The 72,089-nt window shown below is 39.1% G+C and overlaps 1 long non-coding RNA gene and 1 other non-coding gene across 2 annotated transcripts; one reads left to right on the forward strand and one right to left on the reverse strand.

Moving 5' to 3' along the window:
• Window positions 1–12,241: 12,241 nt before the first annotated feature.
• Window positions 12,242–20,148, reverse strand: LOC149753662 (uncharacterized). Its single transcript, XR_016400211.1, has 2 exons — window positions 20,038–20,148; window positions 12,242–12,541 (listed from the first exon to the last, which is right to left on the reverse strand). It is a non-coding gene; the product is annotated as an uncharacterized LOC149753662 (long non-coding RNA).
• On the forward strand, window positions 19,305–19,412 carry LOC148714083 (small nucleolar RNA R71). Its single transcript, XR_015982299.2, has one exon. It is a non-coding gene; the product is annotated as a small nucleolar RNA R71 (small nucleolar RNA).
• Window positions 20,149–72,089: the final 51,941 nt, after the last annotated feature.

A 72,089-nucleotide genomic window follows, 5' to 3' on the forward strand; every position in this document is an offset into this window, starting at 1 on the left:
AACTCTAACTGCTTTTATGATGTGCTTTCTGCCTTTTTGCTATGATGACAAAAAGGGGAGAAAATATATTGTATAGACATGTAAAGAAAATCAATAAAAAAAAAGAAAATTTTTAAAACATAAAATAATTTGTTCTAAGTGGATTCGATACCTCGAGGCTCATTATCTCTCTGTTGGGGCTCCTAAAGGAGTAATCTCCAGAATCTATTCAAGGGATATTCGGAGATTAGTTGAATCATACTCAAGAACAAATTGGCAGATTTTTCCTCTAAAAACCAAAAATTTAAGTTCAAAAGCTTCAATACACTAAAAGAAAATTCAGAGAATCAAAACAAAGTTGAATGCATGTGTTGAGGGGGAGAATCTGAAATCTTAAGAAAGCAAACTCATTAAATATATATAAGCCAAACAATTGATTGCATGACATGAAGGCTTATATAATTCCAAATGAAAGGGGGAGCTTTAACTTCAAAATTTACTATTTCACACCTTTCAGTTTTGGATAAATTAAATAACTAGACACTTGAATTCATTTTAAAATTTTACTATAAATCTCCTTTTTTTGTTGAGCAATTCACTTTACAAATACTCAATGTTTTGTCATCATCAAAAAGGGGGAGATTGTAGAGTGATTGATTATAACTCTATTTGATTTTGATGAGCTCAAAGCATTTGAGTATATCTTATGTTATACTAATGAATTCAATCTAGTGTTTCAGTCAAATACTTGTAAATTTATGGTTAAGAGTCTTTAGATTTGGTTCAATACATTTTGGATAAGTAAAGAATTCAATTTGAACCAAAGTCTGAGTCTCGAGTCGACTCCGGAAGATTTCGAGTCGACTCCAAGCGTATCAGAAGCACTGGCACAAGCTCGAGTCGACTCCTGCACATTACGAGTCGACTCCGACTGAGAACAGACAGCCGGACAGAAAGATTCATCTCAGAACCTGTCAACGAGTCGACTCTTGAAGAATTCGAGTCGACTCCGATGCTTGTCGAGTCGACTCCAGCGTAGTACGAGTCGACTCCAGAGAGTAACAGACAGAAAGACAGAGAAGCTATTTAGGACCCTGAGAGCCGAGTCGACTTCCGAAGAACTCGAGTCGACTCCGATGGTCGGCAGGTCGACTCCTAAGGAAGCGAGAGTCGACTCCCAGAGAAAAGCAAGGCAAAAAGTCAGAGAGCCAATTTCGGTCACTGAGAGCCGAGTCGACTCCCGCAAAGTCCGAGTCGACTCCAAGGCAGCGCAACCCCAAAGACAGAAGACGGTTTTTTCGTCTCTGAGAGGTGAGTCGACTCCAGGACAGTTCGAGTCGACTCCAAGGCAGCGCGACCCTAAAGACAGAAGACTAAATTTTCATCTCTGAGAACCGAGTCGACTCCAAGACAGTTCGAGTCGACTCCGAGACGGCACAAGTCAACAGACAGAAGATCGGGAGTTCGGGCTCTGAGTGCCGAGTCGACTCCCAGAATATCCGAGTCGACTCGAGTGAGCAAACTTGAAAAATACATCTCTGGATTCCTTTGAACGAGTCGTCTCTAAAAGTGCCAGGTCAGCTCCAGACGTTGGAGAGTCGACTCCAGGTTCAGTCGAGTCGACTCCAAGTCAAGACAGCACTTTAATTCAAATCCAGAACAGTTGCCGAGCCGTCTCCAGAAAAGCATGACTCGACTCCTGCAACAGGCGAGTCGACCGTGCTATCGGTTGTTCACATTCAAGCATGAGTTAGTTCAGAGTCGGCAAGGGGAATCAGAGAAAGGGCAGTTTAGTAAACAATCATGACCATGGGAACTCTCATGGCCATATGCTCGATGATAGGAGCAGAACGTCGGACATATTCACTTTCGGTTATGTGATGTGCGAAATCGGCTTACTTCCGATCCCAACGAAAATATTGTCAGGAGTTGCAGAATGTGCAGAACGGCTAGAATATTGGGTCTAACGGCTAGTTTTCTTGGAGAATGGCTTAAATAGCTATAGAGAACTGTAGCAAGGTAGAGAAGTGACATTCCATTCAAAGAAAACAAGTAATCTCCACCTACCAAAGGATTTCAAAGGGAATACACGTGAAAGAAGGAAGAGAGGCATTAAACTCCATCCAACCAACTCTTTCCAGCATTCAAGAAGTCTCCATCAGTCATCAAGTCTTCGAGACATTCAAGAGGAGACCCCGAGTTCGAGAAGCCCTCCTCTACATCTTCATAAATCTGTTTGAGGGCTCTTAACTTCTCTCTTGTTATTAATCACTGAATATCTGCTTGTTAAGAAGCTTCCTTTTTCTGTTTGTTTTTCAAACCATTTGTTTCTTACTTGATTCAATCAGGGGATTGAATCAAGGGGTGTTAAGGTTTGTTGGTGAGCCTAGGTTGAAACCAACGGTGTAAGGGTTTGATTGTGATCCCGAAAAAACAATCGGGTGGTTCTAGTCGGTGAGCCTGGAAAAACCGACCGAGTTCGTTGTGATCTCGTAAAACAACAAGTTGGGTTGTGAACTTGTAAAACAACCGGCTGTAATCCAAGGAGTTATAGTGAATTCCCAAGTGTGGCTTGGGGAGTAGACGTAGGAGCAAGGGTTAGCTCCGAACCACTATAAATTTGCTTGTGTTTGTGATTGCTTTATTGTCTCTTACTTTTTCTTCATCCACTGCATATAGCAACTAATTAATCCACTTGCAAAAAGTTTTAATTAGTTACTCACAAAGCTTTTAATTGCAATAATTATTTTAAAACCCAATTCACCCCCCCTCTTGGGTTGTCTATCTGGGCAACAAAGGGGGAGCTTTAACTTCAGAATTTACTATTTCACACCTTTCAGTTTTGGATAAATTAAATGACTAGACACTTGAATTCATTTTAAAACTTTACTATAAATCTCCTTTTTTGGTTGAGCAATTCACTTTACAAATACTCAATGTTTTGTCATCATCAAAAAGGGGGAGATTGTAGAGTGATTGTTTATAACCCTATTTGATTTTGATGAGCTCAAAGCATTTGAGTATATCTTATGTTATACTAATGAATTCAATTTAGTGTTTCAGTCAAATATTTGTAAATTTATGTTTAAGTGTCTCTAGCTTTGGTTCAATATACTTTGGATAAGTAAGGAATTCAATTTGAACCAAAGTCTGAGTCTCGAGTCGACTCCGAAAGATTACGAGTCGACTCCAAGCGTATCAGAAGCACTGGCACAAGCTCGAGTCGACTCCTGCACATTACGAGTCGACTCCGACTGAGAACAGACAGCCGGACAGAAAGATTCATCTCAGAACCTGTCAACGAGTCGACTCCTGAAGAATTCGAATCGACTCCGATGCTTGTCAAGTCGACTCCAGCATAGTACGAGTCGACTCCATGGAGTAACAGACAGAAAGACAGAGAAGCCATTTTGGACTCTGAGAGCCGAGTCGACTCTCGAAGAACTTGAGTCGACTCCGATGGTTGGCAGGTCGACTCCTAAGGAAGCAAGAGTCGACTTCTAGAGAAATGCAAGGCTAAAAGTCAGAGAGCCAACTTCGATGTCTGAGAGCCGAGTCGACTCCCGCAAAGTCCGAGTCGACTCCAAGGCAGCGCAACCCCAAAGACAGAAGACTGTATTTTCATCTCTGAGAGCCGAGTCGACTCCGAGACAGCACAGGTCAACAGACAGAAGATCGGGATTTTAGGCTCTGAGTGCCGAGTCGACTCGAGTGAGCAAACTTGAAAGAAAGATCTTTGGATTCCTTAGAACGAGTCGTCTCCAAGAGTGCCGGGTCAGCTCCAGAAATTGGGGAGTCGACTCCAGATTCAGTCGAGTCGACTCCAAGTCAAGACAGCACTTTAATTCAAATCCAGAACAGTTGCCGAGCCGTCTCCAGAAAAGCATGAGTCGACTCCTGCAACAGGCGAGTCGACTCCAGATCGCGCGAGTCGACTCCGATCCCAACGGAAACATTGTCAGGAGTTACAGAATGTGCAGAACGGCTAGAAATATGTGTCTAACGGCTATTTTTCTTTGGGAATGGCTTAAATAGCCTGAGGGAACAGTAATAGAGTAAGAAAGAGAGACTCCATTGAAAGCTAAAGGGATTTTCCACCAACCAAAAGCTCTCTAGAGTGATTACACGAAAAAGAAGGAAGAAGTGCATTAAAGTCGACTCTCCAACTCTCTTCCTCACATTCAAGGCTCTCCTCCTGACAATTGTTTAAATACGCTTTTGAGAAGCTTCCTTTTTCTGTTTGTTTCAAACTATTTGTTTCTTACTTGATTCAATCAGGGGATTGAATCAAGGGTGTTAAGGTTTGTTGGTGAGCCAAGGTTAAAACCAACGGTGTAAGGGTTTGATTGTGATCCCGAAAAAATAATCGGGTGGTTCTAGTCGGTGAGCCTGTGAAATCTGACCGAGTTCGTTGTGATCTCGTAAAACAACAAGTTGGGTTGTGAACTTATAAAACAATCGGCTGTAATCCGAGGGATTATAGTGAATTCCCAAGTGAGGCTTGGGGAGTGGACGTAGGAGCAAGGGTTAGCTCCGAACTACTATAAGATTGCTTGTGTTTGTGATTGCTTCATTGTCTCTTACTTTCCCTTCATCCACTGCATATAGCAACTAATTAATCCACTCGCAAAAAGTTTTAATTAGTTACTCACAAAGCTTTTAATTGCAATAATTATTTTAAAACCCAATTCAGCCCTCCCTCTTGGGTTGTCTATCTGGGCAACATATTGGAAGGCTAGGATGAGGATATTTATCCAAGCTCAAGACTATGAGATTTGGAGCACTATAGTTAATGGACCATACATCCCATCAATTTTTGTAGAGGGTGTTACTATACCCAAACTTGAAAAAGATTGGGATGACAATGATATTAGGAAGGCACAACTAAACGCCAAAGCAATGAATGTGCTTTATTGTGCCTTAGACCGTAATGAATTCAATAGAGTCTCAACTTGCAATTCTGCAAAAGAGATATGGGATTGGCTTGAAGTGACCCACGAGGGCACGAATCAAGTAAAAAAATCTAAAATAAACATACTAGTTCATAAATATGAACTATTTAAGATGGAATCTAATGAAACTATCACTTGCATGTTTACTAGATTTACTGATATTGTCAATGGCCTAAAAAGCCTTGGCAAAAATTATACTAACAGTGACCTTGTCAGGAAGATTCTTCGATGTTTGCCAAGATCATGGGAGGCCAAGGTAACGGCAATCCAAGAAACCAAGGACTTGAACAAGCTTCCACTTGAGGAGCTTCTTGGATCCCTAATGACACACGAGCTCACAATGAAACAACATAGCGAAGAAGAATCCTCTCATAAGAAAAAGGTAATAGCTCTCAAATCTACTTCTTCTAACAAGGATTTATCTTGCAGTAGCAGCAGTGAAGAAGAAGATAATGAGGGAGATGATGATGAGGCTCTTCTCGTGCGAAAGTTCAGAAAATTCATCAACCGAAAGAAGTTCTTTCATCAGAGGAGAGGTCCCTCAAGTTCCTACTACAAGGATAAAGGTAAGGAAAGGAAAAATGAAGGAATCGGATGCTATGAATGCAAGAAGTCGGGACATTTTAGAGCTGACTGTCCCTTGCTCAAGAAGGCCAACAAATATAAGAAAAAGAAAGTCCTCGTCTCCACCTTAACGGATTCCGATTCATCATCATCATCGGATGAGGAACAAGAGGAAAAGGCCAACTTCTGTTTAATGGCGAACGAAAATGAGGTAACATCTGAAATGCATTTAGATTTTACCTTTGATGAATTATATGATGCATTTAATGAATTAATGGATGAATATAAGACAATAAATCTTAAGAATAAAGAGCTAAAACTAATCAATCAATCTCACTTCCATAAATACGATAAATTAATTAAGGATAAGGATTTTATCATTAAAGAAAATTTAGAACTTAAAACAAGCAAGCAAATGTTAATTCAAAAAACTAAATACCTTAATTAAAGATAACAAAAAACTAACCAAGGAAATTTCAGAACTTAAAAACGATCAACAAACTATAAGAGATAATCTCACAAAAGACTTAAACATACTAAAAACAGAAAAACAAAAGTTAGCACAAGAACTTGAAAAATACAAACCTTTTGTAGAAAAGTTTACATATAGTTCTAAAAAATTAGAAATGATACTTAATAATCAACGAGCTGTGTTTAATAGAGCTGGTTTAGGGTATAAACCTAAGAATAAGCAAAAGCTCCTTAGTAATTTTTTTGTGAAAGCAGGGGAAAGCAAAATTAAGAATATAACCTGTTTTTGCTGTGGAAAAATAGGACATAAAGCTAATGTGTGTGACCATAGAAAAGAAAAAGCTAAAAGAAAAATTAAAAAGATTTGGATTCCAAAAGGAACCAACATTACTAACCATGAAGGACCCAAGAAAACTTGGGTACCTAAAATTGTATGATTTCCTCGTGTAGGAGTGTCTTGCGGCCAAGGTCGACAAAAACTGTTGGTACTTGGATAGTGGCTGCTCAAGACACATGACGGGTGACAAAAAGTAATTCTTCACCCTTGAGCCTAAAAAGGGAGGTGCAGTGACATTTGGAGACAATAACCAAGGTCACATCGTTGGTATAGGTAAAGTACAAATCACCTCCTCAACCTTTGTTGATAATGTACGATTTGTAGATGGTCTTAAGCATAACTTACTTAGCATAAGTCAATTATGTGATAGGGGTTTTGATGTTCTGTTTAAGCCAACCCTATGCATCATAACCAACTCAATTGACAATAGCTTAGTATTCAAAGGAATAAGACGTGGAAATATGTACGTAGTAGATCTTGAAGATGTTGCCAAAAATAACCCTTGCTTAGTAGCTAGTGATACTAAGGCTAATGATATAAGTTGGCTATGGCACCGTAAGTTAGGTCATGCAAGTATGGATACAATATCAAAACTAGTTAAAAGAGATTCTGTAATAGGTTTGCCAAAACTAAAATTTGATAAAAATAAAATTTGTGAAGCGTGTCAATATGGCAAACAATCTAGGAGCTCTTTTAAATCCATAAATTGTGTCACTACTACTAGACCTCTTGAACTACTACACATGGATCTATTTAGACCAACTAGAACTACAAGTCTTGGTGGAAACAAGTATAGCCTTGTCATTGTAGATGATTTTTCTAGATACACATGGGTCATGTTCTTAGCTCATAAAGATGAAGCATTTTCTGTGTTTAAGAAATTTCATAAGGAAGTTACTAATTCAAGAAATGCTTCAGTTATAGCTATTAGGAGTGATCATGGAATGGAATTTGAAAATCATCTATTTGACGAATTTTGTAGTAAAAAGGGGATAACTCATAATTTCTCTGCACCTAGGACACCACAACAAAATGGAGTTGTATAAAGAAAGAATAGAACCCTAAAGGAAATGGCTAGAACCATGTTGTGTGAAAGTAACCTCCCTAAGTATTTTTGGGGAGAAGCCATTAATACATCATGTCATATACTAAATAGAGTTTTATTGAGACCCATTATAAAGAAAACACCTTATGAACTTTGGAGAAATAGAAAGCCCAAAGTAAACTATTTTCATGTTTTTGGATGTAGGTGTTTCATTCATAATAATGGCAAGGATAACTTAGGTAAATTTGATTCTAAATCTGATGAAGGTATCTTTTTGGGATATTCAACATCAAGTAAAGCTTATAGAGTATTTAACAAAAGAAATCTTGTTATTGAAGAGTCTATACATGTTGTTTTTGATGATACTAATGATATCTCTTCTAGCAAGAAAGTTGCTCCTGATGATGATGCAGAAATTCTTGAAGAAAAGATTGATGAGATGACATTACAAGAAGATGAACCAAAGCTAATTGGAGATGCATCAACAAGCCAAGAGGCAATTGTGGATTATGGGCTGACTAAGGCTTGGAGGTATGCTTATGGGCATCCTAAGAAATTAATTTTAGATGATCCATCTCAACCTATTAGAACTAGAGCATCTCTTAGGAACTTAAATAATCATCTAGCATTTGTCTCACACTTTGAACCTAAAAATATAGAAGAAGCTGAAAATGATGTAAATTGGATAAATGCAATGCAAGAAGAACTAAACTAATTCACTAGAAACAAGGTATGGAACCTAGTTGAACGACCCTCTGAATACTCAATAATAGGAACCAAATGGATATATAAAAATAAACTTAATGAAAATGGAATCGTGATTAGGAACAAGGCTAGACTAGTAGCAAAGGGCTATAATCAAGAAGAAGGTATAGACTTTGATGAAATTTTTGCTCCTGTAGCTAGACTTGAAGCAATTAGATTGTTACTAGCATTTGCATGCTCTAAAGATTTCAAATTATTTCAAATGGATGTAAAAAGTGCCTTTTTGAATGGGTATATTAATGAGGAGGTGTATGTAGAACAACCTCCTGGTTTTGAAAATCATCAATATCCCAATCATGTGTATAAATTAAACAAAGCACTTTATGGTTTGAAACAAGCTCCTAGAGCATGGTATGAAAGACTTAGCAAATTTATGTTAGACCATGAATTCTCTAGAGGGAACGTTGATACAACATTGTTTTTAAAAAGAAAAAACAAAGATATGTTAGTAGTTCAGATTTATGTAGATGATATTATTTTCGGTGCTACTAACAATCGCCTCTGCGAAGAATTTGCTGACCTAATGCAGAGTGAATTTGAAATGAGCATGATGGGAGAGCTGAACTATTTTCTCGGGCTCCAAATCAAGCAATTTGAAGAAGGGATCTTCATCAATAAAGCTAAATACATCAAGGAGATGCTTAAGAAGTTTGATATGGAAGGAAACAAGTCAATCAGCACACCCATGAGTTCATCATGCAAACTAGACCAAGATAAATCAGGTAAATCAGTAGATCAAAAGATGTATAGAGGTATGATAGGATCTTTATTATATCTCACTGCAAGTAGACCTGATATCATGTTTAGTGTATGCATGTGTGCTAGATATCAATCTAATCCTAAGGAATCTCACTTAATTGCTGTTAAGAGAATCTTTAAATACCTAATAGGAACAAAAATCATAGGCTTATGGTACTCTAAAGATTCGAGCATAAACTTAATAGGGTACACTGATTCAGACTTCGCTGGTTACAAACTTGATAGAAAAAGCACCAGCGGGTCATGTCAATTCTTAGGAGAAAACTTAATTTCTTGGTTTACCAAGAAACAAAACTCAGTTGCACTATCTACGGCTGAAGCCGAATATGTTGCTGCAGGGAGTTGTTGTGCTCAAATCTTGTGGATTAAACAACAACTTGAAGATTATGGTATTAAACAAGATAAAATTTTCATTAATTGTAATAATACAAGTGCCATTAATCTAACTAAAAATCCAATTCAGCACTCAAGAACTAAACACATTGAGATAAGACATCACTTCATAAGAGATCATGTACTGAATGGTGATGTGACACTTCAATTTGTGTGTACTGATGATCAACTTGCTGATATCTTCACAAAACCTCTGAGTGAAGATCGATTTTGCATACTTAGAAGAGGGTTAGGAGTGATTGATCCATTCTAGTGATACTCTCCTCTAGTTCATAGATTTTGAGGATTAGTCTATGGTGGACATAGGATTTCTTATCTTTGATCATCAAATCAGTTCTTAAATCCTGGATAAGCCCATAACTCTCTCTTGTGGCACGAAAATAATAAGATTGTTGGATGTGTGCCAGAGTTCGAGTCGACTCGGATACATCTTAGAGTCGGCTCATGGGGGAGTCAACTCGCGCATATTTGGGAGTCGACTCGATGTAGAGTCGACTCGCGACTTACTGGAGTCGACTCGAGGTCGGAAATCCGATTTTTTAACCCTAATCGAAACGTTCAATCCTCACTTCTATTCACAGCTGACACTGTTCCAAAATCCTAGAGCCATCTCCGACCTCGTCTCCGACCCATTCTAGGTCTTCTCCATCGAGTTTTTCCTCCATTTTCCTAGTCCTTCTCCCGTGTTTAGGTCAAAAATGCCTAGGAAAGCAGTTGTCCCAAGCCGGAAGAGACCTCTCTCTGCGAGCGGGGCCGAGCGACGGTCAAAGGCTCGGAACGAACCCGCGAGGCCACCACCTCCAGTTTCTTCCCCGCCTAGGCCGGTTCCCTCGCGTCCGTGCGCCGGGAGGCAGTCTCCACCAGGAGGAAAGTCAACTTTGACTTCCTCTCCCGGGAAGGCTTCACCCTAGGGCATCGTCTCAGGGTACAAGGGCTAGAGTTTTTCTGTTCCTTAGACCTCCCAACTTACCCGAGGTTAGTTAGAAAATTTTATGGGACTGTAACCCGAGGTAGTGGTGGTATCCAGGGAACCGTAGCGGGTGTCCCTATATTCATCTCGGAGGACTTGATTACGCCCAAAGAATAACGCGGCTATCGCAGTATATATTGGGGTGTCGATTCCACAGGGAGAAGGTAGGAACACTAAAAGGAACTACAAAACTAAAAAGAAATATCAAAGCAGTAAAATGTGATGTGAATGTTTAAAAGTAAATTGACAATTAGATTGTAGTAGTGAAAAGATGTGACCAGAATTAATGGCAGCAAAGCATCGGGAATTCCTCACTTGAATCAGGTAATTCCATTCATATTTGATCCATTGGATAACTCAATTAGAGATCATAGCACCAGATTCTCTAATTGGACGATATAGCATTACAATCAAAATATTTAGTGATAATTCTTGAAAATCATTCTCCTCTTTTAAAACCAAGGATTGTTATCCTTTTAGACTCAGATTCAAAGACAAAAATATACCCAATGGCAATATTTCAGCAAAAAATCACACTAACTGGATAAACAATCAAATCTAGATATAATCAAGCACCTCAACAATTCTATAGAAAAAGACATGGCTGAATCTATGAAAAGAATAGGTTCAAGATTATTCCAACACAAGAAAGATCTATGGATGAGAAATGATAAACAAAAATTGTATCAACATGAGAATCTATTACATAGATCAAATATAAATGAAACTACCATCATCCAAGCGAGTTCATCCCTAGCTTCACCAAAGAATTAGCTCTCCATGAATTTTTGGCTCCTCTTGATGATTTCTTTGTAATGCAGCCTTTTTTTTCTTTTTAGAACGGCGTGCTCCCCAAGTATATATATGATTTTGGGGCTAAAAACCCTAGGAAACACGACTTAGACACGTTTGCATGTGTTTTTCCGACTTTACCCTCGAGCACCAACGTCAGCATGAGGTAGGCCTGTTAACGAGCCGAGCCAAGCCCGAGCTTGGGGAGGCTCGGGCTCGGCTCGTTTTACAGAAGTTGGGCTCGGGCTCGGGCTCGGGCTCGTTACCGAGCTTTGTATTGGGCTCGAGCTCGGGCTCACTTAGCAAAGCAAAAGCTTGGGCTTGGGCTCGTAAAGCTTGTATTAATGACGAGCCCAAGTTCGAGCCCGAGCCCGAGCCGAGCTCGGGCCCGAGCTTCTTTCACATCCTACCATAGCTAGGCTACTGAGGTGGGTGGGAAGGCGGCTCGGGCTCGAGCTTCTTTTACATCCTACCATAGCTAGGCTACCGATATAAGAGGGAAGGAAACGTTACATCCTACCATAGCTAGGCTGAGTCCTGCATGATTTCGCCATCTTAAGACGTGGTACATGGAAGTGGACCTACAGTGGCGACGGAGATACGGCATCGCACGTAGGCCTGTAGATGGTGATGATTACAGTTTCATCTGGGAAAAGGGGTGGTTCATTCAAACTAAAAATATCTATATTAGGATTTTTTATAAAATATCATTGACCACGTGTCGTGACCCAATAGGAGGATAGTGTAGTGCTACAGCTGTGACGCTGTTAAAGGGGGTGACATCTTTTAAATGGGGGGTTTGAGTTTCCCACGAATATCGAAGCACTGGCGAGTAAATGTGGCAGATCTTTTGCTTGAGGGGGAGAGGTGGGGAGCGCTCGAGTTTCCCACGAATATCGAAGCACCAATCCTGTACGGTAACTGACTTTTTAAAAGCGGGCAAGTGCGGGTGCGGAGAGGGAAGAGGAAAAAAAAAACTGACTCGGCCTGCTTCGTGCAGCGTGCTTGAAGTGACGAGCCCAAACGGGCTCGCGAGCTGCTCGGGCTCGAGCTCGAATTTAAACGAGCTTCATCTTAGGCTCGAGCTCGGGCTCGTTTGACTAACGAGCCGAGCTTTTACCGAGCCGAGCCCGAGCCGAGCTCGAGCAGCTCAGCTCGTTAACAGGCCTAGCATGAGGTTCGGGAGACTTTCTAGATCGCATCTGATCTTCAAATTTTATGTTCTTATAGTCATTTGAAAGCTCTGGAAGTCTAGTTTCCAACAAAATTTGAATCATCTCAATTGGACTTCTGTAGCTCCCGAAATCATCAAAATACTACACAAAGGTCTGATCTGTCAGGGCCCAGGCTGGCGGTTTAGGGAAACCTAACTTTGCAACTTCATAACTTTCTCTTTGGAGCTCCAATTGACCTGATTCTTGATGCATATGAAACTTCAACATGTCTACTTCATCTCCACTAAGTTTCATTTCATTCGGACTGCAATGGGATATTCAATCTTCTTAACTCCATTCCTACAATAAAATCACCAAAATCAATTAAGACTTGGACACTTTGTGAAGTAAAGTTCAGATTAGAAAAATATCATAAAAATATCCAAATCATGCTTAAGTCTTAACAATTTAGCTTAAAGTGGTAGTGTTAAAAGGTACATTTTCATGCACCTATCACACCTCCCAACCAGCTTATTGCTAGTCCCTAGCAATTTAAGCAAAGAAAAAGAACGGACTATATCCAACCCAGTGTAGACAGCTTTTGCATGAGCTAAGCAATAATATTCAAGTATAACAAATAAAGTACTCGCAAGAGATCAACAATACTATCAAAATCAGACCATCAAGAGCAACTCCCAGAATTCGTGTGTGTGTGTACTCTAAGCCGTAACCATCTTACCACCAACCCTGACACATACAACGTCGAGAACATTTCAAACAAAAGCTTCAACTCCATATCTCACAGGTATAATATTCAATAGTAGACTGGTGTAAGGGGTCTCTCTATGGAGTTGAGAAAGGGTGTTCACACAAATATATGAGAAGGCAAGCGTTCATGAACAAGCAACAAACAAGCATTGATCTTATGATAGGATCACCAACCATTGGGAACTCAACCATTCTTACCACAAACCCACTTAGGATCAAAAAGGTCAATAATAAAAGGTTGTAATGAGGCTAAAGTTAAGTAAAATAAAAATAATAAAAGGATGGATAAGAGAATTCAAAAGAACTTTCCAGTACATGCTAGAGGTCTTCACAAGATATAACATCAAGCACAACTTCCTCAAACCGCTTGTACCTTTTTTTTTTTCTTTTCTCTTTTTTTTTCCTTTTTTTTCATGCTAGTCATACCATTTGGTTATTTCATCAACAACTTCATACTAGCATTTTGAACCTGTGACAAGCAGTTTGGGAACCAATAGAATCATTTTCAGAATGGAGATTAGAGCCTGAGACATTTTCAAGGCCTGTGGTAATAGAAAGCTGAAGCTGCTGGTGGAGTTGATTTGTTTCTTTGTTTCTTTCTTTTTTTTTTTTCTTCTTCCTTTTTTTTTTTTTAACACAACCTTTGGTTGCAATTATGGAGTCCATTTCAGCAAACCTGCCAGCACCAATGAGAAACCACCACAGTACATCCCCTTTCTTGTCTTCATTATTTGCGGACCAATTATTTATCATCCCTAGCATGTACTTGAAAATAAAAGGTAGGAAAGATATAATAATTTAGGCTCAACTCCAATGTGGAGGGGGGGTAAGGACATATGGGTTTACAAAGGAAAGGGTTCTTTTTTTTTTCGGCTCAAAATGGCTTCTAATGGATAAAACATGGGTTAGCTTGAAAGGCTCAAACGTTCATCCTAAATTGACCTTCATCATCTCCTAAGTATAATCAACCAACATACCACAAACTGTGCAATAAAAATTCCCAATAGAGCAACCAATTCAAAAAAATCAATGAACGCATGCCACAAGTCTCTGAACATGATGAACTCTCTCTCTCTCTAATACTCACCAATGCGTAAATACTTAAGTTTGAGAGTTCTCTAATTGTATGCATTGAACATCCATCAAACCACAAGTCTTAGATGCGTGCATAAAAAAAGAATTCAAAGGGTGTCTTAATAGTGTGACTAAGATAGAAAAATTGACTCCAGCAAAAATACTCTGTAATCATTTGTTTTTTTTTTAAAGCAAATTCATGCAAAAACATATACACATGGGCTGCCCTCCCCCAACTAAAACATGACATTGTCCTCAATGTATGGAAATAAAAGCATAGAAAACAAAATAGGATAGAGGTCACCTGATTAGCGGAGCACAAATCCATGGTAAAAACAGGAAGCTGGCAAACCTGAAAATTAAACTAAGGAAACCAAACAAAATAAAACAAAACAGGCAAAAACAAAAACTGAAACAAAGACAAAATAAAGAAAAACAAAAAGAAACAAGGAAAAAGAGAAACGTACCTGCATGGGCATAGCATCACTGTTCGTAGACGGGGTCCATGAGAAGAATATCTTCCTCTACTGGAGCCTCTTTCTCAAGGACCGGCTTGAGTCTCTGGCCATTTACCTTAAGCATCCGACCATCTCTAGGATCTTCTATCTCTACCGCTCCATTCTCAAATGTATGCTTTACCACAAAAGGACCAGTCCACCTAGATCGTAATTTACTAGGGTGTTTATGAAGCCTAGAATCATATAAGTATACTCGTTGATTAGGTGCAAACATTTTTCTAAGAATATTTCTATCATGAAATGCCTTCATCTTAGCCTTGTAAATTTTAGAATTTTCATAAGCTTCATTTCGCAACTCTTCTAACTCGGTCATCTGGAACTTCCTAAGCTCACCGGCTTCAGGTAAATCAAAGTTAAAGTTCTTAATAGCCCAATAGGCTCTATGTTCTAGCTCTACCGGTAGGTGGCAAGGTTTACCAAAAACAAGCCTATAAGGTGACATGCCTAGGGGGGTCTTGAAAGCTGTACGGTATGCCCAAAGTGCATCAGTTAATCGCAATGACCAATCCTTTCGGTCGGGGTTAACCGTTTTCTCTAAAATACGCTTAATCTCTCTATTAGCAAGCTCTACCTGCCCACTTGTTTGAGGATGGTAAGCTGTAGAAATCTTATGCACCACCCCATACTTCCTCATCAATGCTTCAAAGGAAAGGTTACAAAAATGTGTACCCCGGTCACTAATGATAACACGTGGTGTACCAAAACGAGACAACACATTTTCCTTTAGAAATTTAATTACTGTCTTATTGTCATTGTTCCTACAAGTTGCAGCCTCTACCCATTTGGACACATAATCTACTGCAACAATAATATATAGATAACCAAAAGAAGGAGGAAACGGTCCCATAAAATCTATACCCCAGCAATCAAAAATTTCTATCACTAAAATTGGATTCAAAGGCATCATATTACGACGGGACAAAGCTCCTAATTTTTGACATTTCTCACAAGAACGACAATAAACATTTGTGTCTCGAAACAATGATGGCCAATAAAATCCACACTGCAAAATTTTTGCAGCGGTTTTCTTCATAGAGAAATGGCCTCCACAAGCTTGGGAATGACAGAATTCTAAGACACTTGCTATCTCATCATCTGGGACACATCTCCTCATAATTTGGTCAGGACAGTACTTAAAAAGATGTGGATCATCCCAATAAAAAGAACGTACCTCTGTTAAGAACTTCTGCTTATCCTGTGCATTCCAGTCTGATGGCATCTCACCTGTTACCAAATAATTGACAATATGTGCAAACCACGGCATGGAGGTGATAGAAAATAATTGTTCATCTGGAAAATCATCACGGATCGGTGGTGTATCTGTAGTATCCTCAAATATTAACCTTGAGAGGTGATCAGCCACCCCATTCTCTAAACCCTTCTTGTCCTTGATGGTTAGATTAAATTCCTGCAAAAGCAAGATCCACCTAATTAATCGCGCCTTAGCATCCTTCTTTGCGAGAAGGTACTTAAGGGCTGCATGATCTGTAAAAATTGTAATAGGCGAGCCAATCAAATAAGCACGGAATTTATCTAATGCAAATACTACAGCTAGTAGTTCTTTTTCAGTAGTAGAATAATTCATTTGAGCACTATTTAAAGTCCTACTAGCATAATAAATGACAAAGGGCTTTTCCTCTCTCCGTTGACCTAAGACAGCCCCTACTGCGTAGTCACTTGCATCACACATAATTTCAAAAGGTAAACTCCAATCTGGTGGCTGCATAATGGGAGCTGAAGTGAGCTTCCCAATAAGCGTTTGGAATGCCGCTTGGCACTCTTGTGTCCACTCAAATAGGGTATCCCTAACTAGAAGGTTACACAATGGTCTAGATATGGCAGAAAAATTCTGGATAAACCTCCTATAGAAACCAGCATGACCAAGGAATGATCTAACATCCTTCACAGTCTTAGGTGTGGGCAACTTAGAGATCAACTCAATTTTGGATTGATCAACCTCTATTCCCCTAGAGGAAACAATATGGCCCAAAACAATACCCGAAGGCACCATAAAATGGCATTTCTCCCAATTCAATACAAGGCCTTTTTCTTTGCAACGAGCTAGAACCCTTGTTAAATTAAACAAACATTCATCAAAGGAGTCACCAAAAACAGTCAAGTCATCCATAAACACCTCCATGCAATTCTCAACCATATCACTAAAAATACTCATCATGCACCTTTGAAAGGTAGCTGGAGCATTACACAAACCAAATGGCATACGACGAAATGCATAAGTTCCAAAGGGATATGTAAAAGTGGTCTTATCTTGGTCCTCTAAAGCAATTTCAATTTGATAATAACCAGAATAACCATCTAAAAAACAATAAAAGGGATGACCAGCTACACGCTCTAAGATTTGGTCGATGAATGGAAGGGGAAAATGATCTTTGCGAGTGGCAGCATTTAACTTCCTATAATCAATGCACATGCGCCACCCGGTTGCTGCTTTGGTAGGGACTAATTCTCCTACATCATTCTTCACTACTGTGACACCTGACTTTTTAGGAACTACCTGCGTAGGACTAACCCACTTGCTATCGGCAATCGGATAAATAATACCCGCATCTAACAGTTTTAAGACTTCATTTTTCACAACTTCTTTCATGGTAGGGTTTAGCCTGCGTTGGGGGTCTCTACGAGGGTTAGCTCCCTCCTCCAAGTGAATCCTATGAGAACAAATTAAAGGGCTGATGCCTTTAATATCGGCCATGGTCCAACCAAGTGCAGATTTATGCTCATTCAAAGTTGTAAGTAATTTTTTACCTTGTGATGCACTTAAGTCAGAAGAAATTATTACAGGAAAGGTATCACCTGGACCAAGAAATGCATGTTTTAAACCCTTAGGCAGTGGCTTTAACTCGACTTTTGGGGCTTCAATGGTAGATGGCTTCGGTTGTTCTCGCATCAAGGGCAGCTCCTCAAATCTTGGTTGCCATGTCCTCGTCCCATAATCCTGAGATGAATCAAAAACAGCACAAATATTAGTAACATCATTAGAGTCAAATGTGCTATCAAACCCAGAATTAATAAGAAAATATTCAAGAGGATCGGGCTCATGTTTTGTGATGGCTTCCTCTTGCATAAGTGTGTTTATCAGGTAAGTTTGGTGACACTCATCGTCCTCCTGTGGCTGTTTGCTTATGTGGAAGATATTGACCTCAAGGGTCATATGCCCAAAGGACAACTTCATCAATCCATTCCTGCAATTAATAAGAGCATTAGCGGTGGCAAGAAAAGGTCTACCTAAAATAATGGAGATTTTTGATTCAGAAATAACAACAGAGTGTGTGTCTAGAATCAAGAAATCAACAGGATAGTAAAATTTATCAACTTGAATTAACACATCCTCAACTATCCCCCTTGGTATCTTTACTGACCGATCAGCTAACTGTAAGACCACAGAGGTGGGTTTGATCTCTCCTAATCCCAATTGCAAGTAAACAGAATAAGGCATGAGATTGACACTAGCTCCCAAATCAAGTAAGGCCTGTGCAAACTCATGATTCCCAATAATACAAGAAATTGTGGGGCATCCTGGGTCCTTATATTTTGGTGGGATTCTCTGTTCAATCAAAGCACTTACTTGTTCCGTTAGAAAAGCTGTTTTCTTAACATGGTGTTTTCTTTTTACAGTGCACAAATCTTTAAGGACCTTTGCATAAGTTGGAACCTGTTTTATCACATGTAACAAAGGAAGATTAATTTTCACTTGCCTTAGGTTCTCTAGGATCTCGCTACTATGGTCCATAACTCTTGAGGTAGACTTGAGAGCTTGAGGAAAGGGCACTCTAACTGGACTCTTCACTATCTCTTCCTCTCTTGGAACATCAACTACATCACTACTCAACTTCTCTTGTGTGTCCTTAGGCTTGGGAACCCTTTCTATAACCTTACCACTTCGAGTAGTTATGGAATTAACCTCCTTAAGATCTTGCCTATCAGGGTTAGAAGTTTGTGCCATATGCTGACCTTGGGGATTGGGTTGAGCTTGCGATGGAAATTTTTCTCGCTCATTTACGGTTAAAGCACTAATCAACTTAGACACTTGACTCCTAATCTCTTTATTTTCCTCAACCACCTGAGTAATCATTGATTCAAACTTCTGGTTTGTCTTATTCTGAGCCTCAATAGAAGCATGTAGTGTGTCCTCTAAAGGATTCCTAGAAGATGGGGCATGGTATGGAGGTGTAGAATAAGCTCTAGGCAGCTGTGGTTGTGCAGGATGTTGCGGGTCAGATTTCCAACTAAAGTTAGGATGGTTCCTCCAACCAGGATTATAGGTATCTGAAAAGGGTGTAAAAGGCTTCTTGTACATACCTAGGGCATTACAATGTTCCTCATACACACCCCTCATTTCAGCAAATGTGGGGCAATCTTGAGCTAGGTGATCCACTCCACCACATACAAAACAGGGTCCATGGGACTCAACACGAGAAACAGTATGTGTAACCTTTGTATCCTTTGTTTTTAAGGCCTCTAACTCCCTAGTCAGAATTTCTATCCGGGCCTTGAGATTATCCTCCTCTCTAAGATGGTAAATTCCTCCATTAGAAGGAGTAGCTGTAGGTCGTGACCTACTAGTACTATCAGTCGCACTAGGTCCTGTCCAAGTATGAGCTTTCTCAGCTAGATCATTCAGGTACTCTATGGCCTCATCCGGATCTTTCTGCAAGAACTCACCATTACACATCATCTCTACAAATTGGCGCTCTCTAGGTGTAAGTCCCTCATAAAAGTAACTAACTAAACGCCAACTCTCATAGCCGTGATGAGGACACAAGTTCAACAAATCTTTAAACCTCTCCCACACCTGATACAAAGTCTCACTATCCTTTTGTGCAAAGGTTGAAATCTGTCTCTTCAAACCACTGGTCTTATGGTGGGGGAAGTATTTGTTAAAGAAAACCTGTGTCATCTCATCCCAAGATCCTATTGACCGCGGTCTCAGTGAATACAACCAACTTTTCGCTCTATCTTTCAGAGAAAATGGAAAAAACTTAAGTCTAACTGCATCTATTGTACCGGGTTGACTATGAAAAGTCGCCACTACCTCCTCAAACTCTCTAATGTGCACGTAAGGATTTTCATTCTCTAAGCCATGAAAGGTAGGAAGTAACTGTATCATTCCTGGTTTAAAATCCTGTTGTGGGACATTGGGTGGGAACATAATGCATGACGGTGTGGCTGTGCGTGTAGGATGGAGATAGTCCTGGAGAGTCCTAATGGGCTGATCTTCGTGATTGCTCATGGTGTTAGAATTAGATGGCGTATCGGGCAAATTCACAGGAAAAGTGTCAGGTTCTAATTCCGGTCTTCTTGCAAATCTACCTAACTCGTCTCTATGCCTACGCATGCAACACAAAATATATGTATATTATTTTTATTTTATTTTATTTTATTTTTTTTTGCACAATCAAATCAAAACTATGAATGAAATAAACTGAAGACAAAAAGCAAGAAAAAAAAAAAAAAAAGAAGAAGGAACGAGGTTACCGCTTTGACGAATTAATTCAGCAAACCTATTCCTTGAAGCGCTTCTTGTACCGTTCTCCCCGGCAACGGCGCCAAAATTTGATTACGCCCAAAGAATAACGCGGCTATCGCAGTATATATTGGGGTGTCGATTCCACAGGGAGAAGGTAGGAACACTAAAAGGAACTACAAAACTAAAAAGAAATATCAAAGCAGTAAAATATGATGTGAATGTTTAAAAGTAAATTGACAATTAGATTGTAGTAGTGAAAAGATGTGACCAGAATTAATGGCAGCAAAGCATCGGGAATTCCTCACTTGAATCAGGTAATTCCATTCATATTTGATCCATTGGATAACTCAATTAGAGATCATAGCACCAGATTCTCTAATTGGACGATATAGCATTACAATCAAAATATTTAGTGATAATTCTAGAAAATCATTCTCCTCTTTTAAAACCAAGGATTGTTATCCTTTTAGACTCAGATTCAAAGACAAAAATATACCCAATGGCAATATTTCAGCAAAAAATCACACTAACTGGATAAACAATCAAATCTAGATATAATCAAGCACCTCAACAATTCTATAGAAAAAGACATGGCTGAATCTATGAAAAGAATAGGTTCAAGATTATTCCAACACAAGAAAGATCTATGGATGAGAAATGATAAACAAAAATTGTATCAACATGAGAATCTATTACATAGATCAAATATAAATGAAACTACCATCATCCAAGCGAGTTCATCCCTAGCTTCACCAAAGAATTAGCTCTCCATGAATTTTTGGCTCCTCTTGATGATTTCTTTGTAATGCAGCCTTTTTTTTCTTTTTAGAACGGCGTGCTCCCCAAGTATATATATGATTTTGGGGCTAAAAACCCTAGGAAACACGACTTAGACACGTTTGCATGTGTTTTTCCGACTTTACCCTCGAGCACCAACGTCAGCATGAGGTTCGGGAGACTTTCCAGATCGCATCTGATCTTCAAATTTTATGTTCTTATAGTCATTTGAAAGCTCTAGAAGTCTAGTTTCCAACAAAATTTGAATCATCTCAATTGGACTTCTGTAGCTCCCGAAATCATCAAAATACTACACAAAGGTCTGATCTGTCAGGGCCCAGGCTGGCGGTTTAGGGAAACCTAACTTTGCAACTTCATAACTTTCTCTCTGGAGCTCCAATTGACCTGATTCTTGATGCATATGAAACCTCAACATGTCTACTTCATCTCCACTAAGTTTCATTTCATTCAGACTGCAATGGGATATTCAATCTTCTTAACTCCATTCCTACAATAAAATCACCAAAATCAATTAAGACTTGGACACTTTGTGAAGTAAAGTTCAGATTAGAAAAATATCATAAAAATATCCAAATCATGCTTAAGTCTTAACAATTTAGCTTAAAGTGGTAGTGTTAAAAGGTACATTTTCATGCACCTATCAGGACTCCATTGCTCCAGTCCTCCATCTTTCCCGAGAAGGGATCTCTCCCAGTCACCCCCTTGATAGGACTGAGGCCCTTACGACAATATTAGGGAGTCCTCCACAGTCCCCCATAGAGGAAGTGTTCGCAAATCAGCTGTCGGTTGAAATGCGGCTTCTCCTTAGTGTCATCTCTAGGACTCTCTTCCCAAAGATTGGCAGGTTTGACTTTATCTCTGAGAGGGACCTAGCCCTGATGTACCATATACTCTAGGACACTCCTATCAACTTTCCTAAACTTATCTACAAATATATCTGTGAACCCCTAGATAAGCCGAGGTTGAGTCTCCCTTACGGTATGCTTTTCACTCTCATCTTTAGGGAGTTAGATGTACCTATTCCTGAGGGGGAACCCTCTCGCTCACTGCGTCACACAGATCGCATGGGTGAGGGGACTCTTCATCGGATGGAATTTCATAAAGTTGAGAGAGTCTGGGTACGGAGACCATCCACTTCATCTGACCCAACCACTCATCACTCTCCTGCCTCTGACCATGACCAGGACCACTATACAGATCTTTCCATCCATCCTTCTACCTCTGGTCCTACACATACAGAGCCCTCCACCTCCACTGCCCCATCTTCTCAGCAGTAGCCACTGGAGGTCCGGATATCTTCTGAGCAGCTCCGAGAGTTGCGGCAGGAGATAGTGAGGGATCTGAAAGATAATCTGCTGAGGGAGCTCCGAGGTCCTCAGAGTGTTCCCTCCACCGAGCTAGTTCCCTCCTTAGCAGCCGTGACAGAGATGGTTGCAAATCTGAAGGAGGAGATATTCAACATTCGAAGCCTAGTTCAAGGTCAATACTGAAACATAAGTGACGTCAAGGACGACACAAGGGAGATGCGAGATAGCATCAGACATGAGCTAGGCAACCAGAGTCAGGGTGCAGAGAGACTAGCCAATGTACTGATCTTCAAACTTGACACCCTTCAGGAGAGTGTGAACAACATTTCTTCGACTCAGTCTAGAACCACCTCGGAGATTCTCGAACAACTGGGGAACATCAATGAGGGGTTAAGCATGGTCATCAAACACACTAGACTGAGCAAGGGAGCCACATCCTCCACCACAAAGAAACCCTAGTGTTTTTGTTCTTTTTACTTTATGATGTACAGTCCCTTGAGGACTTCTTTTGATATGTAATTACAATTGTACTCAAATTAGCATCAATACAATGAGTAGACACCTTCTTACAAAACTGTGCAATAATTTTCTGTGTTCTGCGCTTCTTTTTGCTATGATGACAAAAAGGGGGAGAAAATGATATGAATTGAAAATGTGATGTTTTGAAATGTAAAGAAAGAAAACCCTTAAAGCAAAATGTAATTTGTTCTAAGTGGATTCGATACCTCGAGGCTCATTATCTCTCTATTGGGGCTCCTAAAGGAGTAATCTCCAGAATCTATTCAACGGATATTCGGAGATTAATTGAATCATACTCAAGAATAAATTGTCAGACTTTCCCTCTAAAACCAAAAATTTAGCTCAAAAGCTTCAAGACATTAAAAGAAAATTCAGAGAATCTAAACAAAATTGAATGCATATATTGAGGGGGAGAATCTGAAATCTTAAGAAAGCAAAATCATTAACTACATATAAGCCAAACAATTGATTGCATGATATGAAGGCTTATATAATTCCAAATGAAAGGGGGAGCTTTAATTTCAGGATTTACCGATCCATACCTTTCAATTCTGGATAGATTAAAATAATCAGACATTTGAATTCATTTCAAAACTTTTACTGAATGACTGAGCAATTCACTTTAAAAATATTCAATGTTTTGTCATCATCAAAAAGGGGGAGATTGTGGAGTGATTGATTATAATCCTATTTGATTTTGATGAGCACAAAGCCATTGAGTATATTTTATGTTATACTAATGAATTCAATCCAGCATATCAGGCAAAATTTGTAAGAATCCTCTTTTGAGTGCAAGTGGAAATCAGCTTAAGTCAAGGGCTGAACCTCGAGTCGACTCCGGAGGATTTCGAGTCGACTCCAAGTGTTTCAGATGTTTTGGCACAGGCTCGAGATGACTCCGACACACTGCGAGTCGACTCCGACTGAGAACAGACAGCAGGACAGAAAGATAAATCTCAGACCCTGTCACCGAGTCGACTCCTGAAGAATTCGAGTCGACTCCGATGCTTGCCGAGTCGACCCCCGATAGTTTCGAGTCGACTCCAAGGAGTAATAGACAGAAAGACAGAGAAGTTGTTTTTGGACTCTGAGAGCCGAGTCGACTCCAAAAGAACTCGAGTCGACTCCAACGGTTGGCGAGTCGGCTCCAAAAAGTAAGAGTCGACTCTCAGAGGAATGCAAGATTAAAAGTCAGAGAGCCAACTTCGGTGTCTGAGAGCCGAGTCGACTCCAGCAAAGTCCGAGTCGACTCCGAGGCAGTTCAACTCCAAAGATAGAAGACCAATTTTTCAGGCTCTGAGAGCCGAGTCGACTCCAGCAAAGTCCGAGTCGACTCTGAGGCAGTTCAACTCCAAAGACAGAAGACCAGTTTTCAGGCTCTGAGAGCCGAGTCGACTCCAAGAGAATCCGAGTCGAGTCGAGGAAGTAAACCCGAAAGAAAGATCTTTGGATCCCTGAAAACGAGTCGTCTCCAGAAGGCAAAGTCGTCTCCGGATATTGGCGAGTCGACTCCAAGTTTGGCCGAGTCGACTCCAGAACGGGACAACACTTTAATTCAAATCCTGAACAGTGGGCGAGTCGTCTCCAGTAAAGCATGAGTCGACTCCAGCAACAGCCGAGTCGACTCCAGATCGAGCGAGTCGACTCCGATCCCAACGGACACTGTGTCAGGAGTTGCAGATTATGCAGAACGACCCTAAAAGTGAGTCTAACGGCTAGTTTTCTATGGGAATTGCTTAAATAGCCAGACTGAACAGTAATAGACACCAAGGGAGAGACTCCATTCAAATAAAAAGAGATTTCCACCTACCAAAGCTTAAAAAGAGTAACTACAAGAGAAAGAAGGAAGAAGTGCATTGAAGTCCATCCTCCAAACGTCTCCCTCGCATTCAAAGCTCCCCTTCTGACAGCAAATCTTCAGCACATTCAAGAGGAGTTGCAGAGTTTGAGAAGCCCCTTTCTCCACATCCAAAAATCTGTTTGAGGGCTTCTAACTCTTCTTTGTTCATATTGGATATATACTGTTGCCCAGATAGACAACCCAAGAGGGGGGTGTGAATTGGGTTTTAAAATAATTTGAATAATTAAAACGATGTGGTTGACTAATTAAAAACTATTGCAAGTTATCTAATTAATGCTAAGTGCTGTGAGTGATGTGAGGGGAAGAAGAATAGAGACAATCCAACACAAACATAAGGTTTTATAGTGGTTCGGAGCTAACCCTAGCTCCTACGTCCACTCCCCAAGTCTCACTTGGGAATTCACTATAACCCCCTTGGATTACAGCCGGTTGTTTTCCAAGCTCACAACCAAACTTGTTGTTTTACGAGCTCACAACGAACTCGGTCGGTTTTCCCAGGCTCACCGACTAGAACCGCCCCGATTGTTTTTCCGGGATCACAATCAAACCCTTACACACGTTGGTTTTAACTCGGGTCACCAACCAACCTCAATCCCCTTGATTCAATCTCCGATTGAACTAAGTAAATACAAGTTGTAGAAAGAAAACAGAAAATGAGCTTCTCAAAAAGCAGATGAAAACAATATGAACAATGAATGAAGTTAAGAAGCCTCAAACGCTTTTAGATTGGAGATGAGGAATGGCTTCTTAAACTTCTGGTCTCCTCTTGAAAGAGTAGTCGACTTGAATGCAGGAGAAGGAGGCTTTAATTGCTGGGAAGATGTAGTTGGAAGCAGTAAATGCAGATCTTCCTCTTTTTCGTTGAAGAGCACGTTGCAGAGCTTGAGTGCTTGATTAGTTGGAGTGGAATGGTTGTTCTCTTTTTTGCTACAGTCTTCTGTGGCTATTTAAACCAACCCCTACGGAAACTAGCCGTTAGACACCTTTTTCTGCCCGTTCTGCACACTCTGCACAGCCTGACAATGTGTCCGTTGGTGGGTTGGAGTCGACTCGCGCGATCAGGAGTCGACTCGTCTGTAGCGGGAGTCGACTCATACTTTTCCGGAGTCGACTCGGCAACTGTTCCAGATTTGAATTAAAGTTGCCTTCACGACTGGGAGTCGACTCGTCTTGACCTGGAGTCGACTCGTCAACTTCTGGAGCTGACTTGGCAATTTTGGAGTCGGCTCATCCACTGAAGTCCGTGGATCCAATTTTGAATTTTGTCCACTCGAGTCGACTCGACTGTCCTGGGAGTCGACTCGAATCTCAGAGCCCGAACTCCCGATCCTCTGTCTTTTGGCTCGTCCAGTCTTGGAGTCAACTCGAACTTCCTTGGAGTCGACTCGGCTCTTAGTTTCCGAAAGATGGTCTTCTGCCTTTTGACGTGAAGCTGTCTTGGAGTCGACTCGAGCTGTCTGGGAGTCGACTCGAATCTCAGAGGCAGTAACTTGGTTTTCTGTCTGTCTTGGGGTCGCGGTGTATTGGAGTCGACTCGCGTATTGCGGGAGTCGACTCGAATCTCAGAGTCCATAAAATGCTCTCTGACTTTTTCTTTGTGTACCGCTGAGAGTCGACTCTTGCTTTCTCTGGAGTCGACTTGCTACCTATCGGAGTCGACTCGCGTTCCACTGGAGTCGACTCGAATCTCAGACCCGAAAACTGTTCTCTGACTTTTCTGCCTGTGACTGCTTGGAGTCGACTCTTACTTCCTTGGAGTCGACTCGGTGAACATCGGAGTCGACTCGCGCACTTCGGGAGTCGACTCGCTGACAGGTTCTGAGTTAAAGCTTTCTGTTCTTCTGTCTGTTCTCAGTCGGAGTCGACTCGTACTTATCTGGAGTCGACTCGAGCTCGTGCTAGTGAACTTGATACGCTTGGAGTCGACTCGTGATACTCGGGAGTCGACTCGAGTCTCAGACATTGGTTCAAACAGACTCCTTAACTTATCCAAAAATTATGAACCAAGTCTTGGGACACTTAGACAGGATTTTCACTGAAACACTCAATTGAATTCATTAGTAATCAAAAGATATACTCAAATGCTTTGAGCTCATCAAAATCAAATGGGGTTTTAATCAATCACTCCACAATCTCCCCCTTTTTGATGATGACAAAACTTTGAGTATATGTAAAATGAATTGCTCAATAAATAATGAAATAAAATCCATAAATGAATTCAAATGTCTGGTAATTCAATTTATCCAAGCTTTGAAAGGAGTGAAACAATAAATTTCGGAGTTAAAGCTCCCCCTTTCATTTGGAATTCTATAAGCCTTCATATTATGCAATCAATTGTTTGGCTTATATGTCATTAATGATTTAGTTTGATTAAAATTCAGATTCTCCCCCTCAACATATGCATTCAACTATGTTTTGATTCTCTGAATTTCCTTTTAATGCTTTGAAGTTTTTGAACTGAATTTTTTGTATTTAGAGGGAAAATCTGTCAATTTGTTCTTGAGTAGAATTCAGCTAATCTCCGAATATCCCTTGAATAGATTCTGGAGATTACTCCATTAGGAGCCCCAAAAGAGAGATAATGAGCCTCGAGGTACCGAATCCACTTAGAACAAATTTGTGTGTTTTAAGAGTTTATCTTTCCATTGATTCCTTTTACATATTTTATGCATATTTCTCCCCCTTTTACATATTTCTCCCCCTTTTTGTCATCATATCAAAAAGGAGGTAATCAGAACACACAATCAAACATAGATCAAAAGGCACAGTATTGAAGAAAAATGCGGCTACTCATTGTATTAATTTGTATGTAAGTACATTTCAGAATACAATAAGTAAAGCAAAACAATACATGTCAAAACAAAACACAAAAAGTAGCTATGGTCTCCTCGAGGATGTAGCTCCTCCTCTCGAGGATGTGGCTCCTCCTCTCGAGGATGTGGCTCCTCCTCTCGAGGATGTGTCTCCTCGAGGCATGCGCTCCACGAGTGATTGGACCGCATTGGTGACGTTCTCGAGCTGGCGAATGATGGCCTGGATGGCCCTGCTCTGTGTCGTATCCAGCTCGAGCACCGACTTCTGCAGTTCGTCCAGTTTGTAGATGAACACATTCGACAAGCGCTCGGCCCCTGCGGTGGTGGTGGACATGTCACGGCCGATGTCATCCCGCATCTGTCGAGTGGTGCTCGTGACCTCACTCATGCTGTGGAACTGGGCCTGTATCAAGGTCCTCATGTTGTATATCTCTTGCCGCACCTCAGCCGTCATGTCTGTCACGGCTGTCAGGGAAGGGACCAATGCGGAAGATGTGGGCGCAGGAGAGGGAGTAGGCACCGAACCTCGGAGCTCCCGAAGCAACTCATCCCTCAGATCTCGGACTATCTCCTGCCGCAGCTCCCGGAGCTGCTCAGGATCAATGCGGACCTCCATGGGTGGTGGAGCCGAGGAGGAAGGTCCAGCGGAGGTGGTAGGAGCAAGAGTGGATGGAAGATCTGGTAAGTCTGGAAAGTCAGAGTCTGGCTCAGGACTGGGGGAAGGTCTGGTGGTCTGTGTGGTGAGGGTAGACTTCCTAACCCAAATCCCCTCTCTCTTCCGAAACCCCATCCTGTGTAGGGTCCCCGGACACATGCGATCAGTCCATCGCAATGCGCGAAAGGGTTCCCCCTCAGGGATAGGAATCTCGTACTCCCTAAATAATAATGTGAAGACCATGCCGTAGGGTAGGGTGAGCCTAGGTCTGTCTAGTGGCTCACACATGTATCGATATATGAGTTTGGGGAAGTTGATTGGGGTGTCATGAAGCATATAGAACATCAGAGCTAGGTCTCTCTCATTTACAAAATCAAATCTCCCTGTCTTAGGGAAGATGGACCTAGACAATATACTCAAGAGGATCCGCACCTCAATCGGTAGTGAGCTAGCGGATACCTCGTCTAGAGGTGACTGGGGTGGATGTCCTAGAACGGCCGTAAGGGCCTCAACCCTATCCTCAGGGTGTGCGGGAGCCACCCCTGCTAATGGAATGTGGAGGATGTGGGCAATAAGATCCTCCGTGACACGCAAAGGGACACCGGCTACTGTGCCCTCGATACCCCCATCTCCCCGATGGACGGTACCGTAAAACTCTCTAACAAGGCCAGGGTAAGTGGGGAGATCTAAGGTGAGGAAGTACTCTAAGCCCTGGGCCCTGAGTCTATCACCTATAGTGAACCCTTTCCGGGAGAGATAGTCGAAGTCGACATATCTCCCGGTGGTGACGGCCTTCCCGGCTAATGGCCTCGCGGGAACCGCCCTAGGCGGGGAACGAGCCGGAGGTGGTTGCCTCGCGGGATCGTGCCGCGCCTTGGAGCGCCGCTCGGGACCGGCCTCGGGTCGGGACCTCTTCCTAACTACGGTCTTACGCGGCATTTTGACCTAAACAGAGAGGAAAAAACCTAGAGGACGGTGAAAGACCGACGGAAAAGACTCGGAACCGACCGGGAATGACCTAGGAAGGGAGGAGAACTCAATGTCCGGCGAAGAATCGACGGGAAAATGGCTTGGAGACGATCGGGGACGACCTAGGAGTCGGCTCTAGGGTTTTTTGAACAGTGGCGGCTTGAAAGAAAAGTGTTTTCGAAACGACAAATCTAGGGTTAAAAAGTCGGATCCCGACTGCGAGTCGACTCCACTGAGTCGCGAGTCGACTCGACCTCGAGTCGACTCCAGAATATGCGCGAGTTGACTCTCCTTATGCGCCTGTGGACCTCGAGTCGACTCCCGACAGTATGCGAGTCGACTCCCCCTCTGCTGCCATCTTTGCGAGTCGACTCCCGCCAATGCGCGAGTCGACTCCCCCTTAGGAGCCGGCTCTGAAACTTACTCGAGTCGTCTCTAACTTTGGCACGCACCTAAAAATCATGCTACATTCGTGCCAAATGAGGGAAAAACACTAAAGTATGATCTGATTTGATGATCAGGGAAAAGAAACTCTATTTTAACCACAATCTAATCATCAAAATCAATGAATCTAGTGGAAACTACCACTAGGATGGATCAATCACTCCTAATCCCCTCCTAAGCACACTAAACCTCTCTTCACTTAGAGGTTTTGTAAAAATATCTGCTAATTGATCATCAGTACAAACAAATTGGAGTGTCACATCACCATTCAATACATGGTCTCTTATGAAGTGATGTCTTATCTCAATGTGTTTAGTTCTTGAATGCTGAATTGGATTTTTAGTTAGATTAATGGCACTTGTATTATCACAATTAATGGGAATTTTATCTTGCTTAATGCCATAATCTTCTAGTTGTTGTTTAATCCACAAGATTTGAGCACAACAACTCCCGGCTGCAACATATTCAGCTTCAGCAGTAGATAATGCAACCGAATTTTGTTTCTTGCTAAACCATGAGATTAAGTTTTCTCCTAGAAATTGACATGACCCGCTGGTGCTTTTTCTATCAAGTTTACATCCAGCAAAGTCTGAATCTGTGTATCCTATTAAGTTTAGGCTAGATTCTTTAGAGTACCATAATCCTATATTCTTAGTTCCTATTAAGTATTTAAAAATTCTCTTAACTGCAACTAGATGTGATTCCTTAGGATTAGCCTGATATCTAGCACACATGCAGACACTAAACATAATATCAGGTCTACTTGCAGTAAGATACAATAAAGATCCTATCATACCTCTATACAGTTTCTGATCTACAGATTTACCTGATTCATCTTGGTCTAATTTGCATGATGAGCTCATGGGGGTGCTGATTGACTTGTTTCCCTCCATTTCAAACTTCTTGAGCATCTCCTTGATATATTTGGCTTGATTGATGAAGATGCCTCCTTCAGACTGTTTGATTTGAAGCCCAAGGAAGTAGTTCAGCTCTCCCATCATGCTCATCTCAAATTCACTCTGCATCAAATCAGCAAATTCTTCGCAGAGGCGATTGTTAGTAGCACCGAAAATGATATCATCAACATAAATCTGTACTAGTAGCATATCTTGGTTTTTCTTTTTCAGAAATAGTGTTGTATCTACATTACCCCTAGAGAACTCATGTTCTAGTAGGAATTTGCTAAGCCTCTCATACCATGCTCTAGGTGCTTGTTTTAAACCATAAAGTGCTTTGTTCAGTTTATATACATGATTAGGGTATTGATGATTTTCAAAACCAGGAGGTTGTTCTACATATACCTCCTCATTTATATACCCATTTAAAAATGCACTTTTTACATCCATTTGAAATAGTTTGAAGTCCTTAGAGCATGCATATGCTAATAATAATCTAATAGCCTCAAGTCTAGCTACAGGAGCAAAGGTTTCATCAAAATCTATACCTTCTTCTTGATTATAACCCTTTGCTACTAGTCTAGCCTTATTCCTTATAACAATTCCATTTTCATCAAGTTTATTTTTATAAATCCATTTAGTACCTATAATCGGATATTCAGACGGTCTCTCTACTAGATTCCATACCTTGTTTCTAGTAAATTGGTTTAACTCTTCTTGCATTGCATTTATCCAATTTACATCTTTTTCAGCTTCTTCTATGTGTTTGGGCTCAAAATGAGAAACAAAGGCTAGATGATTATTTAAGTTCCTAAGGGATGCCCTAGTCCTAATAGGTTGAGATGGATCATCTAGAATTAATTCCTTAGGATGCCCGTGAGCATACCTCCAAGCTTTAGTTAGTCCATGATCCACAATAGCCTCTTGGCTTGATGATGCATCTTCAATTAATTTTTGATTATCATCTTGTAATGTCATCTCATCTATCTTTTCTTCAAGAATTTCAGCATCATCATCAAAATTAACTCTCTTGCTAGAAGTGATGTCACTAGAATCATCAAATACAACATGTATAGATTCTTCTATAACTAGGGTTCTTTTATTAAAGACTCTATAGGCTTTGCTAGTTGTAGAGTACCCCAAGAATATAGCCTCATCAGATTTTGAGTCAAATTTTCCTAGATTATCTTTTCCATTATTATGAACAAAACACCTACATCCAAAAACATGAAAGTAGTTTACCTTTGGTTTTCTATTTTTCCAAAGTTCATAAGGTGTTTTCTTTATAATGGGTCTCAATAAAACTCTATTTAATATATGACAAGAAGTATTAATGGCTTCTCCCCAAAAGTACTTAGGGAGGTTACTTTCACATAACATAGTTCTAGCCATTTTCTCTAGAGTTCTATTTTTCCTTTCCACAACTCCATTTTGTTGTGGTGTCCTAGGTGCAGAAAAATTATGAGTTATCCCCTTTTTACTACAAAACTCATCAAATAAATGATTCTCAAATTCGGTTCCATGGTCACTTCTAATAGCTATGACTGAAGTATCTCTAGCATTTGTTACTTCTTTGTGAAATTTCTTGAAGACTGAAAATGCTTGATCCTTATGACTTAAGAACATGACCCAAGTGTATCTAGAATAATCATCTACAATAACTAGACCATATTTATTTCCACCTAGACTTGTGGTTCTAGTTGGTCCGAATAGGTCCATGTGTAGTAGTTCTAGAGGTCTAGAGGTAGAGATACAATTGATAGATTTAAAGGAGTTCCTTGATTGTTTGCCAAATTGACATGCTTCACATATTTTATTCTTTTCAAACTTTAGTTTTGGCAAACCTATTACGGAATCTCTCTTAACTAGTTTTGATATTGTGTCCATGCTTGTATGACCTAACTTACGGTGCCATAACCAACTAGCATCATTGTCCTTAGTTTCATTAACAACTAAGCATGGGTTGTGTTTGGCAAGATCCTCAAGATCTATAACATACACATTCCCACGTCTTATTCCTTTAGAAACTAAACTATTGTCATTTGAGTTGGTTATGATGCATAGTGATGGTTTGAACAAAACATCAAAACCTCTATCACACAATTGACTAATGCTAAGTAAATTATGCTTAAGACCATCAACATATCTAACATTATCAATAAAAGTAGAAGGGGTGATTTGAACTTTACCAATACCAATGATGTGACCTTGGTTGTTGTCTCCAAAAGTCACAGCACCTCCCTTCTTATCTTCAAGGGTGAAAAATTGATCTTTGTCACCCGTCATGTGCCTTGAGCAGCCACTATCCAAGTACCAGCAGTTTTTGTTGACCTTGGCTGCAAGACACTCCTACACAAGCAAATCATGTCATCTTAGGTACCCAAGTTTTCTTGGGTCCTTCATGGTTAGTCAAGTTGGTTCCTTTTGGAACCCATACCCTTTTAATTTTTCTTTTTGTTTTATTTTTTCTAAAATTACACACATTCGCTTTATGACCTATAGTACCACAGCAAAAGCAAGTTATTTTCTTAGTTTTAGTTTCCCCAGCTTTAACAAAGAAGTTACTAAGAAGTTTTTGTTTATTTCTTGGTTTGTACCCTAAACCCGCTTTATTAAATACGGCTCGTTGACTATTAAGTATCATGTTTAATTTTTCAGAACTATATGTAAATTTTTCAACTAAGGGTTTGTATTTGTTAAGTTCTTTAGTTAGAGTTTGATTTTCTGCTTTTAGGTCATTAAGTTCTTTTGTGAGATCCTTATTTAAGATTTGTTTATGATTTTTAAGTTCTGAAAGTTCCTTAGTTAGTTTTTCATTATCTTTAGTTAAGGTACTAGTCTTTTGAGTTAAAAGTTGGTTGCTTGTCTTAAGTTCTATATTTTCTTTGATGATTAAATCCTTATCCTTAACTAATTTATCGTATTTATGTAGGTATGATTGATTAGCTATTTTTAGTTCTTTATTCTTAAGATTTATGGCCTTATATTCTACCATTAATTCATTAAATGCATCATAAAGTTCATCAAAAGAAAAATCAGGATGCGTATCGGAAGTTACCTCGTTTTCATTGGCCATGAAGCAGAAATTGGCCTTCTCTTCTTGTTCATCATCTGATGAGGAGGATGATGAGTCGGAGTCGGATAGTGTTGTGACAAGAGCCTTCTTCTTCTTGTACTTACTCCCCTTCTTCAGAAAGGGGCACTCAGCTCTTATGTGACCCGGCTTCTTGCACTCGTAACACCCAATCCCCTCATTTTCCCTTTCCTTACCTTTGTCCTTGCGGTAGGAATTTGAGGGGCCTCTCCTTTGATGATAGGACTTCTTGTGGTTGATGAATTTCTTGAACTTGCGCACAAGAAGAGCCTCACCATCATCTTCCTCATTCTCTTCTTCGTCACTGCTGCTACTGCAAGACAAGTCCTTGTTAGATGAAGTAGACTTAAGAGCTATTACCTTTTTCTTGTGGGAGGACTCCTCCTCGTTGTGTTGCTTCATGGTTAGCTCGTGCGTCATTAGGGATCCAAGAAGCTCCTCAAGTGGTAACTTGTTCAAGTCCTTGGCTTCTTGGATTGCCGTCACTTTAGCTTCCCATGACCTTGGTAGACAACGAAGGATTTTCCTGACAAGCTCACTGTTAGTATAGTTCTTGCCAAGGCTTTTTAGGCCATTGACAATGTCAGTAAACCTAGTGAACATGCATGTGATTGTTTCATTAGAATCCATTTTAAATAGTTCATACTTATGAACCAAAATATTTATTTTGGATTCTTTGACTTGATTCGTGCCCTCATGGGTCACTTCAAGTCTGTCCCAAATCTCTTTTGCAGAATTGCAAGTTGAGATCCTATTGAATTCATTTCTATCTAAGGCACAATAAAGCACATTCATAGCTTTAGAGTTTAGTTGTGCCTTTCTCATATCATGTTCATCCCAATCCTTTTCTAGTTTGGGTACCGTGACATCCTCTACATATATGGATGGGATGTATGGCCCATTTACTACAATGGTCCACATCTCATAGTCTTGGGCTTGGATGAATATTCTCATCCTAGCCTTCCAATATGAGTAGTCGGATCCATTAAAGAATGGGGGTCTTTGGGTGGACTGACCCTCAATGTGGGAAGATCCAAATGGGGTTGTCATTTCGATCTTTTACTCTTGGGTAGAAGAGTTTAGGCTCTGATACCACTTGTTGCCCAGATAGACAACCCAAGAGGGGGGGGTGAATTGGGTTTTAAAATAATTTGAATAATTAAAACGATGTGGTTGACTAATTAAAAACTATTGCAAGTTATCTAATTAATGCTAAGTGCTGTGAGTAATGTGAGGGGAAGAAGAATAGAGACAATCCAACACAAACACAAGGTTTTATAGTGGTTCGGAGCTAACCCTAGCTCCTACGTCCACTCCCCAAGTCTCACTTGGGAATTCACTATAACCCCCTTGGATTACAGCCGGTTGTTTTCCAAGCTCACAACCAAACTTGTTGTTTTACGAGCTCACAACGAACTCGGTCGGTTTTCCCAGGCTCACCGACTAGAACCGCCCCGATTGTTTTTCCGGGATCACAATCAAACCCTTACACACGTTGGTTTTAACTCGGCTTACCAACCAATCTCAATCCCCTTGATTCAATCCCCGATTGAACTAAGTAAATACAAGTTGTAGAAAGAAAACAGAAAATGAGCTTCTCAAAAAGCAGATGAAAACAATATGAACAATGAATGAAGTTAAGAAGCCTCAAACGCTTTTAGATTGGAGATGAGGAATGGCTTCTTAAACTTCTGGTCTCCTCTTGAAAGAGTAGTCGACTTGAATGCAGGAGAAGGAGGCTTTAATTGCTGGGAAGATGTAGTTGGAAGCAGTAAATGTAGATCTTCCTCTTTTTCGTTGAAGAGCACGTTGCAGAGCTTGAGTGCTTGATTAATTGGAGTGGAATGGTTGTTCTCTTTTTTGCTACAGTCTTCTGTGGCTATTTAAACCAACCCCCACGGAAACTAGCCGTTAGACACCTTTTTCTGCCCGTTCTGCACACTCTGCACAGCCTGACAATGTGTCCGTTGGTGGGTTGGAGTCAACTCGCGCGATCAGGAGTCGACTCGTCTGTAGCGGGAGTCGACTCATACTTTTCCGGAGTCGACTCGGCAACTGTTCCAGATTTGAATTAAAGTTGCCTTCACGACTGAGAGTCGACTCGTCTTGACCTGGAGTCGACTCGTCAACTTCTGGAGCTGACTTGGCAATTTTGGAGTCGGCTCATCCACTGAAGTCCGTGGATCCAATTTTGAATTTTGTCCACTCGAGTCGACTCGACTGTCCTGGGAGTCGACTCGAATCTCAGAGCCCGAACTCCCGATCCTCTGTCTTTTGGCTCGTCCAGTCTTGGAGTCGACTCGAACTTCCTTGGAGTCGACTCGGCTCTTAGTTTCCGAAAGATGGTCTTCTGCCTTTTGACGTGAAGCTGTTTTGGAGTCGACTCGAGCTGTCTGGGAGTCGACTCGAATCTCAGAGGCAGTAACTTGGTTTTCTGTCTGTCTTGGGGTCGCGGTGTCTTGGAGTCGACTCGCGTATTGCGGGAGTCGACTCGAATCTCAGAGTCCATAAAATGCTCTCTGACTTTTTCTTTGTGTACCGCTGAGAGTCGACTCTTGCTTTCTCTGGAGTCGACTTGCTACCTATCGGAGTCGACTCGCGTTCCACTGGAGTCGACTCGAATCTCAGACCCGAAAACTGTTCTCTGACTTTTCTGCCTGTGACTGCTTGGAGTCGACTCTTACTTCCTTGGAGTCGACTCGGTGAACATCGGAGTCGACTCGCGCACTTCGGGAGTCGACTCGCTGACAGGTTCTGAGTTAAAGCTTTCTGTTCTTCTGTCTGTTCTCAGTCGGAGTCGACTCGTACTTATCTGGAGTCGACTCGAGCTCGTGCCAGTGAACTTGATACGCTTGGAGTCGACTCGTGATACTCGGGAGTCGACTCGAGTCTCAGACATTGGTTCAAACAGACTCCTTAACTTATCCAAAAATTATGAACCAAGTCTTGGGACACTTAGACAGGATTTTCACTGAAACACTCAATTGAATTCATTAGTAATCAAAAGATATACTCAAATGCTTTGAGCTCATCAAAATCAAATGGGGTTTTAATCAATCACTCCACATATACGCTTTTCAAGAAGCTATCCTTGTACTCTTTTCAAACTGCTTTTCTTACTTGATTCAATCAGGGGATTGAATCAAGGATGTTAAGGTTGGTTGGTGAGCTGAGGATAAAACCAACGTGTAAGGGTTCGATTGTGATCCCGGAAAAACAATCGGGTGGTTCTAGTCGGTGAGCCTGTGAAAACCGACCGAGTTCGTTGTGATCTCGTAAAACAACAAGTTGGGTTGTGAGCTTGTAAAACAACTGGCTGTAATCTGAGAGATTATAGTGAACTCCCAAGTGAAGCTTGGGAAGTGGACGTAGGAGCAAGGGTTAGCTCCGAACCACTATAAAATCTCGTGTTTGTGATTGCTTCATTGTCTCTTCCATTCCCTTCATTCACTGCATATAGTAAACTAATTAATTAACTTGCAATAAGTTTTAATTAGTTACTCACAAGATTTTTTAATTGCAATAATTACTTAAAATCCAATTCACCCCCCCCCCCTCTTGGGTTGTCTTTTTGGGCAACAGACACCTTGGGCAACAAGTGGTATCAGAGCAGATGCTCTCTTGTCATTTATAGTCTTAACCGACTAGAGCCAAAGATCATGGCAGCCCTGCATAATGTGTTATTTACCGAGAGACTTTCCATAAACAGACCTGCACTGTTGGATGAAAATAACTATATCCAATGGAAAGCTAGATTGAAAATCTTTGTTCAATCACAAATCTATGAGTTATGGAATATTATAACAAATGGCCCTCACTCACTCTCTCACACTATTAATGAAAAAGACTTAGCACAATTGAATGCTAATGCTATGAACATACTATATTGTGCTATCCATAAAACTGAATTTAATGAAATCTCTGCATACTTATCTGCTAAGGAGATCTGGGATACTTTAGAAAATATTTATGAGAAAATTCAGATTAGCTCACATGTGCTTCAATTACATACTAATAGTGAGCATGCAGAAAAAGATGTTGAATCTCCCAATCAGGAAGAAAGGACAACAAATGAAGAATTTGGTGATGAAAACAAGGATCCATACCCAAACACCGAAAAATTCAAAAGCTTCCTAAAGACAAAGAAGAAGAGGAAGCAAGAAGAAAGGAAGAAAAAGGTAAAAAGCAAGAAAGCCTTGACCAAGAAAGAGTCAAGCAAGAAAATGAAAGTAAGGAGCAACAATGATGATACTAGCTCCAAAGAACTACAAGAGGTAACTAACTTATGCTTTATAGCACAAGAAGATAAGGTAAAATCTGAATCTGATTTTACACCTAATGAATTTCAAGAAGAATTCTCTTATGATGAATAATTAAATGTTTTTCATGATTTGTATGGTGAATGTAGAAAATTAGCTATGAAAAATAAAAATCTTAAAAAGCTAAATCTGAAAATGTCAGAAGAAAGAAATTCTTCCGCTGAAATGAAAGACAAATTAAATTCTGAGAATGAACGCTTAAGATTAAATTCAAAAGAATTGATTCAGAAAAATCAGAATTTAATTAAAGAAAATCAAAACTTAAGTGAAGAAGTTAACCAACTGAAATCTTTTATTAGCAAATTCACTGTAAGTTCAGAAAGATTAAAAACGATGTTTGAAAGCCAACATGTTGTTTTTGATAAATCAAGACTTGGCTGGATTTCTTTGCTCAATAATAAACCCCTAAAGAAAAAGGTTATCAATTCGCCAAGCAAACTATCAAATAAGATAACTTATTTCAAACATAAAAAGATTGGGCATAAAAACTTTACCTATGGTTCTAATACGAATAAATCAAATGGTAAAGTTATTACTATTAAATAGATTTGGGTTCCAAAAGTAACCATATGCACTAACCCTCAAGGACCCAAGCAAGCTTGGGTACCCAAAATAAAAATATGAGGGTGTAGATGTAGGTGTGCCAAGCTACCCATGGAATAAATGAAACTTTCATACAAATGGGTGCGTTGACACATAATTAAAGATAAGTCTCAATTTATTCATTAAATCTAGTATAAAGTTTAACATTCTACATCGTGTACCGAAATTATCTTTTTATGAAATTACGATACTCTCTGCATCAAAGTTTTTAAATGCCTCATATGTTAAATTTTATCTCAACGATTTTAGCATGAAACTTTCAAGTGCTTGCATCATGATAAGAAAACAATGAATGGATATATATAACCTTCTTCTTCAAGTTTACAAAATCTAAATTCCCTCTTTAGTATAAACGTTTGATGCTGATTTCATGCCTTCATGTTAAAACTTTATTGAGCATAATACTTATGAAATCTTATTTCATCTTTTGTGAAGGTATGAATATAATCTATCATTATATCATTCATTCCTTATATGATTATTCGAAATATACTATAAGTCGCATGTGTGCATCATATGTTAAATCATCATCATCTCAAATTGGTTCAATCATAAATGATTAATATGTTATGATCATAACGAAAAACTCACTTAAAAGTCTTACAATAACGAATTATTTTTTCTTTTACAAGTAATTTTCAAGACTATTCTAAAACTAAAGTCAAAAAATCTGATCTTTAAAGTGTTTCATTGAGCATAATCATTGTATCCTTGATTGAATGATTAACACCCTCTCCTAAAATGATCTCAAATTCCACTGATTAATTTTAACTCATCATGTTTAATCTGAGCATAAAAATCTATTAAAGTATGAATATTACTTTTCTTGAACTATCTCTCATAAGTCAAAAATATTTCTTATTTGCTCTAAAAGAAGATTGCTTGTCTTCCTGAAACAAGAGTATCTGTGTTGAAAGCTAAATCATAATCAAAATTTTGATAGAAACAACTATTTAAGATAATCTGATTAAAATTCAACTTGTATATTTTATTGATAATTATCTTAAGCAAATAGAATCTAAGTTAAATTGATTCTGAAAACAAAAAATTGATTTAACTTTAATGAATCTTTCTATTGCCTCACATGCTTGTCCTTGAATCATTTTACTTAATGAAGTTATCTCTTTAGTACAAGTGACTTGTGCTTGCTTATATTTAGGCAATCTCTTGAGTAAAATGACTCAAATTTAATTATTGTCATGTCTCATATTGAGTCATCTAGTTAAGAAATATGTTGTATGAATTTTTTTGTATCCTAGAGAACCTAATGAATTGCCTTCAAGAAAAGAAAAAGATTTTGCTAATGATACAGGATTTATGAGCAAGAAATTTCAACTTGAAGGACACCTCGATGAAAGATACATTAAACATTCCCTTGCAAACAAAAAAAAGAGAGATTTTCTTCAGCTAAGGGTGTAAAGAATCTAAAAGGTATTTGGCTTGAAGAATGCTAAATGCACTGGTAATCTAAACCCTTCTCTTGTGAGTTATTTGAGCTAAATCAATAGTCTGAAATTATATAGTAGCATGATTAAATCTTTAATTGCTGATCATCTTGATATCATGCTTCATTCTCATGCTAATGATAATTGTTTCATGGTATGATTAAATTGAAGTTTACTTTTGCCTGTATAATGCATAACCATGAAATACACAAGTTTATGCCTCAAATATCTAATTCAAAATAACTTGTGATAAGCTATGAATCATTGGGCATAATGAAAATGTTGTTTGCATGATATATATTTATATACAACGTATTAGATTAATTCTTTATTCTGCTCTTTCATGTAATTACTTGAAAATAACAAAGAGAGAGAGATAAAGAAAAAGAAAATGAACATTGTTGGAAAGAAGTAAAAGCTAAGTAAATACTCCAATTTTAAGTAAAAGCAGAGCAAGCATAATATATTCAGCACATTTGTGAGACTTGTGTGAGCATTCTTTTGGAAGGGATAAAATCCGTAATTAATTATGTTTAAATAGGGAGAGTTTGGGGTGAATATCTTGTTGTTGAAGAGAACAATTTAACCTTTCTATATTGCTCATCATAGGGATGGTGCCAATGGAGAGGCTAGTGGTAGTACCCGGTACTATTTGACCCAACTATTCGGTGTAGGGTATATTAGGGACGGCACAAGAGGAAGGCTAGTGGTAGTACCTCATGCCCCTTCCAACTTCACCGGATAGGGAGCAAATAGAATATAGAGCATAGAAAAATAAAACCGAAAAACAAATGAAGATAATCAAAATGTTCATTGAGTGGTTAAAGAAAGAAATTTAAAAAAAAATTAGGAAATGAATGAAAAATAAATGAAAATATATAAGAAGGTTGTGAAAAACCAAATGAAGTTTCAATCACTTGAAAACACACCTTAAGGATAAAATCAGTGCTAAATTATATTTAAATAGAGGAAATTTTATTTGAAAAGAATTAATTTTGATCCTTGAAATACTTGTTCTTAATACTTTAATGGTATGCATACTATGTTTTGCATGTGGCATAATATTTTGAATTGTGAGTTTTCGATATTCAGATAAATTGAGGATCTTATTCAAATATAATTTGTAATGCTCTATGCCTACATAATTTAATTGAAACATGTTTCTACCAACAACAACAACATTTTATTTTAGTAAATATCTTCTGAAAAATAAAAGAAAAGAACAATCTGAATTGCAAATTAGGCAGAATGAATTAATTCTGATTTATCTTTCATCTTGCCTAACATTGGGACATAATGTTCTGATACATGTTAAATATCCTCCAATTTGTACCAAAACTCAATATTAAAAATAAAGATTCTGAATGTGCTCTGATGTGCTTGAAATATGTATTTTCAATCTTAATGACTTAAGATGAGCTACAATGTAGAAGATACATATCTCAAATTATAAATTTTGTAAGCCTCCTTGAAAATTCTTATGAAATTCAGAATATGACCTAGTATAAAAGTTTAAACTCCATATAAAATGTTTATATCTTTGCATTTTTGTAATTTTCATTATATGCTTCAAGGATTGCATCATGCTGGAGAATGATTTACTGTGATTCTTAGATAAAAACTACAGCTTAAGAAAAATAGAATTAATTTTGATATCTTGATTGTTTGCTCCGATACGCATCTGAAACATATCATTTTTTATCTTATAAGTGTACTAAAATTGGTCTAAATGATGTATTTTTCAATGATCTTGATTGCAAACAAATGTTTCTAAACATATGATGTTATTTTGATATTAAAAAGATTTATCGTGCTTCATATGTACATTGCTAAAAAACTATGACTAAGAAATTAATATTTTAAATATGCACTCCTGTATAATTAAATGCTTCTATCATTAAAAAGAAAAGCTATTCTTATGAAGAGAGTTAATGATCCTAAAGCTTAAAATATTTCAACTCACTCCAATAATTCTTATAGAAAAGAAAATGTAATTACTTTTGAAAGAAATTTGAGCTTCAAAAGAATTATTTTCTGATTAATATTTCCATACATATTCAAAAAAAATTAAGAGAAAACATAATTTACTCCTGAAATATTAAAAAGAGTGATTGCTATAAATTTTGAAAAATTCTGGATCACTCTACATTCTTGATATTATAGAATTTCACGCTTCTCATTAAAATCTGAAATTCATAAAAGAAAAGAGAGTTTGAAGAAAAATACATCTTTTGAGGGGGAGCTTTAAATACTCAATCTTTTTATTGAAAATTATCTTCAAACTCTAAACTCTCAAATGGAATGATTAATTAAGAGGGAGAAAGAAAATTTCGGAGGGAGAGATCATATAGAACTTAATCGTATAAATTCACAACTAAAGATAAGAGAAAGAATACTAAATGTAAAGTGGTATTAAATTTTGTGCTTCATTGAATATCTTTTGAAAGTTGTATTTCCATCTATATTCATCGGTAAATCATTTGTTTCTGAAAATTAATTGAAAAGGACTCCATTTGTCTTAGTATCGAAAATTTATCTTGAAATCTACTTATGAGTTCTTATTGGGTTGCACTTTAGTATTTCAATCTTGAACCAATTTATTTTAATTGATTTTGATGCTATGTCTTTAAAGGAGTAAAAGAAATTCTTTAAAAGCGCTCTAAAAGAACTTTCAAAGTTTTGGATTTTATATATGATCTAAGATGTATCATAAATTGCATGAAATTCATGTTTTGATATCTGTGCCCCAATTGTTTTTCGAAGTTATTAAGAATTAATGATTTAACATGACTTTATGTTTTTCAAGAATATAAGTTTTGATCTTTATCTGCTCTTATACTATACTCTGAAAATTAATTAGATTGCTCTCATGTTGCTATATACTTAATATATTGGGAAAAAAAATTTAAATAAAAAAGCTTTCATATGTTATTAAAGATCTTTTAAAAAAAAAGAAAAAGAGGTTGGATTTTCATTCGTGCTTTCATTGAATATCATTCTTGATACTCCTTGAAATAACTTTAAAAAAAAGATTCTATTTACACTTAATTTAAAAACTATTTTTGGAATATATATTTAAAGATTTCTTCTAGATCGTATCTCAAATGTCTCATTCTTAAAGCCAAACTTTTCATCCTTAATTTTGATGATATTTGTTGCCCCCGAAATTATTTCAGGTTTACTCTATTTGAAAGAGAGGTAAAAAAACTTTAAAAGAATGTTAAAATCATCAAATTTGTTTTGATCTCATCATAATTTGAAACTATCTTAATTAGCTCTGATCTATACTCATTATCTGAGTATATGCTCATAATGCTTTATGTTTTGAATTGAATATAAATTAGCTTAGATTGAAATATATTGATTATGTCAAAGCTGATTAACTCTAAAGCATTATCATGAAGTATGTTATTAAAGTATCTCTTAGATTTTGTATTTATTTTGACTAGCGTTTACTCTCTGTTATTGTTTGTATTTCTTCTCTAAAATATTGTACTTTTGGTTTGGATGAAAATCAATGTTTTTCTTTAAGTCATGATCTTTGTGATTGTCACTGTTATATTACTCATTTCATTGATATTCATTCTTTTTGATGATGACAAAAAGGGGGAGAAAATATAAATCCTATAAGCAAAGTTAAATAAAAAAAAATAAGAGATGAATTGTTTACTTAAAGGGGAGACATGTGCTACAAAGAAAAATCTGCACTTTGATAAATAAAAACTTTAAATTTTGACATATGAAAATCTGAATTTTGATTAATAAAAATCTGAATTTGGCATATACTCTTCTTGCCTCGATACATAACTTGAAACACTTGCGTTGGCACAAAATATTGGAATCCCATCTTTAATAAAGCACAAGAGTAAGGGGGAGCAAAACTAAAGTTCGAATTGGTATCCATTTGGATGAGATAGGGGAGCTTTCACTCTAAAATTTAGAAGATGCTGAAATTTCAGCACCTAAAGCATTTTCTAAACTTTAAACCTCAATTCTCATATAAACATCAATTTGCTTATACTCAATGTTTTGTAATCATCAAAAAGGAGAAGATTGAGGATGATAATGTTATTTTGATGATTAACATAACCATTGAGGCCATATCAAATTATAAATGCAAATTAACTCGATACATCATTAATAAATGACATACCCTCGATACATTCACGATATATTATGAATATACGGTCAAAACAACTCTCAAGAATTAATAACGAGATAAAATTTGTAATAGAGAATGGTAGAAAGAGAAATTCATTTTGACCAAGTTTCAAGTTAAGAATACCTAAAAGGGCAATTCTGTAATTTTACTGTTAAGAATATGAAACATTATTGTGCCATGCATTTTATTTTACTTGAAATTATTTCTCTGTGGATCTCTTGTGCATGTCTAACTTTTAGATGCAGAGAATCATAGCTAGAGTCGACCCCAAGAGGTTTGGAGCCGACCCTGATACGTTTGGCACGAAATGGCACGAAGTGGGACACTTGGCACGAAGCTTGAACTTGAGTCAAAAATACTTGGGATAGAGTTGAAGTCGACCCCAGGAGGAGTGGAGTCAATCCCGAAACATTCAAAGCATCATGACACTCAAATGGTACATTTTGAGTCATTGGCATAGGTTTTGGGTCGACCCCAAGAATGTTGGAGCCAACCCCAATGGAGCCGACCCCAAAAAAGTCAGAGCCGACCCCAAGCTTGCAATGCAGAAAATGTATTCCCTGAAAACACTGTAGCGGGGTCGACCCGAGAAAAGCTGGGGTCGACCCGAGACACTGTAGCTGCAATGCAAAAAAATATACTCTCTGAATTTTCTATCAGGGCTGACCCCAGAAGTATTGGGGTCGACCCGAGCACGACTAACAGCATAACGGCTAGTTGTGCAGAAGTACTTTTTGGACTTCCAACGGCTATAAACAGCTAGTTTCTTCAATCCAACGGTCAGGAAGGTCTATTTGGAGGTTGGAGCAGTATTTAAGAGGGAGTATTCATCAGAGGAAGCAATTTTTTGAAAATCATCAAGTCCACTCAAGAGAAAATCCTAGCAAGGCAAGCTTCATTCAAGAGCCAAAAAAAAGTGGTTGAGCAGATTTCAAGAGACATTAAGAGCTCCACCAATCCTTGAAGAGTGAAGCAATCTTGACAAAGAAGAGTAGAGCCTTATTAAAGCGATAACTATATTCTAAACTCTTCTTTGTAGCTTATAATTATTTTATTTGCTCATTTAGGAGCTTCAGATTCTTGTTCTTTATTCTTGTTGTAACGTTTGTTGGTAAGCCCATAAAACCAATATTGTAGGTTGTTGGTAAGCCCGTAAAACCAATGTAGGTTATTGGTAAGCTCGTAAAACCAACATAGGTTGTTGGTCAACCCGTAAAACCAACGTTGGTTGTTGGTGAGCCCGTAAAACCAACAGTTAGGTTTATTGGTGATCCCAAAAAACCAATTGTAAAGGTTTTGGATTGTGAGCCCGAAAAACAATCCTACTGTAATCCGAGGGGTTATAGTAAAATTTTCAAGAAAACGCTTGGAGAGTGGACGTAGGTGCTTTGGGGTGCACCGAACCACTATATATCGTTATGTTTGTGTTGTACTTGTTCTTATACTTATTCTTGCATTATTTTTCATCTTTGCTCTAGTTTAATTCATTAAAATAATTTAAGAAAGCATCCACTGCACTTAACTAAGAAAACTTTTAAAGCACCAAAAATTTAGAAAAACCCAATTCACCCCCCCTCTTGGGTTGTCACCTTGGGCAACAGGCTATCATCACAATTTGCCATGAAGAATTTGGGAGAAGCATCTTACATCCTAGGGATGAAGATTTATAGAGATAGATCTAGAAAATTGCTTGGATTATCCCAATCCACATACATTGATACTATACTGAAGAGGTTCAGTATGATTAATTCCAACAAAGGCTATCTTCCGATGGGCCATGGAATTAACCTCTTTAAGAGGGATTGTCCGACAACCCCTCAAGAAAGAGAGAGTATGGATAGAATTTCATATGCTTCGGTAGTGGGATCTATAATGTATGCCATGACATGTACTAGACCAGACGTGGCATACTCACTAGGAGTAGTGAGCAGATACCAGTCTGATCCAGATAGCAACCACTAGAAGGTTGTAAAAACCATCCTTAAGTATTTGAGAAATACTAAAGACCAGTGGCTTGTCTACGGTGATTCTGACTTAAAACTTGAGGGATATACCGATTCAAGTTTTCAGTCAGATCAAGATGATAGCAAGAGCGTGTCGGGATATATCTTTACTCTTAAGGGTGGGGCCATCTGCTGGAAGAGTTCCAAGCAACATACAGTGGCAGATTCTACATATGAAGCAGAATACATCACAGCATCTGATGCCGCCAAGGAAGCTGTATGGTTGCGGAAGTTCATCACCGAGCTCAGAGTGACACCCTCCATTGATGGTCCAGTGCCTGTATTTTGTGACAACACTGGAGCCATAGCTCAAGCAAGAGAACCTAAAGCACATCAGCAGACCAAGCATATTCTACGTTGCTACCACCTGGTTCGATAGATCGTCGAACGAGGTGATATTGATCTTCAGAAGATTGATACAAAAGAAAATCCGGCTGACCCATTTACCAAAGTCCTCGGCATTAAAGAGTTCAACGAACACAAGTCGAAGATGGGTATTAGATACTGTGCCGATTGGCTTTAGGCTAAGTGGGAGTTGCTGGGAATTGTATCCTAAGAGTCAATCGTCAGTGCGCTGATGATTAAATTTTATAAATAAATTAATAAATTAATAAAATGTTATTTGGCATTGTTCATCATTTCATTGTACATCTTCAAATGAACTCTTATATGATGAAGTCCATAGGACTTGTTTTATGATAAAGGAGGATTTATCTTCAAGTCCTTAAAATTGTTCGCGATCAAATGATATGCTGTTACTAGGACGACAGCATTATCGAGATTAGGTCGTTGTGTGACATATACGTTGGTTGTCCTCTTAACCAAGGAGTGTGGAGACACTGATATGTCACAAAAGTGACGTGTAGGAGTACATTTCACTGAACGTGATCAATTTCGGAACGCTCTACTGTCAAGAGATGTTTCGAGTGGATATGGGTATAAGTTTGGCCCTCTGACTTAAGACCGCAACCTGTGACTAGCAAGCAACTCACTGTACTTTGGTATCGGACTACCTGAATTTCTAATTCAGTGACGGAAGATCACTGGGTATAGTCACGTACTTGCGTAGTCAGTTGTGAGTCAAGATGGAATTGACCCCTCCTGGAAACAGGAGATAATGCCATGTGTTCAATTTAGCAAAACCTTGGCCAAGGTAATCCTTGTGAGAAGTCACAGGATTTCTAAAGTTGAATCACATCATGGATGCACTTATTACAGAGTTGACAGAACTTTGAAGTCATCCTGGCATTTAGGAGTCATAGAGATAAATTATACGGTAACCATAGTCCAAGGGTTCTTGAATGTTGCTTTGCGATCATTTGGCCTATCCGGACGTCGGGTACCATTGCTAGATGATCATTTCGATTAGTACAAGAAGTTGTTCTTGTGCTACCGGCTTAGGTTCGAACCTATGGGGTCACACGTATAGAAGTTTCTAGGTTGATCAAATGGCTGATTAATGATTAAGAATCATTCAGGGGTAATTTGGTCAATTTGATTGACAAAATTATACTAAGCAAAACTTGCATTAAAATAATTATTGAAATATTGGAGGGTTGATAAGTGCTAAATAATGCATAAATTAATATCTTATTTATAGCACTTATCATTATTTTAATTCACATGTTTTGTAAATTTAACTAAAAATTGTATTACCTTCATGATTGCATTTTAATAAATTATCCAAGGTAATTCAAGTTTGATTTGATTATTTATTGATTAAGCTTAATGCATGTAGGTCGAGTCGAGCTCAATTAGGTAAAGCCTAAACGGACACTACATCATTTTACAATTTCACATTCTCCGGAGTCAACTTCAAGAACTCTTCTCCAAAATCCAGTGCTTTCTAAGTTCACCTAAATTTCTCCCCACTCATTCCAACTCTTTTTCCACATGATCTAATTTTAATCTCAAAAACAATAAAATACCTTCAATTATTTGTTTCTCAAATCTCAAAACATACCATCTTATTTGCATGGATCTCAAAGCCTCATTGATGAGAGCACAAAAGTGCGACCTACATGTTACCTAAATTAGTATTATTGCTAACCGATAATGATAAATTCACTGGATTAATATTATATTTGGGTTTGGCACAGATTTTCATAAATTAGAGATAAAATACACATTAAGTACAAATTTGACTAAAAAAGGATCCCTTCCCAGATCTGACCCGGTTGAAGATCGGGTCGGGTCCGAGTCGGGTTTGGGTCCGAATCGGGTCCATTTCTTTTGTGCTTTTTGAACATAATTTTGGGCAAATCTAAATTGGCTATATCATAACTATAAGGTGCTGGGTGACCCATGACTTAAAAGATTTGCAATTGACCTTCAGTGAGAATAGATGACCCGTGACGAATCCGTCTACAACCCAAATTTCATATCACATTATTTATTTTATCTATATGACTGATTGGACGGAACTTGGTGATTCCCACTCACTTCATCACAAAGAAAAAGAACTTTTTAACCTCCAATCCCATGAACAAAAGCTGAATTTACTATTTATTCCCAAAATTTCTATTCATGGCTGAAAACACTGTTCATATGAACAGTGTTCGAGATGATACTGTTCATATGAACAGTGTTACGTGAAAACACTGTTTATATGAACAGTGTTACGTGAAAACACTGTTCATATGAACAGTGTTACGAGAAAACACTGTTCATATGAACAGTGTTACGAAAAATATACTAATGTTCTTCTTCCTCCCGCAGTGTTCCCGCCGGATCAGCCTTCACGCGTCCCTGCTTCGTCCGCAACGCCCGCGTCTCCTTCCTTCCCGTGATCCAAGCAAGGCCACATCCTTCCTCTTCAGCCCGCATCCCCACCTTCCATCCGCGTCGCTGCCAGCTCGTCCCCAACGCGCAATCAGCGCACCTCAACGGCACAGCACCCAGCTTCATCCCGTGCGAAAGAAGGGGAGAAGAAAGGATTCATCCCATCCGTGTTCCTCTTCCGGATTCCCAACTCCTTCCAATCCTGTCCGCTTGCACCTTCCAAAGCCGTGATCTCCTTCCTCTATGCCATCAAAATCCCAGCACCTCCTCCGTCGATCACCCGCCCGTGATGCTAGCGGTGGTCCCACGGCAGCCTCCGCCTCTGCACCCACGGATCCACGTCCTCCCGTTGATTCCGTGCCAGCCACCGTGCCAGCTCCCGTCGGATCCCCAGCATCACGCAGCCATCTTCCTCTTCCGCTTCATCATCAGCTATCCCACGCCATCAACGCGTTCACAGCCAGCAAATCTCAGCTCCCAACATCGCGGCCGAGCCGGATTCGAGATCCCAGCGCCTCCTTCCTTCCGCATCAGCCCCTCCACCGCGTCCATGATCGGCTCCTCCCGAAGATCATGCTCCCAGCTCTTCCGTGATCTTCTCCTCCGCATCCTCCGCGTTCTCCTTCTCGTCCCAGCACCGCGTCTCCAAGTGCTATAAGAAGGGGGGAAGAAGGCAGGCAGAGGTGTGCTCAGGTGGGGGGTGGGAACCAAGAGAGGAGAGCTCTCGGGTGGTGCTGTGTTGAGCCAAAGAAACAGAGGAGGAACAGGGGGTGCTCGGCTCGGTTGGAGGAAGAAGAAGTGTTGATGCTCTGTTTTCAAACAGAGCCAGTGCTTTGTTTTGTTTTTTTTTATTCTTTTTCTTTTTCTTTTCATGTTTAGTTTTATTTTTAAGGGCAATGTTTTATGTTTATTGTTATTTTAATTAAGAGCAATGTGTTTTGAGTTTGAGTTTTAATTGAGAACAATGTTTTAAGTTTTAACTTTAGAGAATTTTATTTTGGTGGAGTGTTTTACTTTTAAGATTTTATTTATGCTGAAATTTTAATTTCTTTTATGCAATACATTAAATCTTCTTTTATGAAATTTATGTTTGCTTCAATCTCTTAGTTTCATCCATTTTAATTTTATGCCAGAGCTTTATTTTTTATTAAAAATGCTTTTTGAATCTGAGTACATGTCGTCTAGTTAATTTCAATTAAAAATTATTCTCCGGTAGACTAGAGATTCCATCATCATCCCCGATATAATGTTTTTCTTCTATTATTTAAAAATCGATTTCAAATCCGAGTGAACGTTCTAATTTTTAAGCAACTCCAATCGCCTCCCTGTGGATCGACCTCTTACAACCACTATTCTTCGAGTAGAACAGGTAAGAGTAAATTAAATTTAACTTTTGTTCGTCGGTTCTAACAACGATCTGTCTAGCATATTTTTAGGTAGACAGGAATCGGACGAACAAAATTTTGGCGCCGTTGCCGGGGAGGCAAATCGAGAAGCAAGAACGATCATGAAGATCAAATCAGATTTTGGATACCCGGAGTGAACGCACTCCGGTAGTAAGTTTTTATTTTTATTAATTTTTCTTATTTTGATTATTTTTAGTTAAGTAATTTTGTAGTTATTATTAGTTATTATAAGTTTTTTTTTATTAGTTATTCTGAAATTTGAAATTCGAAATTTAAAGTTTTCTAAAAAAGTAAAAAAAAATTGAAAAATTTCCAAAATTCAAAAATTCAAAAAATTTAAATTCAAAATTTGAATTCTGTGATTCGAAATTTGAAATTAAAAAAAAAAATTTAAAAAAAAGTTAAGTAAATTAAAAATAAAAATTAAAAAAAAAACAAAAAAAATATATATTATTTTTGCTAGTAATTGATAGGGTGCAATCCCCCGAGGTGATCATACCTCTATTGGGGCTCCTCACGGAGTAATCTCCAGAGCTTATTCAACGGGCATTCGGAGATTGACTGACGCATAAGGATTAGTTTTAGTTTACATTCAAGTTATTCCTATATTAAAAATTAAAAAAAAAAAACAACATAAAATTAAAAAATTAAGAAAAATAAAAATAAAAAAATTGCTTGCTCATTTAATCAGTACAACCTAATGACATTGCATAAACTTTAAAAAAATATTGATTATTTGCTGCATTTAGTATTAAGCATTTGCATAAAGTAATTAAGGGCAAAACCCATTAAAAAGATGAGGTCGGGAAGTCATTACCTGTCCTTAGCCCAAAAATCACCACCTTGCATACTTATCCTAAGCCAAATTAAATTAAAATCAAATTAGACGTTGGCCTTAGGGTTTTCGAGCTCAATTAGGCTCTTGGAAAGAAGCGGCTGAAAGCCACTCCAGTGAGAATTTAGTAATTGGTGATGTCTAGAAAAGTTTTACAACAGTAAGAACTGTTACGGGTATTGTGGTATCGGTATATCCCTTCTGGCACCACCACACACCCCGGGACTTTCCTGGTCACTGGTTACTGGATTGCTTAACTGGTAAGCTCAAGCTTAATCTGAAAGGGAGATTAGGAGCTGTCTAATCTAGGAGAGAATTTCAGGAATTTTTTTAACCTGATAAATCTCTGTGCAACTAGATTTAAGAAGCTACTAAACCTCACTTAATTCTAAGACTAATAGGGTCAAATTGTTGTGTGGTGTTGATTGTGGTCATCTGTGTCTAGCCCTTCTCTTCTCTTTTAGGATTTCGTTTAGGAGTCGAGTCTAATTAAGTTATTGATAATGTATGCATGGTAGAAGGTCATTAAGGGATAAATTAATCCCATTTGATCCTGAGATTGACAGAACTTTTCATCACAACTTGCGAACTGTAAACCAACCGTCGATCTCTACAATGGGTGAACATATTAGAACCCTAAATGAATTGTTTGCACCCGCATCCGCTAGTCCCCCTACTTGCATAGTATTACCAATCAATAATGCAGCCTAATTTGAAATTCGGGCTGCAACAATAAACATGTTACCCAAGTTTCATGGGTTCGAGAGTGAACAACCCTATATTCATCTAAACAAATTTTTGACAATCTGTCAAACGTTTAGAAATCAAAACTTAGATGAAGAGGGTATTAAATTAAGGTTGTTTCCCATGACTTTAGAGGATCGTGCTGCTGCATGGCTGTATTCCCTTGCTTCAAATTCCATCACATCATGGGAACAACTATCTAAGAAGTTCATGGCTAAGTTCTATCCTATGGTAAAGACTGAAAAAATTAAGGATGCCATAAGAACTTTTAGAGGAAAATCTGAGGAGGAATTTTCCCAACTTTGGAAAAGATTCCATGACTTGTTGGTCAAATGCCCACACCATGGGCTTGATAAGGCTGATCTGGTCCACTTCTTTTATAAAGGACTACCTCCAGCACATAGAAACATGATTGAGTCCATGCACAAGGGTAGGTTCATGAACCAAACTCCGGATCAAGCCTATGAATTTCTTGTTGACTTAGCTGAAAATGCCCAAAATTGGAGTAGCTATGGTGAGGAAGTAATTAGAGATGAGTTTGGGTCTAGAAAACCAGGTAATTATAAAATGAAAGCAGACCCAGAACTCAAAAATATCATGTCCAATCTGGTGGCTGGAATGAACAACTTGAGTAAAAAGTTTGATGCTTTCACTGTTTCCACTAGTTCGAGTTCATACAAAGAGTCAAATCCCGTCATGAAAGTGGATCACGAGTCATATAGTTTGTGTGTTTTGTGTAACAGTCCTGAGCATCTAGTGGAGTGCTGCCCTAGTCTGCCTAACATAAAGGCCGAGCAAGCAAATGCTCTAAATTCATATAGTGCCTTTAAGAAGCCCACTCCCAACTCGTTCAGCCCAGTTTACCACCCTGATAATAGGTTCCATCCAAATTTCTCATACAAGCAAAATGAACCTATTCAGCATCAAGGTGGTCCACCAGGTTTTCAGAACAACTTTCCCAGGATAGGTCCACCACAAATGAACCAACCTTTGGTTCCATCTGTACCGCCTTATAATACCCCTATCCCACAACAACCTTCACAATTAGAAACCATGATGGCTAATATGATGAAACAACAACAAGATTTTATCAAGCAACAACAACAGACCAATACAGCCCAAGCCCAGACTAACCAATTCCATGTGCAAGCAATTGCAAAACTTGAGGTTAGTCTGAGCCAAATAGCTAACTCTCTAGGGGATAGGAAGAAAGGTGAACTACCTAGTCAACCAGTGCCTAACCCTAGTAGACAACAAAATCAAGGTCAGATAGGTCAGTATCAAATCAATTCTAATGGAAATCCGACCTATGAAGTCCAGGCAATTACCACTTTAAGGTCTGGCAAGCAAGTGGACAATAAAGTCCAACTTCCTGAAAATGAAAAAAAAAATAAAATTGAATCCGATAAGAACCCTATTCAGAAGAGGGGTCAAGAACAGGACAAACCGGAAAAGAGGGAAGAACCCATAGAAACATACAAACCCAAGGTTCCCTTTCCCAGTAGACTTCAGGACTCCAAGAAACAATCTAACTTTGATGAAATCATGGAAGTCTTTAAAACTGTTCAAATAAATATACCTTTTCTCGATGCCATAAGACAAATTCCCTCCTATACAAAATTCTTGAAAGACCTCACCACGGTCAAAAGAAAAACCAGTATTCCTAGGCAAGCTGTTATGGCTGCACAAGCCTCATCTCTCATTCAACAACAGATTGCCCCGAAATTCAAAGACCCTGGTTGCCCAACTATTGAAATAAAAATAGGAGAGACGATCATCCAGAGAGCTCTATTAGATTTAGGAGCCAGTGTAAACCTACTTCCCTACTATGTGTACCAAAAATTAGGTTTGGGGGAATTAAAGCCTACAAATATTACCCTTTCCTTAGCAGATAGGACAGTGAAGTACCCCAAGGGGATTGTAGAGGATGTAATAGTGAAAGTAAATGAGTTTTACTATCCTGTGGACTTCGTTATCCTTGAGACTGAACCTGCAATACATCCAGACAGTCACACACCTATAATTTTAGGTAGACCTTTCTTAGCCACAGCAAATGCTGTGATCAACTGTCGAAATGGGATGCTGAAGTTATCTTTTGGCAACATGAAAGTCGAGCTTAATGTCTTCAACATAAGTAAACAACCACCAGACGACAAAGAAATCAATGAAGTTGACATGATTGAAAGTCTGGTTCAGGAGACTTTCTTACAAACTTATAATAAGGACCCTTTAGAAGCTTACCTTGCCCATTCCGAGGAAAGGGTCAAGCATGCGCCTCTTAGTTCCGTTCCCCTTATGAGCATAGATCGTCATCAGCCGACTGTTCTTCATCGGACTCTTCCAAAACCATTCTTAGATAATGGTTGAAAAAAGGAGGATTTACATTTTGTCTGGCTGAAGACATAAAACTTAGCGCTCTTTGGGAGGCAACCCAACATGTAAGTTTTTTTTATTAAAAAAAAAAATCATCAATAAATTACTAACATGCAGGTTTGGGGGATTTTGCCCCAACTTTCAATTTACCCACCCATATCAGGTACTTCTCCTCTGTCCTCTTACTGCTTTACATTTTCTTTAACATTGAGGACAATGTTAGATTTAGGTTTGGGGGTATTTTTAAGCATTTGAAATTTTATAAAAATTAAAAAAAAAGAGTTTTTATAAAAATTAAAAAAAAGAGTTTTCAGGTAAAATTTTTGAAAAAAAAAAAAATTTACAACACACAAGGTATATAAAATCTAAGAGCCCAATGACTAGTTGGAAGTAGTGCAAAGTGAGTTCTTTTTATTAAGTTCCTTTTAGTGAGTTGTAAGCTAATTAGTGCTTTGAATTTCACAACACATCTGGCCTGCACTTTCTAAGGTATAGGTTCGACATTGTGTTGAGAATATGGTAGCAATCTCGAATCCTGATGAACCATCTTTTTCTGATCCAAAAAAAAAAAAAACAAAGAAAAAAAAGGATTTAGTCAGGTACATCGAAAAGGGCTACCTATTGTCAAAGGTCAGCGGGCTTGTGATGAGGAACCCGAGCATAGGTCCGTAGGGGAGTCTTGATGCCCGACACCTCATGCCAACTGGTGTGAGAATTGTCGACTAATTGCTCGCTACATGGAGGAATCATCACAGGAGTAAAAGTGCACAATATATACATTATCATTTCTCTTTCAAAAAAAAAAAAAAGAGAGAGAAGAAAAAAAAAATGAAAAACAAAAAAATGTATATTGACCTTAAAAAAGACAATAGTGTGAAAGCCGTCGTTGTAAAAATTCGAGTAAACTGGAATATTACATATAAAGCCCATGAGGTATTAAAGTAAACATCCACAGCTCTCGAAATCCTGTAGAAAAGATGATTTTGAATCAGCAAATAGGTCTTGTCCGACCAATTCTTGGAAACTACTAATATTAGCGATATTTTGGAGATCCAAAACTTTAGCTTGTGCATGGTCCAAACTTCACTGAGCACTCAAGTATAAATAAGTTTTACAACTCCCTAACGGAAAACTTAATGACTTCAACTTAAATTGCATACTAACCTAGAATTTGGGCTACTTAGTAATTAAAACCTTGTGTGCTTTTGAAATTCTTATCAGTTATGTACTTGAAATTAGACTTTCATTTCATAAAATAAATTTTATTTTGGGATTGAAGTTTGTGGGTAACTTCACTGCAAACCCTCACGAGACAACACTCGTCCACTAGGGTAACCTAGGGGTTTAAAGGCTTGTTGCACGTGCTAAGTGCAATCGTAATGCTCTACGAAAATGAGTATTTATCTTACTATTTTTAAATAATAAATTACACTTTTGCACTCTCATTTTATCATTTTCACACTAAATTGCTAGAGACTAGCAATAAGCTAGTTGGGGGGTGTGATGAGAGCACAAAAGTGCGACCTACATGTTACCTAAATTAGTATTATTGCTAACCGATAATGATAAATTCACTGGATTAATATTATATTTGGGTTTGGCACAGATTTTCATAAATTAGAGATAAAATACACATTAAGTACAAATTTGACTAAAAAAGGATCCCTTCCCAGATCTGACCCGGTTGAAGATCGGGTCGGGTCCGAGTCGGGTTTGGGTCCGAATCGGGTCCATTTCTTTTGTGCTTTTTGAACATAATTTTGGGCAAATCTAAATTGGCTATATCATAACTATAAGGTGCTGGGTGACCCATGACTTAAAAGATTTGCAATTGACCTCCAGTGAGAATAGATGACCCGTGACGAATCCGTCTACAACCCAAATTTCATATCACATTATTTATTTTATCTATATGACTGATTGGACGGAACTTGGTGATTCCCACTCACTTCATCACAAAGAAAAAGAACTTTTTAACCTCCAATCCCATGAACAAAAGCTGAATTTACTATTTATTCCCAAAATTTCTATTCATGGCTGAAAACACTGTTCATATGAACAGTGTTCGAGATGATACTGTTCATATGAACAGTGTTACGTGAAAACACTGTTTATATGAACAGTGTTACGTGAAAACACTGTTCATATGAACAGTGTTACGAGAAAACACTGTTCATATGAACAGTGTTACGAAAAATATACTAATGTTCTTCTTCCTCCCGCAGTGTTCCCGCCGGATCAGCCTTCACGCGTCCCTGCTTCGTCCGCAACGCCCGCGTCTCCTTCCTTCCCGTGATCCAAGCAAGGCCACATCCTTCCTCTTCAGCCCGCATCCCCACCTTCCATCCGCGTCGCTGCCAGCTCGTCCCCAACGCGCAATCAGCGCACCTCAACGGCACAGCACCCAGCTTCATCCCGTGCGAAAGAAGGGGAGAAGAAAGGATTCATCCCATCCGTGTTCCTCTTCCGGATTCCCAACTCCTTCCAATCCTGTCCGCTTGCACCTTCCAAAGCCGTGATCTCCTTCCTCTATGCCATCAAAATCCCAGCACCTCCTCCGTCGATCACCCGCCCGTGATGCTAGCGGTGGTCCCACGGCAGCCTCCGCCTCTGCACCCACGGATCCACGTCCTCCCGTTGATTCCGTGCCAGCCACCGTGCCAGCTCCCGTCGGATCCCCAGCATCACGCAGCCATCTTCCTCTTCCGCTTCATCATCAGCTATCCCACGCCATCAACGCGTTCACAGCCAGCAAATCTCAGCTCCCAACATCGCGGCCGAGCCGGATTCGAGATCCCAGCGCCTCCTTCCTTCCGCATCAGCCCCTCCACCGCGTCCATGATCGGCTCCTCCCGAAGATCATGCTCCCAGCTCTTTCGTGATCTTCTCCTCCGCATCCTCCGCGTTCTCCTTCTCGTCCCAGCACCGCGTCTCCAAGTGCTATAAGAAGGGGGGAAGAAGGCAGGCAGAGGTGTGCTCAGGTGGGGGGTGGGAACCAAGAGAGGAGAGCTCTCGGGTGGTGCTGTGTTGAGCCAAAGAAACAGAGGAGGAACAGGGGGTGCTCGGCTCGGTTGGAGGAAGAAGAAGTGTTGATGCTCTGTTTTCAAACAGAGCCAGTGCTTTGTTTTGTTTTTTTTTATTCTTTTTCTTTTTCTTTTCATGTTTAGTTTTATTTTTAAGGGCAATGTTTTATGTTTATTGTTATTTTAATTAAGAGCAATGTGTTTTGAGTTTGAGTTTTAATTGAGAACAATGTTTTAAGTTTTAACTTTAGAGAATTTTATTTTGGTGGAGTGTTTTACTTTTAAGATTTTATTTATGCTGAAATTTTAATTTCTTTTATGCAATACATTAAATCTTCTTTTATGAAATTTATGTTTGCTTCAATCTCTTAGTTTCATCCATTTTAATTTTATGCCAGAGCTTTATTTTTTATTAAAAATGCTTTTTGAATCTGAGTACATGTCGTCTAGTTAATTTCAATTAAAAATTATTCTCCGGTAGACTAGAGATTCCATCATCATCCCCGATATAATGTTTTTCTTCTATTATTTAAAAATCGATTTCAAATCCGAGTGAACGTTCTAATTTTTAAGCAACTCCAATCGCCTCCCTGTGGATCGACCTCTTACAACCACTATTCTTCGAGTAGAACAGGTAAGAGTAAATTAAATTTAACTTTTGTTCGTCGGTTCTAACAACGATCTGTCTAGCATATTTTTAGGTAGACAGGAAAGGATGAACACTCATCCCATCTCAGCCATTCATCATGCATCACCCAACTCCACGCCTCTCAAACCCATTGTTTTTTCCATGCATTGAAACAAAGAACAGAGCATCCATGGATCATTCCCCTTCACGTGATTCTCCCACTTCCCAGCCATCCACTAGTCATTTTTTTTCCATATCAATTCCATTTAAATATTCAATATCATCATCTCCCACGGATAAGAATCCTAACTCACCTCCCCTGTGTGCATGCTATTCGGACCAGGATTAGAGCCGTTCATCCCATTTCATCCAAACCCCCAGCCACGTTCTCCTCTTCCGAACCAAGCTAACCTTCTTTTGGATTAACCCCAACGTCCCATACTCCTCTCCGAATCTCCTGTTTCACGTTCAATCTGTTCCGACTTCATCCTTATCTCATGCCCATCTCCCGGATTTCCAGCCAATGGCAGCACAACCAAATGATCCCAACGTCATCGTCAACTTCTCATCCGAACTTTACTTCCCCTGTTTCGGAACCAATCCAAATCTTATCCCGTTGTGATCCATCTTCATCCAAACGCCCCAACTCCCCTTCTTCGGAACAGAGGATCATCCTTATCCTCTTCCGAATCAGCCTGAACTTCATCTCAGCAGCATCATCACCAAACTCCCAGCCGGATGAGCATCCGTATCCCACGAACAACACCAAACCAACATCCGGATTAACTTCATGCTACAAATCCAGGAAAATTTCAGCTTCCCGAGCTTCACGGCAACCAAATGAATCTCCCCTATTTCGGAAACAGAACAGGCCAATCTTCCCTTTGCGATTAACCTTCCAACCGTTCCAAGTACCTGAATGCATTCTTATCCACAGAATAATCTCAGCATCCCTTGCATCTTGGTCCACATTCTCGCCATCCCCTGCAGTCGAAGATCAAGCAACCTCCCATGGATCCCGGATCATCAACCTCTTCCCAACGGCGGAGCAGTTCAATCAACCTTATCCTTCCACCCAGGTGAAGGCTATAAAAAGAGAAGGAATGCATGAGAATGGAGGTATTCAGGAAGGAGGGAGCCGGCTGGTCCCAATCTCTTCTCGGGTGGAAGTCCCACAGGAAACAGAGGAGGGAGAGAGGTTTGGCTATTTTGGGAATATTTCAAAGGAGAAAGAGAAGGAAGGAATGGGAGCCCGCTGCTGTGCTGCTGCTGCCGTCCACCACTCTATGAAAGGCTGATCTTCTCTCTAGGGCTGGATGCAGCCCTAACAAAGGGACACGGGTTTTATATTCGATTTTATATTCTTGGGATTGTATGAACTTATTGTTTTTAATGGATATATTCTTTTGAATCATATTTAATTTTTGTGATTTTAAGTATGATGTTCGTACAACTGTTCTTTATGATCACTAGGTAAATATAAGATAGTCCATGCTTAGGGAAGATGCGATGTGCTGCCACCTTAGATTAGGATAGACATTTCATGCCAACTGAAGATGGATTATGCCCAAATTACTTTTGTGAAATTTTATTCGAATACTTTTTAGGCTTGTAGCCAATTTGCATGTTAATACAAGAATAAATTAAAATATAAATAACCCTTGTTCTGATGTTAGTGGTGAATTCCTTGCCCTAGGTTCTCTCAAATTGATATCATTTTAATTGCATTTTCTTTATTAAATTCCTTAGTTTAATTTTTTTCACAAACTCTTCTTTTTAAATATTTTTATTTTTAAGAAAACAACTATACCCCAATCCCTGTGGATCGATACCCGTAATCACTATCCTACTAGATACGTGCTATTGCGTAGTCTTTAAAGTTGACTATCAATTTTTGGCGCCGTTGCCGGGGATTGCTAGCATAGTTGTTTTTCTTTTCATAAAAAAAAATTTTGAAAAAAAAAAATAAATTAAAATAAAATAATAATAATTATATATATATATCTAAAAAAATAATAAAAATGTTTTCTATTTTTGTTACTTTACTTATCCCTTTTTTTTCTCTCTTACTAATTTTTGGGTTTTTCTTTTTGTATGATTTGATCAGGAATCAAAGAGAGCATTTGGGACAATCAAAAAGAGAACTGCTGGAAAAGGGAGGTTGTAGAGGTTTGCTTTAAAATAAAAAAAAATTGCTGGGAAAATTTCCTTTGGTAACATCTAAACCTTTCTTATTTAAATTTCCTTTTGTGGTGATTGTTTGATTTTAAATTCAGCAAAAGTGTGAATGCATGCCTGATACACATACACAAATTAATCCGCACATAGTAAGGGCAATCACCCCAACAAGATAAGAACTAGATTTCATCACCAGATTCTTGCCCAAATTAGGTGAATCAATTCTCACATAGCCATCATTTTAAATTAAAATCAATTAGACGATGGCCCCTAGGGACATTCGAGCTCAATAGGACGAAGATCACCGAAAGTTGCACCAATTTTGCTCTGTGGCTCAGTTGATGTCTAGGCAAGCTTTATCCCAAGGAAGACAGTTCATCTGTTCGACGCAAGTGGTTTTTAAGTGGGACCTTTGCAACGCATCGTGACCCCCCCACTTACCTGGGAGCTTACCTGGTCAACTCAGTTCATTAGACCGGATTGGAGGCTTAGGTGCCCTCTTCAAACCAGTTAGGAGCTGTCTAGTGATTTTAGGGTAAACACAAGGATTTGATTTGTTTTTCCTTTAGTGCATGCTTGACTGTACTTGACTGATCCAACAAGCTTTAGTGTATGCTAGGGTGTCGTTCCAGATCTTCTGAATTAGTACCTTTTGATTCTGAAATAGAGCGTTCTATTAGGGCCCTTCGAGCCGAAATCTGTACCTATAGAACCATAGGACCTACACCACCTGTTGAGATGGCTGAAGAACAACCCAAACTGCTAAAGGAGTACTTTACTCCTTCCATTTATACCTCTCCATCTTGTATTCGACTACCTGATACCACTGTTGCGGTGCATTTTGAAATTAAGTCTAGTGTCATCCAAATGCTTCCCTCTTTTTATGGACTTAACAATGAAGACCCATATAAACATTTGGATGAGTTCCTTGAGATCTGCACTACTGTAAAAATTCAGAACTTCACTGATGATGCTCTGAAACTTAGGCTGTTTCCTTTTTCCCTTAAGGATAGAGCTAAACAATGGCTCCATTCATTAGAAGCCAATTCTATTCTCTCTTGGGCTCAAATGCAACATGAATTTCTAAAAAAATATTTTCCCATAGGAAGAACAAACCAATTTAGGCGTGCTATCACGAGCTTCCCCAATCTGACGGGAAAGAATTTCATGAAACGTGGGAGAAATTTAGAGATTTACTCCGAAAATGCCCGCATCATCAAATACCCAAATGGCAATTAGTGCAATGTTTTTATGACGGATTGTCTGAACAAAACCGTCAAATGGTTGATGCCTCTTGTGGGGGTACTTTCATGCTTAAAAGTGAACATGAGGCATGGCAATTATTTGAGAACCTTAATGAAAATTTCCTCCACCATGCCTCCTCCGCTCGTCAAGCACCCCCGAGTTCTCAAAGAAAAGGGACCATATATGAAGTTAGCCAGTCCATAGGTCTATCTGACAAAGTAGATGCACTGTCCCGCAAGTTGGACCAGCTAATGTCTAGAGAACAGCTTCCAAATTTTTCCCAAGCACAAGTTTGTGCTCTTTGCTCTAGCCCGTCTCACCCAATTCATGAATGTCCTTCGGCAGCTCAATTCCCTGAATTTGTGCAAGAACAAGTGAATGCTGCCCAAACACAGTCTAGACCGGATAATGATCCGTATTCTAACACTTATAACCTGGGATGGCGCAACCATCCAATTTTTTCTTGGAAGCAACAGACTCCCAATACTTCCCAACCTTATTCCCAAAACTTTCAACCATTCCAGAATATTAATCCCTACCGTCCTTCGACTCAATTTCAACACACTCCTCCTCTACCCCATAGAAACACAGCCTTTGAGGAGAAAGTGTTGACCTCCCTTCAAGGTTTGGAAACCATTACACAATTGGTGCACTCTCATACGCAATCCATCGCCAAGCTAGAATCCCAAATGGGGCAACTAGCTAATGCACTGAACAAGCGAGAGGAAGGAAAGCTTCCAAGCCAACCAGTGAGTAATCCTAGGGGACAATACATGGCTCAAGAAAATCAACCAAATACAATTCATCATGAACAAGCCAATGCTTTGACTACCCTAAGGAGTGGACGTGTAGTAGACAATACGATTGGGGAGGGAAACAATAAGGAAGGTAAAGAGGAGGAGAGAAATGTATCACATGAAAATCCAAAACCTTCTTCTTCCTCAGTTAGTCCAGCTTCTGCCCAAACTCATATCCCAAAGGCCCCATTTCCTGAAGCTCTTAATTCACCCTCTCCCTTTGGCAAAAAGGGAACTTCACCAGAGGAGATGATGGAGGTTTTCAAACAAGTCAAAATCAACCTCCCGCTTCTTGATGCTATTAGACAAGTTCCCTCCTATGCCAAATTTCTCAAAGACCTTTGTACCCAAAAGCGAAAATCTAGGACACATGTACCTAAAAAGGTCTTCCTAACTGAGCAAGTGAGTTCTATTCTCCAACACAACACCCCACCGAAATTCAAAGATCCTGGTGCTCCCACCATCTCCTGTGTCTTAGGAAATAATTTCATTGATCGAGCACTCTTAGATCTAGGGGCAAGTGTCAATCTTTTACCTTACTCAGTTTATGAGAAACTTGGGTTAGGTGAGTTAAAACCAACCTCGGTATCCCTTCAGTTGGCTGATCGATCTATAAAAATACCACGAGGAATAATTGAAGATGTTCTTATCAAGGTAGACAAATTCTATTTTCCAGTAGATTTTATCGTCCTTGATATGGAACATGAGCCTAATCCTAAGAAACAAATCCCCGTGATCCTTGGATGCCCCTTTTTAGCTACAGCCAATGCGAGTATAAATTGTAGAACTGGGGTGATGAATATATCCTTTGGGAATATGAAGGTCAAGTTAAATATATTTCGTGCCTCTGATCAACCTGCAAAGGGAGTTGAATGCCTCCTAATAGACAAAATGGACGATCTTGTAGAAGAAACCCTTTCCTATATTTTGGTAGATAACCCTCTGAAAACATACTTGGCCCATTTTGACTTTGATATAGACAAGGCCATAGAAGCAGTCAACTTCCTGCCCAACAATCAGTCTTCCACAAATTTTCTTCCTTGGAGAACCCCGCATGAACCCGGTATGATTTGATAAGGATGCACTGCGTCTGGCTGAAGACGTTAAACTTAGCGCTTGTTGGGAGGCAACCCAATTCTCGTAGGTTATTTTTGCATATTTTCTTGTCGCATTTTTTTTTATTTTCTTAACAGGATCCCTCATATTACTGATGCAACTACGGTAAAATGCTTCTATCCTCCATATGCATCATATTTTCGTCCAAAATAAAAAAATATATTAAACAATAAAAATAATAATATAATATTCAAAAAAAAAACATTGAGGACAATGTCTGATCTAGGTTGGGGGGTATAGGATTCGAATTTTTAAAGAAATTTTTCGCATTTTCACATTTTTAAGTGAATTTCAAAAAAAAAAGTGAATTTCAAAAAAAAAAACCTAATTTCTATGCCTTAGTGCTGAAATGATAATTACACAAAGTATATAAAATCTAAAAAGCCCAATGATTAGTCAGGAATAAGTCAATTTGAGTTATTTTCATTAAAAATTCTTTTAGCGAGTTGTAAGATAATTTTTACTTTGAAATTTCACAACACGTATGGCCTGCACTTCTAAGGGTTAGGTTTAACATGATGTTGTTAAGTCTGGTAGCAACCTTGAGTCCTGATGAATCATACCTATCTAATTCGCTATTAAAAAAAAAAAGAAGCGAATTTAGTCAGGTACATCGAAAAGGGCTACCTATTGTCAAAGGTCAGCGGGCTTGCAATGATGCATCCGAGCATAGGTCCGTAGGGGAGTCTTGATGCCTAACACCTTATGCCATCTGGTGTGGGAGTGTTGACTGAATGCTCGTTACATGAAGGAATCATTACAAGAGTAAAAGTGCGTAATAAATATAAAATAAAAAAATAAAAAAAAAAAATAAAAAAAAATAAAAAAAAAGAAAAAGAGAAAAAGAGAAAATAATATTGACCTTGAAAAAGATGATAGTGTGAAAGCCGTCGTTGTAAAAATTCGAGTAAACTGGAATATTACAGATAAAGCCCATGAGGTATTAAAGTAAACATCCACAACTCTCGAAATCCTGCAAGGTAGGATAATTTTGAATCAGTGATTAGGTCTTATCTGACCAATTCTTGGAAACTACTAGTTTTAGCAGTATTTTGGAAAATCTAAAGCCTTAGCTTGTGTATGGTCCAGATATCACCGAGCGCCTAAGTATAAATTAGCCTTACAAATCTCTAATAGAAACTTAATAACTTCAACTTAAATTGCATACTGACATAGGATTTGGGCTGACTTAGTAATTAAAACTTTGTGTGCTTTTGAAATTCTTGGCATTTATGCATTTGAAATTAGATTTTATAAAACAATAACTCTTTGAGTAGAGACAAACAGTTTGTGGGTATCTGAGCCGGAAACCCTCACGAGACAAAACTCGTCCACTAGGGCCACCTAGGGGTTTAAAGCCTTATTGCATACGGTAAATGCAATCGCGATTCCTGCGAAAGTGAGTTAGTTTTTATTTTTGCTCGAGGACTAGCAAAATGTAGGTTGGGGGGTGTGATAAGTGCTAAATAATGCATAAATTAATATCTTATTTATAGCACTTATCATTATTTTAATTCACATGTTTTGTAAATTTAACTAAAAATTGTATTACCTTCATGATTGCATTTTAATAAATTATCCAAGGTAATTCAAGTTTGATTTGATTATTTATTGATTAAGCTTAATGCATGCAGGTCGAGTCGAGCTCAATTAGGTAAAGCCTAAACGGACACTACATCATTTTACAATTTCACATTCTCCGGAGTCGACTTCAAGAACTCTTCTCCAAAATCTAGTGCTTTCTAAGTTCACCTAAATTTCTCCCCACTCGTTCCAACTCTTTTTCCACATGATCTAATTTTAATCTCAAAAACAATAAAATCCCTTCAATTATTTGTTTCTCAAATCTCAAAGCATACCATCTTAGTTGCACGGATCTCAAAGCCTCATCCCATCTCAGCCATTCATCATGCATCACCCAACTCCACGCCTCTCAAACCCATTGTTTTTCCCATGCATTGAAACAAATAACAGAGCATCCATGGATCATTCCCCTTCACGTGATTCTCCCACTTCCCAGCCATCCACTAGTCATTTTTTTCCATATCAATTCCATTTAAATATTCAATATCATCATCTCCCACGGATAAGAATCCTAACTCACCTCCCCTGTGTGCATGCTATTCGGACCAGGATTAGAAACGTTCATCCCATTTCCTCCAAACCCCCAGCCACGTTCTCCTCTTCCGAACCAAGCTAACCTTCTTTTGGATTAACTCCAACGTCCCATGCTCCTCTCCGAATCCCCTGTTTCACGTCAATCTGTTCCGACTTCATCCTTATCTCATGCCCATCTCCCGGATTTCCAGCCAATGGCAGCACAACCAAATGATCCCAACGTCATCGTCAACTTCTCATCCGAACTTTACTTCCCCTGTTTCGGAACCAATCCAAATCTTATCCCGTTGTGATCCATCTTCATCCAAACGCCCCAACTCCCCTTCTTCGGAACAGAGGATCATCCTTATCCTCTTCCGAATCAGGCCGAACTTCATCTCAGCAGCATCATCACCAAACTCCCAGCCGGATGAGCATCCGTATCCCACGAACAACACCAAACCAACATTCTGGATTAACTTCATGCTACAAATCCAGGAAAATTTCAGCTTCCCGAGCTTCACGGCAACCAAATGAATCTCCCCTGTTTCGGAAACAGAACAGGCCAATCTTCCCTTTGCGATTAACCTTCCAGCCGTTCCAAGTACCTGAATGCATTCTTATCCACAGAATAATCTCAGCATTCCTTGCATCTTGGTCCACATTCTCGCCATCCCCTGCAGTCGAAGATCAAGCAACCTCCCATGGATCACGGATCATCAACCTCTTCCCAACGGCGGAGCAGTTCAATCAACCTTATCCTTCCACCCAGGTGAAGGCTATAAAAAGAGAAGGAATGCGTGAGAATGGAGGTATTCGGGAAGGAGGGAGCCGGCTGGTCCCAATCTCTTCTCGGGTGGAAGTCCCACAGGAAACAGAGGAGGGAGAGAGGTTTGGCTATTTTGGGAATATTTCAAAGGAGAAAGAGAAGGAAGGAATGGGAGCCCGCTGCTGTGCTGCTGCTGCCGTCCACCACTCTATGAAAGGCTGATCTTCTCTCTAGGGCTGGATGCAGCCCTAACAAAGGGACACGGGTTTTATATTCGATTTTATATTCTTGGGGTTGTATGAACTTATTGTTTTTAATGGATATATTCTTTTGAATCATATTTAATTTCTGTGATTTTAAGTATGATGTTCGTACAACTGTTCTTCATGATCACTAGGTAAATATAAGATAGTCCATGCTTAGGGAAGATGCGATGTGCTGCCACCTTAGATTAGGGTAGACATTTCATGCCAACTGAAGATTGTTGGGGTATGTGGAGACCTTTGGTGATGAAGAGAATTGAAGGAAAATCAATTCTGCATAGTTTTCTGTCTGGCGGACTGTCGGAGTCGACTCGAGCTTCAGTCGAGTCGACTCGGGAACAGTCGAGTCGACTCGAGGTCTGTCGAGTCGACCCGAGAGGAGAAAGCCGCAAAAACCATGTTTCTGTCTGGACTGTCAGAGTCGACTCGAACTACAGTCGAGTCGACTCGGAGCATCGTCGAGTCGACTCGAGATACAGTGGAGTCGACTCGAGATCGTGCCAGTTAAACTGGAAGTTGTTCAGACGTGCCAGAGTCGACTCGGACTTCAGCCGAGTCGACTCGGGCTCGCGAAAAATCGTACGGACGATTTTCTTTTGGTGTTTTTGGTGGCGTTTCGACGGCTATGATCATCTGAAGGTCTTGAGACTATATATAGGACTCATGAGAGCCCTAGGGTAAGATTATTGGCCGTATATTTGAGAGAGACTCTTGTTTGTGAGGCTAGGGTTCTAGAGAAGAAGAGGATTGGGATCCTACTTCTTGTGCAAAGGGAATTTTGTGTGAATCTCTTGTAGATCGATCGCTTGTGATCGTTCGGGTGTGTGCTATCTCTGTAATCAGTTCATCCTTATTGAGATTTGGAGCGGTGGAGGACGTAGGCTATTTGTAGCCGAACCTCGTTACATTTTTGTGTTTGCTTTGCTATTTTCTTCCTTCTTCTTCCTTTGATCTTTGATAATCCGTTGCGGTGCTCAAGTGTTTTATCCTACTGATACCACGGGGTAATCTTTTGCCCTTCGTAGGCGGAGCGAAGAGGTGATCCTTGAGTCCGGAGTCGAGGGAGCGAGAGAGTGCTTATCCGTTTGTATCTCTCTTGCTTGTCCGACGTCGGTGGCGGCGCTGGTGTGAGTGGGTTCCGGTGCGGGCGCCGACAACAATTGGTATCAGAGCTATTGGTTATTCTGCAATGGCGGATGAAGGGAAGTTGCGAATTGAGAAGTTCAATGGCACGAACTTCGGGTTTTGGAAGATGCAAATAGAAGATTACCTTTACCAGAAGGATCTCTATTTACCTCTTGGAGGTAGAGCAAAGAAACCAGAGAAGATGTCCGATGAAGACTGGGAGGTCCTCGATCGGAAGACGCTCGGCACCATCAGATTGTCACTTGCATCCCAAGTGGCATTCAACATCAAAAACGAGAAGACGACGATGGAGTTGATGGCAACATTGTCGCGGATGTACGAGAAATCCTCAGCATCAAACAAGGTATTTCTCATGAAGAGGTTGTTTAGCTGGTGTGATTTTAAGTATGATGTTCGTACAACTGTTCTTCATGATCACTAGGTAAATATAAGATAGTCCATGCTTAGGGAAGATGTGATGTGCTGCCACCTTAGATTAGGGTAGACATTTCATGCCAACTGAAGATGGATTATGCCCAAATTACTTTTGTGAAATTTTATTCGAATGCTTTTTAGGCTTGTAGCCAATTTGCATGTTAATCCAAGAATAAATTAAAATATAAATAACCCTTGTTCTGATGTTAGTAGTGAATTCCTTGCCCTAGGTTCCTTCAAATTGATATCATTTTAATTGCATTTTCTTTATTAAATTCCTTAGTTTAATTTTCTTCACAAACTCTTCTTTTTAAATATTTTTATTTTTAAGAAAACAACTATACCCCAATCCCTGTAGATCGATACCCGTAATCACTATCCTACTAGATACGTGCTATTGCGTGGTCTTTAAAGTTGACTATCAAGGGTTAATTAGTAATTGGATTACTAATAAATTCAATTTGATTGAATTATTGGACTTTAATTAAGCCAAATTGAATTAGATTCAATTTGGGCTAAATTAGGGTTTGACTTAATTCAATTGGGTTCGATCCGAGCCGATTGGGCATAACCTAATTGATCTGATTTGACCCAATTGGATTAGGATTGACTCTAGTCAATTAAGAGTCATTATTATGAAGAATTAAGTGGAATTAATTACAATTGATTTGCAATTGGGCTGATTTAATGAGCCAAATCAAATTGGATTCGATCCAAATTAATTTGGGTTCATGATTGGGCCAATTTGATTAAACTAAGGTTTGTGCGGATTTTAAAGACCACATGTCATCGTAGGATGAATATGACTTAAGTCATGTTCACACTATGCGGACTTTAAAGTCCACATGGCGTCGTAGGATGCATGCTCCCAAATCAATTAATTCTCCTAATGAGATTAGGAATCCTAATGTGATTAGAAAATTAATCAACTGATTAAGTGGACACATGTCATGCATCTATGAGCACAAGGATTGGACACTTGGCATTAATCCAGGGTGGGTTATAGTCCCATACTCCTAATAAGATTAGGAGAAGCCCTAAATCCAATCTATAAAAGGGTAGCAAGAAAGACATTATGAATTAATTCTCTCCTCTTCCTCTCCAAACCAAGGGTTTAGTGATTATGATTTTTTTTTTGGAATTTAAAGTTCTAAAAAATTCAGAAAAGGATCACTTCATTACTTCTCCTCTTCTCCTTCTTCATCTTCTTCCTTCATCTCATAAGATCAATCAAAGGTTGATTGATTTTAGGAAGAACAAAATCAGCCACAGCAGGGTTCCGCGCAAGCTAGCACTTCCACGGGATCAGATCAACCCGGAGCTTCGCATGGATCATCTATAGAGGCCAGACACGTGTGTGGCTATGAGGCTCGACTTTCAGATCTTCAAATCCAACCTCTTCATCATAAGGTATGAGATTTATTTTATCTTAGTTAGGTTTAGAACTTAACAAGGATTGCTGATTTTCTAATTCTATGATTAATCATGCTTATAGTTATTTTTACATAAATAGTTTAAACGTTTCTGTAATTTATTTTTGAGATATGATCTCCCTTGCATGCTTGGAATTAAAGAGTTTAATTCTATCTTTCCTTTGCATTTTTTTGAAAATTTTTAAAATTACATGCATGCAAAAACCGGCTTTTTCCTTTCACCAAGATAAAAGAAAAGAATAACGAAGAAACCGAAGCACCAACATCTGGTGAAAAAATCAAATGTCGTTTTCTAGCACCATTTCCACAAAGATTAAAGCTGTTGCAAAAGCTTGAACCAAACTCTGAAATTCTTGAGCTCTTTAAGCAAGTAAAAATCAATGTACCTCTTCTTGATGCAATCAAACAAGTGCCTTCATATGCAAAATTTTTGAAAGATTTGTGCACTGTCAAGCGTCGGTTAAATGTCAAGAAGAAGACATTTATGGCTGAAAATGTGAGTGCGATTTTACAGCATAACATTCTCCCTAAATATAAGGATTCAGGTTTCCCAACTATCTCGTGCATCATTGGCAATTTTAGAATTGAGCGAGCATTGCTAGATTTAGGAGCGAGTGTGAACTTGTTGCCATATACGGTATATGAGCAACTCGGTTTGGGTGAGTTGAAACCAACAACTATCACCTTACAATTAGCTGATAGGTCAGTGAAGGTCCCTAGAGGGATTATTGAAGATGTGTTGGTCCAAGTAGACAAGTTATATTTTCCTATCGACTTTATCGTACTGGACACACATCCGGCTTCCAATTCACCATCTCAGATTTTGGTCATCTTAGGACGTCCATTCCTTGCAACTTCTAATGCATTGATCAATTGTAGGAATGGTGTCATGAAGCTTTCTTTTGGCAATATGACCTTGGAACTGAACGTCTTTAGTATAGGCAAACAACCCAGTGATCATGAAGAAAGTAAATAAGTTAAATGGGTTGAAACCATTACGGAAGAATATCTGTTAAAAGTAACATTTACTGAATCGGCCGACAATGGTTTGATAGAATGGTGTTTTGAAGGTACTGCTGATGATGTGGTCCCACCTATTTTAGATAATTCGAATGTCATGATGGTCAATGGGTGGAGACCGAGAATAGAGGAATTCGAGCAGTTGCCTTCACAAGGAACAAAAATTGTACAATCTTGAAAACAAGCACCCATACTTGAGCTGAAACCCTTACCAAGGGAACTCAAGTATGCCTTTCTTGGATCCGATAACACTTTTTCCGTAATTATCTCGACTGAGCTCGATAATGATCAAGAAGGAAAATTACTTACGGTCCTAAAGAGTCATAAAGAAGCACTTGGATGGTCGATTGCAGACTTAAAGGGGATTAACCCTTTGATTTGCATGCATCGGATATATTTGGAGGATAATGCGAAAACTACAAGGCAAATGCAGCGTAGGCTGAATCCGACAATGAGAGACGTGGTTAAAACAGAAGTCCTTAAGTTGCTTGATGTGGGTATTATTTACCCGATTTCGACAGCAAGTGGGTGAGTCCTACTCAAGTCGTGCCCAAGAAAGCAGCTCTGACGGTAGTCAAAAATGAGCAGGGAGAGTTATTACCGACTCGCATTCCAACGAGTTGGCGCGTGTGTGTTGACTACCGAAAATTGAATTTGGTCACTAGAAAAAATTACTTTCCCCTACCCTTTCTAAACCAAATTTTGGAAAGAGTTGCAGGACACCATTTCTATTATTTTCTCGATGGCTATTCCGGATATTACCAAATCGAAATTTCACCTGAGGATCAAGAAAAAACTACTTTCACTTGTTTTTTTGGCACATTCGCTTTCCGTCGGATGCCATTCGGGTTGTGTAATGTACCTGCAATATTCCAAAGATGCATGCTCAGTATTTTTGAAGACATGAACGAGAAATTTTTGGAAGTGTTTATGGATGATTTTTTTTGTTTTTGATGATTCTTTTGATGATTGTTTATTACATTTACAAGCTATCTTAGTTCGGTGTATAGAAAAGAATCTGATACTGAATTAGGAGAAATGCCACTTCATGGTGCCAAAGGAAATTGTCCTAGGACATATTGTTTCATCGAAGGGCATGGAAGTTGATAGAGCTAAGATTGACTTAATCGCCAAGCTACCTGCATCCAAGACAGTTAGAGATGTTAGATCATTTTTGGGTCATGCCGGATTTTATAGGAGGTTCATCAAGGACTTTAGTGTCATAGCTCGACCATTATGTAACCTCCTATCCCTTGATACACCGTTCAATTAGACTGAAACCGATCAAGAGGCATTCGAAAAGTTGAAGTCTATGCTTAGCACTGCACCCATCGTGCGACCACCCGATTGGTCATTACCTTTTGAGATCATGTGCGATGCTAGCGACTATGCGATAGGAGCTGTCCTAAGACAACGCAAGGATAAAAAGCCATATGTCATTTACTATGCAAGCAAAACCTTAAACGATGCACAAATGAATTACACCACTACCGAGAAGAAATTGCTTGCAGTAGTATTTGCATTAGACAAATTTGGCTCTTATATCCTTGGTGCTCCTATTGTTATCTTCATGGACCATGCAGCGCTAAAATATTTACTGGATAAGAAAGAAGCCAAACCACGCTTAATACGATGGATACTTCTACTCCAAGAATTTGACATCACTATCAAAGATAAAAAGGGAGTAGAGAATGTGGTTGCTGACCATTTATCACGGTTAGTTTTTAATGATTCGGTGCCACAGTTTTCCATCAAGGACTCATTCTCCGAAGAGCAGTTGTTTGCACTTTCTACTATGCCATGGTATGCTAATATTGTAAACTTTCTTGTCACGAACTGGATGCCGGAGCATTGGGGATCGAATGATAAGAATAATTTCTTGCGTGAAGTAAGGAGTTATTATT

The sequence above is a fragment of the Phoenix dactylifera genome, chromosome 4, assembly GCF_051530095.1.
Source record: "Phoenix dactylifera cultivar Ajwa chromosome 4, Ajwa_hap1_PhDact_Kaust_v1.1, whole genome shotgun sequence".
Taxonomy (NCBI): Eukaryota; Viridiplantae; Streptophyta; class Magnoliopsida; order Arecales; family Arecaceae; genus Phoenix; species Phoenix dactylifera.